This window comes from Oncorhynchus kisutch, linkage group LG20 (genome assembly GCF_002021735.2).
Source record: "Oncorhynchus kisutch isolate 150728-3 linkage group LG20, Okis_V2, whole genome shotgun sequence".
NCBI classification, from domain to species: domain Eukaryota; kingdom Metazoa; phylum Chordata; class Actinopteri; order Salmoniformes; family Salmonidae; genus Oncorhynchus; species Oncorhynchus kisutch.
In genome coordinates this window covers 7,690,373-7,762,461 of record NC_034193.2, presented here as the reverse complement: position 1 = coordinate 7,762,461, position 72,089 = coordinate 7,690,373, and the positions used below count along the sequence as shown (strand labels likewise).

Sequence of the window (72,089 nt, the reverse complement as noted above, 5' to 3'; positions counted from 1 at the left end):
CCAGCAATGCTACCACAGCATTCTGCAGCGATACGCCATCCCATCTGGTTTGTGCTTAGTGGGACTATCATTTGGTTTTCAACAGGACAATGACCTACATGATTCCATATGTGTTATTTCATAGTTTTGATGTCTTCACTATTATTCTACAATGTAGAAAATAGTAAAAATAAAGAAAAACCCTGGAATGAGTAGGGGTGTCCAAACTCTTGACTGGTACTGTATATATTCCCCTACGTATTTATTTAGACAGTGCTAAAACATTTCATTTGGCTCTATACTCCTGCATTTTGCATTTGAGATAAAATGTTTTATATGAGGCCACAGTACAGAATGTCAACTTTTATTTGAGAATATTTCCATGCATATGTGTTCAGCATTTAGAAATGAATTTATTTAGATACTTTATGTATCTAGTCTCCCCATATGAAAGTGTCAATAGTACACTTATAGTGTATTTAATTTAGTCAGAAGTTAAGTATTCGGTCCCATATTCCAAGCACGCAACTACATCCAAATACATCAAGCATGTGACTCTACAAACTTGTTTCGGATCTTGATGCATCTGCATTTTGTTTTGATTGAGTTTCAGATTATTTTGTGCCCAATAGAAATGGATGATAAATAATGTATTGTGTCATTTCGGAGTCCCTTTTATTGTAAATATATTGTTTTTCTGAACAACACTTGTACATTAATCTGAATGCTACCGTGATTATGGATAATCATAAATGAATTGTGAATAATGATGAGTGAGAAAGTGACAGATGCACAAATATCACACCCTTAAAAACCTGATGACCTCACACCATTACCAATAACAGCGTAGGTTTGTTCATAGCTATAATATTTTATCTAAGCGTACACACATCACCCCACCACCATATCGGAAACTCTTGCTAGTGGGAACATGATAGGAAATTCTTTCAATAATATTTTATATGTAGCCTATAAACTGAGCGTACAAAACATTAGGAGCACCTTTACAATATTGAGTTGCACACACTTTTGCCCTCAGAACAGCCTCAATAGGTCGGGACATGGACTCTACAAGGTGTTGAAAGCGTTCCACAGGGATGCTGGCCCATGTTGACTCCAATGCTTCTCACAGTTGTGTCAAGTTGGCTGGATGTCCTTTGGGTGGTGGACCATTCATGATACACCCAGGAAACTTTTTCATAATACAGAACATTAACAGAACAGCTCGAGGACAGAACTACATACATTTAAAAAAAGGCACAAGTAGTCTACATATTGATGCATACACACAAACTATCTGCCGTGAGGTGTTGCTTTATCTGTTTTTTGAAACCAGGTTTGCTGTTTATTTGAGCAATATGAGATGGAACGGCGTTCTATGCAATAATGTCTCTATATAATACTGTACACTTTATTGAATTTGTTCTGGTTTTGGGGACTGTGAAAAGACCCCTGGTGGCATGTCTGGTGGGGTAACTGTGTGTGTTGGAGCTGTGTGTAAGTTGACTATGTAAATAGTTTGGGATTTTCAACACATGAATGTTTCTTATAAAAAGAAGAAGTGATGCACTCCGTCTCTCCTCAACTCTTAGCCAAGAGAAACTGGCATCAATAGTATTTATATCAGCCCTCTGATTACAATGAAGAGCAAAACGTGCCGCTCTGTTCTGGGCCAGCTGCAGCTTATCTAGGTCTTTCCTTGCACCACTGGACCACACGACTGGACAATAATCAAGATTAGACAAAACTAGAGCCTGCAGAACTTGCTTTTTAGAGTGTGGTGTCAAAAAAGCAGAGCATCTCTTTATTACAACCAGACCTCTCCCCATCTTCGCAACCATTGAATATATATGTTTTGACCATGACAGTTTACAATCTAAGGTAACGCCAAGTCATTTAGTCTCTTCAACTTGTTCAACAGCCACACCATTCATTACCAGATTCAGCTGAGGTCTAGTACTTAAGGAATGATTTGTACCAAATCCAATGCTCTTAGTTTTAGAGATGTTCAGGACCAGTTTATTACTGGCCACCCATTCCAAAACAGACTTTGTTAAGGGTTTCAGTGACTTCATTAGCTGTGGTTGCTGATGCGTATATGGTTGAATCATCAGCATACATGAATACACATGCTTTGTTTAATGCCAGTGGCAGGTCATTGGTAAAAATAGAAAAGAGTAGAGGGCCTAGAAAGCTGCCCAAAAACAACAAATGTGAGAAAACCTAAAACAGTCCCATCTGGTACAAACACAAAGACAGGAACAATCACCCAAAAACACACAGTGACACCCAGGCTACCTAAGTATGATTCTCAATCAGAGACAACTAATGACACCTGCCTCTGATTGAGAACCATACTAGGCCGAAACATAGAAAACCCCAAATCATAGAAAATCAAACATAGACTGCCCACCCAACCTAGCAGCAAGCTGATAGGTCTGCTGTTAGAACCAGTAAAGTTCGCTATACCACTCTTGAGTAGCGGAATGACTTTGGCTTCCCTCCAGGCCTGAGGACAAAGACTTTCCTCCAGGCTCATATTAAAGATATGACAGATAGGAGTGACTATAGAGTCAGCTACCATCCTCAGTAGCTTTCCATCTAAGTTGTCAATGCCAGGAGATTTGTCATTATTGATCGTTGACAATAATTTTCCACCTCTCCCACACTAACTTTACAAAATTCAAACTTGCATTTCTTTTCTTTCATTATTCGTTTTTTTTATGCATGAATACGATGGCTCGCTGTTGTCGTGGGCATTTCCTGCCTAAGTTTGCCCACTTTGCCAATGAAATAATCATGAAAATAATTGGCAACATCAAATGGTTTTGTGATGAATAAGCCATCTGATTCAATGAAAGATGGAGTTGAATTTGTCTTTCTGTCCATAATTTCATTTAAAGTACTGCAAAGTTTTTTTTCCATCAGTCTTCATATCATTGATCTTGGCTTCATAATACCGTTTCTTCTTTTTTGTTGAGTTTAGTCACATCATTTCTCAGTTTGCAGTAAGTCAGCCAGTCAGATGTGTTGTAGGTCAGCCAGTCAGATGTGCTGTAAGTCAGCCAGTCAGATGTGCTGTAAATTTTTAATTTTTTATTATTTTTTATTATTATTATTATGTTTTCTTCTTGGGCCTCTATAACTATATCTATTGTTTTTATTTTTGTTGTTGTTGTGTGATTTGGATTGATCCCCTCTACCACACGGAACCCCACTAATCTACTGACGGAGCGCAGGAGGTGGCTAACAACAGACCTCCATCCTATGCTAGCTTGCTACCGATGCCCTGGCTAGCTGTCTAAATCACCAACCAACCTCTCCACTCACCGGACCCTTTTGATCACTCGACTAAGCATGCCTCTCCTTAATGTCAATATGTCTTGTCCATTTCTGTTCTGGTTAGTGTTTATTGGCTTATTTCACTGTAGAGCCTCTAGTCCTGCTCACTATACCTTATCCAACCTATTAGTTCCACCACCCACACATGCAATGACATCTCCTGGTTTCAACGATGTTTCTAGAGACAATATCTCTCTCTTCATCACTCAATACCTAGGTTTACCTCCACTGTATTCACATCCTACCATACATTTGTCTGTACATTATACCTTGATGCTATTTTATCGCCCCCAGAAACCTCCTTTTACTCTATGTTCCAGACGTTCTAGACGACCAATTCTCATAGCTTTTAGCCGTACCCTTATTCTACTCCTCCTATGTTCCTCTGGCGATGTAGAGGTGAATCCAGGCCCTGCAGTGCCTAGCTCCACTCCTATTCCCCAGGCGCTCTCTTTTGACGACTTCTGTAACCGTAATAGCCTTGGTTTCATGCATGTTAACATTAGAAGCCTCCTCCCTAAGTTTGTTCTATTCACTGCTTTAGCACACTCTGCCAACCCGGATGTTCTAGCTGTGTCTGAATCCTGGCTTAGGAAGACCACCAAAAACTCAGACATTTTAATTCCAAACTACAACATTTTCAGACAAGATAGAACTGCCAAAGGGGGCGGTGTTGCAATCTACTGCAAAGATAGCCTGCAGAGTTCTGTCCTACTATCCAGGTCTGTACCCAAACAATTTGAACTTCTACTTTTAAAAATCCACCTCTCTAAAAACAAGTCTCTCACCGTTGCCGCCTGCTATAGACCACCCTCTGCCCCCAGCTGTGCTCTGGACACCATATGTGAACTGATTGCCCCCCATCTATCTTCAGAGTTCGTGCTGCTAGGCGACCTAAACTGGAACATGCTTAACACCCCAGCCATCCTACAATCTAAACTTGATGCCCTCAATCTCACACAAATAATCAATGAACCTACCAGGTACCTCCCCAAAACCTTAAACACGGGCACCCTCATAGATATCATCCTAACCAACTTCCCCTCTAAATACACCTCTGCTGTCTTCAACCAAGATCTCAGCGATCACTGCCTCATTGCCTGCATCCGTAATGGGTCAGCGGTCAAACGACCTCCACTCATCACTGTAAAACGCTCCCTGAAACACTTCTGCGAGCAGGCCTTTCTAATCGACCTGGCCGGGGTATCCTGGAAGGATATTGATCTCATCCCGTCAGTAGAGGATGCCTGGATATTTTAAAAAAATGCCTTCCTAACCATCTTAAATAAACATGCCCCATTTAAGAAATTTAGAACCAGGAACAGATATAGCCCTTGGTTCTCCCCAGACCTGACTGCCCTTAACCAACACAAAAACATCCTATGGCGTTCTGCATTAGCATCGAACAGCCCCCGTGATATGCAGCTGTTCAGGGAAGCTAGAAATCATTATACACAGGCAGTTAGAAAAGCCAAGGCTAGCTTTTTCAAGCAGAAATTTGCTTCCTGCAACACTAACTCAAAAAAGTTCTGGGACACTGTAAAGTCCATGGAGAATAAGAACACCTCCTCCCAGCTGCCCACTGCACTGAAGATAGGAAACACTGTCACCACTGATAAATCCACCATAATTGAGAATTTCAATAAGCATTTTTCTACGGCTGGCCATGCTTTCCACCTGGCTACTCCTACCCCGGACAACAGCACTGCACCCCCAACAGCAACTCGCCCAAGCCTTCCCCATTTCTCCTTCTCCCAAATCCATTCAGCTGATGTTCTGAAAGAGCTGCAAAATCTGGACCCCTACAAATCAGCCGGGCTAGACAATCTGGACCCTTTCTTTCTAAAATTATCTGCCGAAATTGTTGCCACCCCTATTACTAGCCTGTTCAACCTCTCTTTCGTGTCGTCTGAGATTCCCAAAGATTGGAAAGCAGCTGCGGTCATCCCCCTCTTCAAAGGGGGGACACTCTTGACCCAAACTGCTACAGACCTATATCTATCCTACCGTGCCTTTCTAAGGTCTTCGAAAGCCAAGTCAACAAACAGATTACCGACCATTTCGAATCTCACCATACCTTCTCTGCTATGCAATCCGGTTTCAGAGCTGGTCATGGGTGCACCTCAGCCACGCTCAAGGTCCTAAACGATATCTTAACCGCCATCGATAAGAAACATTACTGTGCAGCCGTATTCATTGATCTGGCCAAGGCTTTCGACTCTGTCAATCACCATATCCTCTTCGGCAGACTCGACAGCCTTGGTTTCTCAAATGATTGCCTCGCCTGGTTCACCAACTACTTCTCTGATAGAGTTCAGTGTGTCAAATCGGAGGGTCTGCTGTCCGGACCTCTGGCAGTCTCTATGGGGGTGCCACAGGGTTCAATTCTTGGACCGACTCTCTTCTCTGTATACATCAATGAGGTCGCTCTTGCTGCTGGTGAGTCCCTGATCCACCTCTACGCAGACGACACCATTCTGTATACTTCCGGCCCTTCTTTGGACACTGTGTTAACAACCCTCCAGGCAAGCTTCAATGCCATACAACTCTCCTTCCGTGGCCTCCAATTGCTCTTAAATACAAGTAAAACTAAATGCATGCTCTTCAACCGATCGCTACCTGCACCTACCCGCCTGTCCAACATCACTACTCTGGACGGCTCTGACTTAGAATACGTGGACAACTACAAATACTTAGGTGTCTGGTTAGACTGTAAACTCTCCTTCCAGACCCATATCAAACATCTCCAATCCAAAGTTAAATCTAGAATTGGCTTCCTATTTCGCAACAAAGCATCCTTCACTCATGCTGCCAAACATACCCTTGTAAAACTGACCATCCTACCAATCCTCGACTTTGGCGATGTCATTTACAAAATAGCCTCCAATACCCTACTCAACAAATTGGATGCAGTCTATCACAGTGCAATCCGTTTTATCACCAAAGCCCCATATACTACCCACCATTGCGACCTGTACGCTCTCGTTGGCTGGCCCTCGCTTCATACTCGTCGCCAAACCCACTGGCTCCATGTCATCTACAAGACCCTGCTAGGTAAAGTCCCCCCTTATCTCAGCTCGCTGGTCACCATAGCATCTCCCACCTGTAGCACACGCTCCAGCAGGTATATCTCTCTAGTCACCCCCAAAACCAATTCTTTCTTTGGCCGCCTCTCCTTCCAGTTCTCTGCTGCCAATGACTGGAACGAACTACAAAAATCTCTGAAACTGGAAACACTTATCTCCCTCACTAGCTTTAAGCACCAACTGTCAGAGCAGCTCACAGATTACTGCACCTGTACATAGCCCACCTATAATTTAGCCCAAACAACTACCTCTTTCCCAACTGTATTTAATTTTTTTTTTTTTTTTTATTTTGCTGCTTTGCACCCCATTATTTTTTATTTCTACTTTGCACATTCTTCCATTGCAAAACTACCATTCCAGTATTTTACTTGCTATATTGTACTTACTTTGCCATCATGGCCTTTTTTGCCTTTACCTCCCTTCTCACCTCATTTGCTCACATTGTATATAAACTTGTTTATACTGCATTATTGACTGTATGTTTGTTTTTACTCCATGTGTAACTCTGTGTCGTTTTATCTGTCGAACTGCTTTGCTTTATCTTGGCCAGGTCGCAATTGTAAATGAGAACTTGTTCTCAACTTGCCTACCTGGTTAAATAAAGGTAAAATAAAATAAATAAATAAAAAGTCAGCCAGTCAGATGTGCTGTAAGTCAGCCAGTCAGATGTGCTGTAAGTCAGCCAGTCAGATGTGCTGTAAGTCAGCCAGTCAGATGTGCTGTAAGTCAGCCAGTCAGATGTGCTGTAAGTCAGCCAGTCAGATGTGCTGTAAGTCAGCCAGTCAGATGTGCTGTTAGTCAGCCAGTCAGATGTGCTGTAAGTCAGCCAGTCAGATGTGCTGTAAGTCAGCCAGTCAGATGTGCTGTAAGTCAGCCAGTCAGATGTGCTGTAAGTCAGCCAGTCAGATGTGCTGTAAGTCAGCCAGTCAGATGTGCTGTAAGTCAGCCAGTCAGATGTGCTGTAAGTCAGCCAGTCAGATGTGCTGTAAGTCAGCCAGTCAGATGTGCTGTAAGTCAGCCAGTCAGATGTGCTGTAAGTCAGCCAGTCAGATGTGCTGTAAGTCAGCCAGTCAGATGTGCTGTAAGTCAGCCAGTCAGATGTGCTGTAAGTCAGCCAGTCAGATGTGCTGTAAGTCAGCCAGTCAGATGTGCTGTAAGTCAGCCAGTCAGATGTGCTGTAAGTCAGCCAGTCAGATGTGCTGTAAGTCAGCTAGTCAGATGTGCTGTAAGTCTGCTAGTCAGATGTGCTGTAAGTCAGCCAGTCAGATGTGCTGTAAGTCAGCCAGTCAAATGTGCTGTAAGTCAGCTAGTCAGATGTGCTGTAAGTCAGCCAGTCAGATGTGCTGTAAGTCAGCCAGTCAGATGTGCTGTAAGTCAGCCAGTCAGATGTGCTGTAAGTCAGCCAGTCAGATGTGCTGTAAGTCAGCCAGTCAGATGTGCTGTAAGTCAGCCAGTCAGATGTGCTGTAAGTCAGCCAGTCAGATGTGCTGTAAGTCAGCCAGTCAGATGTGCTGTAAGTCAGCCAGTCAAATGTGCTGTAAGTCAGCTAGTCAGATGTGCTGTAAGTCAGCCAGTCAGATGTGCAGCCAGACTTATTAGCCACTCCTTTTGTCCCATCTCTTTCAACCATACAGTTTTTCAATTCCTCATCAATCCATGGAGCCTTAACAGTTCTAACAGTCATTTTTTAACAGGTGCATGTTTATCAATAATTGGAAGAAGCAATTTCATTAATTCATCAAGTGCAGCATCTGGATGCTCCTCATTAATCACATCAGACCAACAAATATTTTTAACATCACCCACATAAGAGTATAAGTGTTGGTGGGTTTGCTAGGTGTTGGTGGGTTTGCTAAGTGATGGTAGGTTTGCTAAGTGATGGTGGGTTTGCTAGGTGTTGGTGGGTTTGCTAAGTGATGGTAGGTTTGCTAAGTGATGGTGGGTTTGCTAAGTGATGGTGGGTTTGCTAAGTGATGGTGGGTTTGCTAAGTGATGGTGGGTTTGGTAAGTGATGATCGGTTTGCTAAGTGATGATCGGTTTGCTAAGTGATGGTGGGTTTGCTAAGTGTTGGTGGGTTTGCTAAGGGTTGGTGGGTTTGGTAAGTGATGATCGGTTTGCTAAGTGATGGTGGGTTTGCTAAGTGATGGTGGGTTTGCTAAGTGATGGTGGGTTTGCTAAGTGATGATCGGTTTGCTAAGTGATGGTGGGTTTGCTAAGTGTTGGTGGGTTTGCTAAGTGTTGGTGGATTTGGTAAGTGATGATCGGTTTGCTAAGTGTTGGTGGGTTTGCTAAGTGATGCACAATAATAGGCTATTTCTCCAATATGTCAGAAAGGGGATGTGACTGCAATAGCAAAATGTTCAAAGATAATTTCACAAAGAGCTTATTTATTTGACACAATTAAGCATTAAAATGATATTTTATCGATTCTTGTGCAGAATTACATTTCCAGTCTTCACAGCAGGATGAATGCTGTGGCTGTCTGGAAGTTAATGACTTAAAAGCCAACACCTGAAAATCTCCTTTAACATTCATGGACCTGTTCTCTTCTCAGCCTTGTCAGCACTCAAAGACAAGGGCCCCCTTTCTATTCATTAGAGGATATATACTATTCTATTCATTAGATGAGCTATATTATTCTATTCATTAGATAAAATATATTATTCTGTTCATTAGATGAGATATCCTTGCCATTGTTGACCAAGGCTTGCTTTGAGGGTTGGTTTAAGAGGTTTTTATTGCCTTTGCAAAGAGAGCGGTGACAATAGTGTCGTAAAAACCATCACACTTGAAAAGTGAACCAAATTTAATTGAATTTTGTAATATCACAGGGCATTTTGAGCCCACGTCTGTTGTCATGGTGCAGTCCAACCCCACCTCCCCCTTCCTGTCTGCACCTTAAGCCCTTCCCCTTACATCAGGAATTCCATATGAGCTTTTTACGGTTTGACCTTAAGGAAACACCATATAAGGGCATAAATAGCTTTTTACTGGTCTGTATCGAATAGTTATCCCCATTCACGCTCTGTAGAGCATGGCAAATGAAGAGGAGGCTCAGCAATAACAAAAAATCCCTTTGCACACTTAACCTCAACTGAGTGCCCGAAAAGTCCAGCACAGCTGGAACAACAAAAACAACTCATCAAGCTATTCGTTTTATATTTTGTACAAATTGTTAACTCTGACCACTGGTTGAATAAACGTTGTTTCCACATCACATTTCAATGAAATTACGTTGAACCAAAGTGGAATAGACGCTGAATTGACGTATGTGCCCAGTGGGTAGTGATTATAATGCCCAAGGTGCAAACCACAACCTCCACAGTGGGAGTTAACATAAAGATAAGGGAAGAGTTAAGAGTCTGTCTGACGTCAGCTATGTAGATTCAACTACCAGTGATGTCGACATGGCAACACGTATCCAGGGAGACATACTGTATGTGTAGAGTTGGAGAGGAGGTGTCATTCTTCCACTTAAACGTACATACCACATGTCATAAAATTAAAAGTAATTATTAACATTTTGTGTGATTCAACAAGAATAATTCTGATTATGTACACCAGAGAACCAGAGGAGGGGTTTGGACTCTCTCCCTGGCACAGCAGTAAATAACAATAGTGGGTCTATATACAGGGGATACCTCTTGGAGCTAGACTTGGAGCTCCGGTACCGCTTGCCGTGCGGTAGCAGAGAGAACAGTCAATGACTAGGGTGGCTGGAGTCTTTGACCGTTTTTAGGGCCTTCCTCTGACACCGCCTGGTATAGAGGTCCTGGATGGCAGGAAGCTTGGCCCCGGTGATGTACTGGGCCATACGCACTACCTTCTGTAGTGCCTTGCGGTCGGAGGCCGAGCAGTTGCCATACCAGGCAGTAATGCAACCCGTCAGAATGCTCTCGATGGTGCAGCTGTAGAACCTTTTGAGGATCTGAGGACCCATGCCAAATCTTTTCAGTCTCCTGAGGGGGAATAGGTTTGTCGTGCCCTCTTCACGACTATCGTGGTGTGCTTGGACCATGTTAGTTTGTTGGTGATGTGGACGCCAAGGAATTTGAAGCTCTCAACCTGCTCCGCTACAGCCCCGTCGATGAGAATGGGGGCATGCTCGGTCCTCCTTTTCCTGTAGTCCACAATCATCTCCTTTGTCTTGATCAAATTGAGGGGGCGGGGGCGTATGCCTTATGATTAACAAGACGTGGTGTGATCACAACAACATACAGGAACTCAAGTCCTTATGTACACCTGACTTAGAATTCCTCACAATCAAATGTCAACCGCATTATATACCAAGAGAATTCTCTTCGATAATAATCACAGCCGTATATATTCCCCCCCAAGCAGACACGACGATGGCCCTGAACAAACTTTATTTGACTCTTTGCAAACTGGAAACCACATATCCTGAGGCTGCATTCATTGTAGCTGAGGATTTTAACAAGGCTAATCTGAAAACAAGACACCCTAAATTGTATCAGCATATCGATTGCGCAACCAGGGCTGGTAAAACCTTGGATCTTTGCTATTCTAACTTCCGCAACGCATATAAGGCCCTCCCCCGCCCTCCTTTCGGAAAAGCTGACCACGACTCCATTTTGTTGCTCCCTGCCTACAGATAGAAACTAAAACAAGAAGCTCCCGCGCTCAGGTCTGTTCAACGTTGGTCCGACCAATCTGATTCCACGCTTCAAGATTGCTTCCATCACATGGATTGGGATATGTTGTTCCGCATTGCTTCCAACAACAACATTGACGAATATGCTGATTCGGTGAGCGAGTTCATTAGAAAGTGCATTGACATGTCGTTCCCATAGCAACGATTAAAACATTCCCAAACCAGAAACTGTGGATTGATGGCAGCATTCGCGTGAAACTGAAAGCCAAACCACTGCTTTTAACCAGGGCAAGGTGACCGGTAACATGACCGAATACAAACAGTGTAGCTATTCCCTCCGCAAGGCAATCAAACAAGCTAAGTGTCAGTATAGAGACAAAGTAGAGTCACAATTCAACGGCTCAAACACAAGAGGTATGTGACAGGGTCTACAGTCAATCACGGATTACAAAAAGAAAACCAGCACTGTCACGGACCAGGATGCCTTGCTCCCAGGCAGACTAAATAACTGTTTTGCCCGCTTTGAGGACAATACAGTGCCACTGACACGGCCCGCAACCAAAACCTGCAGACTCTCCTTCACTGCAGCCGAAGTGAGTAAAACATTTAAACGTGTTAACCCTCGCAAGGCTGCAGGCCCAGACAGTATCCCCAGCCGCGTCCTCAGAGCATGTGCAGACCAGCTGGCTGGTGTGTTTACGGACATATTCAATCAATCCCTATCCCAGTCTGTTGTTCCCACATGCTTCAAGAGGGCCACCATTGTCCCTGTTCCCACGAAAGCTAAGGTAACTGAGCTAAACGACTACCGCCCCGTAGCACTCACTTCCGTCATCATGAAGTGCTTTGAGAGACCAGTCAAGGACCATATCACCTCCACCCTACCTGACACCCTAGACCCACTCCAATTTGCTTACCGCCCAAATAGGTCCACAGATGACGCAATCTCAACCACACTGCACACTGCCCTAACCCATCTGGACAAGAGGAATACCTATGTAAGAATGCTGTTCATCGATTACAGCTCAGCATTTAACACCATAGTACCCTCCAAACTCGTCATCAAGCTCGAGACCCTGGGTCTCGACCCCACCCTGTGCAACTGGGTACTGGACTTCCTGACGGGCCGCCCCCAGGTGGTGAGGGTAGGTAACAACATCTACACCCCGCTGATCCTCAACACTGGGGCCCCACAAGGGTGCGTTCTGAGCCCTCTCCTGTACTTCCTGTTCACCCACGACTGCGTGGCCATGCACGCCTCCAACTCAATCATCAAGTTTGCGGACGACACTACAGTGGTAGGCTTGATTACCAACAACGACGAGACGGCCTACAGGGAGGAGGTGGGGGCCCTCGGAGTATGGTGTCAGGAAAATAACCTCACACTCAACGTCAATAAAACAAAGGAGATGATTGTGGACTTCAGGAAACAGCAGAGGGAGCACCCCCCTATCCACATCGATGGGACAGTAGTGGAGAGGGTAGTAAGTTTTAAGTTCCTCGGTGTACATATCACGGACAAACTGAATTGGTCCATCGAGAGCATTCTGTCCGGCTGTATCACCGCCTGGTACGGCAACTGCTCCGCCCACAACTGTAAGGCTCTCCAAGAGGGTAGTGAGGTCTGCACAACGCATCACCGGGGGCAAACTACCTGGCCTCCAGGACACCTACACCACCAGATGTCACAGGAAGGCCATAAAGATCATCAAGGACCACCCGAGCCACTGCCTGTTCACCCCGCTATCATCCAGAAGGCGAGGTCAGTACAGGTGCATCAAAGCAGGGACCGAGAGACTGAAAAACAGCTTATATCTCAAGGCCATCAGACTGTTAAACAGCCACCACTAACATTGAGTGGCAGCTGCCAACACACTGACTCAACTCCAGCCACTTTAATAATGGGAATTGATGTAAAATATATCACTAGCCACTTTAAACAATGCTACTTAATATAATGTTTCCATACCCTACATTAACATCTCATATGTATATGTATATACTGTACTCTATATCATCTACTGCATCTTTATGTAATACATGTATCACTAGCCACTTTAAACTATGCCACTTTGTTTACATACCCTACATTACTCATCCCATATGTATATACTGTACTCGATACCATCTACTGCATCTTGCCTATGTCGTTCTGTACCATCACTCGTTCATATATCTTTATGTTCATATTCTATATCCCTTTACACTTGTGTGTATAAGATAATTGTTGAGAAATTGTTAGGTTAGATTACTCGTTGGTTATTACTGCATTGTCGGAACTAGAAGCACAAGCATTTCGCTACACTCGCATTAACATCTGCTAACCATGTGTATGTGACAAATACATTTTATTTGGAGAGGTTGTTGTCTTTGCACCACATGGTCAGGTCTCTGACCTCCTCCCTATAGGCTCATCATTGTCGGTGATCAGGCCTACCACTGTTGTGTCATTGGCAAACTTAATGACTGTGTTGGAGTCGTGCCTGGCTATGCAGTGATGAGTGAACAGGGAGTACAGGAGGGGGCTGAGCACCCCTGAGGGGCCCCCTAGGTGAGGATCAGTGTGGCGGATGTGTTGTTACCTACCCATAGCACCTGATCTACATTATAGAGAATAATACCATAATTAGCAACTTGTCTGATTTAGGCCTTCATTCAATTGAGCACTTTGTTCAAATTCCCCATTGTACAAATAACTCAAAGTTTTACTGAATCTCCTCTTCTGTTTCTGCCTAAAATGTGTTTCAGGAAAAGGGAGGTACATTAATCAAAGTGCCAGTTGCTCTATTGGTATTCAGCATTCAGGTGTGATGAATGGGGTTTGTAAGGCGATCTGCAGACTGCCTGGGGACACTGATAAGACACATTGTGATTTTCCTCCCTGTAAATAGTGTTATCCCAAATAAATCACACTCAGAACCCCAGAAGGCTGAGAGCATTGTGTCTGTGTATGGGGGACGTCTCTATCACTAATCAGATTCATCAGATATATAGTGGCACTTTTTTTTGGTACGACAATTTGAATTATAATGTGGTTGTTTGTAATCTTGTCTTGTCTTTCAATCATTAGATGTTTTATTTATTTTAAAGATCGAGGACTGCTTTGGAAAGAAGTGTTTTAAGGAATACTTTCCAGTAATATCCTCTGGGAATACAATGTACATTCTACTGGATTGTTCCCCAAATATATTCAATTGAAAATTACACACCATAAAACAGATCTCAGTAGGCCTGAGAACCAGTATTGAGTTGAGTTGTCATGCAAACACAATTAGAGTCGTCAACCCATAAAACATTTATTTAGCTAGAGGTAAGGGTGTTTTTGTTGATTTGCTGTCATTTTTTAGTTAAATCCATCTTTAAAACAGTAACCGCATCGTTGTGGTGGTAGAAGTAGAGCCCATTTGTGGCCATCTGGCAGACCAACGCAAGGTTCATCTCAGAGAACTGTTTTCTCTCTCTCTCTCTCTCTCTCTGGTCTTTTCAGTGAAATTAGCCCGCAGTTTGAAGCCATCTACTGACACAATAGGCCTACAGCTACACTGCGGATCTACATTATCTAGTTACAAAAGGCGTTCACTGTTGACAACCTGCCATATGGATGTCTGTGTTGGTGTGTTACCATGGAAATGTGATGCAATCAGAGCAGGATGTTGCCTCTTCAGGATGAAGGTGCCATCCTCACTTTCCCCACGCTAAAAAAACAACAATCCCGTTTGGATTAATATCATATCTGTTTGACGGTCGTGCGAATTATCTCATGTATTCCGAAAATGCACAGAAAAATCAAGCCTTTTAACGGTGGATTTAAATAAAATAAAATAAAATCAAAAGGTTATTTGTCATATACACATGGTTTAATCACCAGAGCGAGGAAAACAACAATACACTGGAAAGAACAAATAGAAACGCGACATGCAACAATTTCAAAGAGTTTACTGAGTTACAGTTCACATTAGGAAATCAATCCATTCAAATAAATAAATCAGGCCCAAATCTATGGATTTCACATGACTGGGAATACAGATATACATCTGTTGGTCACTGATACCTTTAAAAAACAAAAAGGGGGGGGGGCGTGAATCCGAAAACCAGTCAGTATCTGGTGTTGTGGCATTGTGTTGTGTGCCAAAATTTTGAAATTTTTAGAGCGGCCTGTGAAATGATCACGCTGTTTATAATCAGCTTCTTAATATGCCACACCTGTCATGTGAATGGATTATCTTGGCAAGGCATAAATGCTCACTAAGAGGGAGATAAACACATTTGTGAGACATTTTAGAGAAATAAAATAGGCTTTTTGTTCGTATTGAACATGTCTAGGATCTTTTATTTCAGCTCCTGAAACATGGGACCAACACTTTACATGTTGCGTTTATATTTTTAGTTCCGTGTATATGCCATTTAGTAGACGCTTCTTTCTAAAGTGGCTTACAGTAAGACATACATACATTGTTTATGTTTGAGTGGTCCCGGGAATCAAACCCACTACTCTAGCATTGCAAGCACCATGCTCTACTAACTGAACTACACACAGCGAGGTTACCGATCCCAGGGATCTCATTGGTTCTTAGTGAAACAGTTTAGACACCTCCAGACTCTTGAATATTAAAAGGACCAGGGTAAAGATGGCTACCGATAGCTGTGGCTTACTCTGAAACAAAGCGAAGGAGAAAAGGGAATCTGACATCGCTCTTTCCTGTTTAAAGAAAAGCTTCACCCAATTTGGAATGTTATATTGTTTTTGTGCATCTCTGAGTGATGTTCTATCGATTCCCTGGGTCATTTCATGTTTTCATGTATATCTGAGTGATGTTCTATCGATTCCCTGGGTCATTTCATGTTTTCATGTGTATCTGAGTGATGTTATATCCATTCCCTGGGTCATTTCATGTTTTCATGTATATCTGAGTGATGTTCTATCGATTCCCTGGGTCATTTCATGTTTTCATGTGTATCTGAGTGATGTTATATCCATTCCCTGGGTCATTTCATGTTTTCATGTATATCTGAGTGATGTTCTATCGATTCCCTGTTTTCATGTGTATCTGAGTGATGTTCTATCGATTCCCTGGGTCATTTCATGTTTTCATGTGTATCTGAGTGATGTTCTATCGATTCCCTGGGTCATTTCATGTTTTCATGTGTATCTGAGTGATGTTCTATCGATTCCCTGGGTCATTTCATGTTTTCATGTATATCTGAGTGATGTTCTATCGATTCCCTGGGTCATTTCATGTTTTCATGTGTATCTTGAGTGATGTTCTGTCGATTCCCTGGGTCATTTCATGTTTTCATGTGTATCTGAGTGATGTTCTATCGATTCCCTGGGTCATTTCATGTTTTCATGTGTATCTGAGTGATGTTCTATCGATTCCCTGGGTCATTTCATGTTTTCATGTGTATCTGAGTGATGTTATATCGATTCCCTGGGTCATTTCATGTTTTCATGTGTATCTGAGTTATTGGCGTTCAAGCAGGCAGAGATCCGGCCGGTATGACGTAGCACTGTGATAAAGTCTCTCTCACTACATTGGAAGTGTATAGGAATACGAGTTTTAGATAGTTAAAGCATCTATCATACATGTCAGAATACAATACTGGCCGATGTCATAACGCAATAGGTTGTCTTCTCTTGAATGAGCCATTGATCATATTTTTGCGATATTCCTACCTCAAGAAATTTGTACTTTAACATAGCGCCACACCCAGCTGTATCACGCGGTTGCTAAGCTCTTCTCAAAGTCAGAGTATGTCGAGAAACGTGCCTATTTTCCTCAAAAATATGCAATGTCACGATTACAAAGCTATACGATGCTACATATAACAAGTTAATTATCTCAGATCTCAGAAAAGATTTGTAATAATGGACTTATTGTTGGCAAAATTTGTGCTAATCTGGGTTCTGAGCTAGCGCCCAATAAACTCCCGTTCACTCCTTGAAGGAGAGCGCTCCTTGTCCAAGAGTCGCCCAGAATGCACCGCGCGGCCCATTGCCTTAGCATGGGCAACGTTTCCCATCTCCTCAAAAGTTTATTTGCTGTTGTGAATGTCAGACTCCACTCTGTGAGGCACATCGATCTGCAGGTTGAACATGGTGAGATTATCTGTTATCTCTAGCTCTACAGTGCTATAGCCTATCCATTATCTCTAGCTCTACAGTGCTGTAGCCTATCTGTTATCTCTAGCTCTACAGTGCTATAGCCTATCTGTTATCTCTAGCTCTACAGTGCTGTAGCCTATCTGTTATCTCTAGCTCTACAGTGCTGTAGCCTATCTGTATGTTATCTCTAGCTCTACAGTGCTGTAGCCTATCTATCTGTTATCTCTAGCTCTACAGTGCTGTAGCCTATCTGTTATCTCTAGCTCTATAGTGCTGTAGCCTATCTGTATGTTATGTTAAGTTCTACAGTGCTGTATGTGCTGTTATGTGGTTAGTCATACAAAATAGTTAGCTGTGACTCTTATGTGGATGATGTTAAACATATTTGTTGTTCTGATGTGATTAATAAGGAGAATCCAGAAGCTGGCTTCTTCCAATTATTGATAAACATGCACCTGTTAGAGCTTCATGGATTAATGAGGAATTGAAAAGCACATCTGACTGGCTGACTTACTGCAAATGAAGAAATGTGACTGAACTGTATTGTGAAGCCAAGATCAATGATTAAATAATGATGGGGGGGGGGGACGGGACCTTTGGAGTACATTAACTGAAATTATGGGCAGAAAGACACATTCAACTCCATCTTTCATTGAATCAGATGGCTTATTCATCACAAAACCATTTGATATTGCCAATTATTTTCATGAAAACTTGAGTGGGAAATGCCAACAACGAGCAGTGAGCCATCGTATTCATGCATAAAGAAAATCTCATAATGAAAGAAAAGCATCGCAAATTAGAATTTTGTAAAGTTAGTGTGGGAGAGGTGGAAAAATTATTGTCAACGATCAATAATGACAAATCTCCTGGCATTGACAACTTAGATGGAAAGCTACCGAGGATAGTCACTCCTATCTGTCATATCTTTAATCTGAGCCTGGAGGAAAGTCTTTGTCCTCAGGTCTGGAGGGAAGCCAAAGTCATTCTGCTACCCAAGAGTGGTAACGCAGACTTTACTGGTTGTAACAGCAGACATATCAGCTTTTTTACATGTATTGACATTTTTCATACATTTTAAGGGTTGGATCAGATTCATATTGCAGAAAGATTGTTGCTTCCATCAATGTAATTGTCTGCATCATTTCCTATCCCCCATATATTTTTTTTGGGGGGGGGTAAATATATATATTCATATAGATACACATATGCATATATACATACACATACCTATATATACATCCATATATACATACACATACCTATATATACATCCATATATACATACACATACCTATATAGACATACACATACCTATATAGACATACACATACCTATATAGACATACACATACCTATATAGACATACACATACCTATATAGACATACACATACCTATATAGACATCCATATATACATACACATACCTATATAGACATACATACTTTTAAAAGAATATACCTTTATTATTCCCCAAACCCTCCCACCCCTCCCCCAACTGGAGTAAACTAATAAACAATAACACTCAGGCTTCTACCTTCAGGTTATAAATCTTATACACATTTTACAGACACAATCTATTTTACAATCTTTATATTTTGTTTGTTCTTAGTCCTTCCTCTATTTCTGATGTCCATCCAGTTTGATTTCTATTTGTAACTGTGCTATTTCGCAACATTTCTGAACCTTTATACATTTTACAGACCCTGTATGTTTTACATTGGTTATCTTGTTGTTATTAGTCCCACCCTTCAGCTCCATTCAACCCCTCCCATCTCTCTCTCAACACCATCCAGTCCCACCCTTCAGCTCCATTCAACCCCTCCCATCTCTCTCTCAACACCATCCAGTCCCTTCAGCTCCATTCAACCCCTCCCATCTATCTCTCAACACCATCCAGTCCCACCCTTCAGCTCCATTCAACCCCTCCCATCTCTCTCTCAACACCATCCAGTCCCACCCTTCAGCTCCATTCAACCCCTCCCATCTCTCTCTCAACACCATCCAGTCCCACCCTTCAGCTCCATTCAACCCCTCCCATCTCTCTCTCAACACCATCCAGTCCCTTCAGCTCCATTCAACCCCTCCCATCTATCTCTCAACACCATCCAGTCCCACCCTTCAGCTCCATTCAACCCCTCCCATCTATCTCTCAACACCATCCAGTCCCTTCAGCTCCATTCAACCCCTCCCATCTCTCTCTCAACACCATCCAGTCCCACCCTTCAGCTCCATTCAACCCCTCCCATCTCTCTCTCAACACCATCCAGTCCCACCCTTCAGCTCCATTCAACCCCTCCCATCTCTCTCTCAACACCATCCAGTCCCACCCTTCAGCTCCATTCAACCCCTCCCATCTCTCTCTCAACACCATCCAGTCCCACCCTTCAGCTCCATTCAACCCCTCCCATCTCTCTCTCAACACCATCCAGTCCCACCCTTCAGCTCCATTCAACCCCTCCCATCTCTCTCTCAACACCATCTAGTCCCACCCTTCAGCTCCATTCAACCCCACCCATCTATCTCTCAACACCATCCAGTCCCACCCTTCAGCTCCATTCAACCCCTCCCATCTCTCTCTCTCAACACCATCCAGTCCCACCCTTCAGCTCCATTCAACCCCTCCCATCTCTCTCTCAACACCATCCAGTCCCACCCTTCAGCTCCATTCAACCCCTCCCATCTCTCTCTCAACACCATCCAGTCCCTTCAGCTCCATTCAACCCCTCCCATCTATCTCTCAACACCATCCAGTCCCACCCTTCAGCTCCATTCAACCCCTCCCATCTATCTCTCAACACCATCCAGTCCCTTCAGCTCCATTCAACCCCTCCCATCTCTCTCTCAACACCATCCAGTCCCACCCTTCAGCTCCATTCAACCCCTCCCATCTCTCTCTCAACACCATCCAGTCCCACCCTTCAGCTCCATTCAACCCCTCCCATCTCTCTCTCAACACCATCCAGTCCCACCCTTCAGCTCCATTCAACCCCTCCCATCTCTCTCTCAACACCATCCAGTCCCACCCTTCAGCTCCATTCAACCCCTCCCATCTCTCTCTCAACACCATCCAGTCCCACCCTTCAGCTCCATTCAACCCCTCCCATCTCTCTCTCAACACCATCTAGTCCCACCCTTCAGCTCCATTCAACCCCACCCATCTATCTCTCAACACCATCCAGTCCCACCCTTCAGCTCCATTCAACCCCTCCCATCTCTCTCTCTCAACACCATCCAGTCCCACCCTTCAGCTCCATTCAACCCCTCCCATCTCTCTCTCAACACCATCCAGTCCCACCCTTCAGCTCCATTCAACCCCTCCCATCTCTCTCTCAACACCATCCAGTCCCTTCAGCTCCATTCAACCCCTCCCATCTCTCTCTCAACACCATCCAGTCCCACCCTTCAGCTCCATTCAACCCCTCCCATCTCTCTCTCAACACCATCCAGTCCCACCCTTCAGCTCCATTCAACCCCTCCCATCTCTCTCTCAACACCATCCAGTCCCACCCTTCAGCTCCATTCAACCCCTCCCATCTCTCTCTCAACACCATCCAGTCCCACCCTTCAGCTCCATTCAACCCCTCCCATCTCTCTCTCAACACCATCCAGTCCCTTCAGCTCCATTCAACCCCTCCCATCTCTCTCTCAACACCATCCAGTCCCACCCTTCAGCTCCATTCAACCCCTCCCATCTCTCTCTCAACACCATCCAGTCCCACCCTTCAGCTCCATTCAACCCCTCCCATCTCTCTCTCAACACCATCTAGTCCCACCCTTCAGCTCCATTCAACCCCACCCATCTATCTCTCAACACCATCCAGTCCCACCCTTCAGCTCCATTCAACCCCTCCCATCTCTCTCTCTCAACACCATCCAGTCCCACCCTTCAGCTCCATTCAACCCCTCCCATCTCTCTCTCAACACCATCCAGTCCCACCCTTCAGCTCCATTCAACCCCTCCCATCTCTCTCTCAACACCATCCAGTCCCTTCAGCTCCATTCAACCCCTCCCATCTCTCTCTCAACACCATCCAGTCCCACCCTTCAGCTCCATTCAACCCCTCCCATCTCTCTCTCAACACCATCCAGTCCCACCCTTCAGCTCCATTCAACCCCTCCCATCTCTCTCTCAACACCATCCAGTCCCACCCTTCAGCTCCATTCAACCCCTCCCATCTCTCTCTCAACACCATCCAGTCCCTTCAGCTCCATTCAACCCCTCCCATCTCTCTCTCAACACCATCCAGTCCCACCCTTCAGCTCCATTCAACCCCTCCCATCTCTCTCTCAACACCATCCAGTCCCACCCTTCAGCTCCATTCAACCCCTCCCATCTCTCTCTCAACACCATCCAGTCCCACCCTTCAGCTCCATTCAACCCCTCCCATCTATCTCTCAACACCATCCAGTCCCACCCTTCAGCTCCATTCAACCCCTCCCATCTCTCTCTCAACACCATCCAGTCCCACCCTTCAGCTCCATTCAACCCCTCCCATCTCTCTCTCAACACCATCCAGTCCCACCCTTCAGCTCCATTCAACCCCTCCCATCTATCTCTCAACACCATCCAGTCCCACCCTTCAGCTCCATTCAACCCCTCCCATCTCTCTCTCAACACCATCCAGTCCCACCCTTCAGCTCCATTCAACCCCTCCCATCTCTCTCTCAACACCATCCAGTCCACCCTTCAGCTCCATTCAACCCCTCCCATCTGTCTTTCAACACCATCCAGTCCCACCCTTCAGCTCCATTCAACCCCTCCCATCTGTCTTTCAACACCATCCAGTCCCACCCTTCAGCTCCATTCAACCCCTCCCATCTCTCTCTCAACACCATCCAGTCCCACCCTTCAGCTCCATTCAACCCCTCCCATCTCTCTCTCAACACCATCCAGTCCCTTCAGCTCCATTCAACCCCTCCCATCTGTCTTTCAACACCATCCATTTTGGAGTTCTATTTGCCATATATTTTTCAACTGTGCTGTGATGCTTCACAAAAGTACTGAACCTTTCTATTCTCATAGCTTCTACAGATTGTAAATTAAAGATAAACATTGTTGCTCAAATAATTATATTATTGATTGAGTGACTATGGCTTTTCAAATGACCCAGTATTGCTATGTGCAGTATTATTTTGAGGCAAATGTTGCAATTCTTCAGCCATTCCTGGACCTGTGACCAAAAACGAGCTACATATGGACAATACCAAAAGAAATTATCTAATGACCCTGCTTCCTCACAGCAAAATCTGCAGAGCTGGGAAGATTGTATCTAGGATTTTTGCATCACAACACTGAAGTATAAGAGGTCTCCAATTTTTTTAATGGATCTTTATATATACCACTTGGGTCCTGTTTCAGTAATGATGATATCAGACCTTCTTGTTGCATGTCTGATAATCTACCATTTATATAGGAGTGGTTACAACATGCTAATACTGGTCCTCGGAGTATGTAAAAAAAAGTTTGGTATACTTCCACTGGTATGCCATCGAGGCCTGGAGTTTGGTATTCTTCCACTGGTATGCCATCCAGGCCTGGAGTTTGGTATACTTCCACTGGTATGCCATCTAGCCCTGGAGTTTGGTATACTTCCACTGGTATGCCATCGAGGCCTGGAGTTTGGTATACCTCCACTGGTATGCCATCCAGGCCTGGAGTTTGGTATTCTTCCACTGGTATGCCATCCAGGCCTGGAGTTTGGTATACCTCAACTGGTATGCCATCTAGCCCTGGAGTTTGGTATTCTTCCACTGGTATGCCATCCAGGCCTGGAGTTTGGTATACTTCCACTGGTATGCCATCTAGCCCTGGAGTTTGGTATACTTCCACTGGTATGCCATCCAGGCCTGGAGTTTGGTATACTTCCACTGGTATGCCATCTAGCCCTGGAGTTTGGTATTCTTCCACTGGTATGCCATCCAGGCCTGGAGTTTGGTATACTTCCACTGGTATGCCATCCAGGCCTGGAGTTTGGTATACCTCCACTGGTATGCCATCTAGCCCTGGAGTTTGGTATACTTCCACTGGTATGCCATCCAGGCCTGGAGTTTGGTATACCTCAACTGGTATGCCATCTAGCCCTGGAGTTTGGTATTCTTCCACTGGTATGCCATCCAGGCCTGGAGTTTGGTATACTTCCACTGGTATGCCATCCAGGCCTGGAGTTTGGTATACCTCAACTGGTATGCCATCTAGCCCTGGAGTTTGGTATACTTCCACTGGTATGCCATCCAGGCCTGGAGTTTGGTATACTTCCACTGGTATGCCATCCAGCCCTGGAGTTTGGTATACTTCCACTGGTATGCCATCCAGGCCTGGAGTTTGGTATACTTCCACTGGTATGCCATCCAGCCCTGGAGTTTGGTATACTTCCACTGGTATGCCATCCAGCCCTGGAGTTTGGTATACTTCCACTGGTATGCCATCTAGCCCTGGAGTTTGGTATACCTCCACTGGTATGCCATCCAGGCCTGGAGTTTGGTATACTTCCACTGGTATGCCATCTAGCCCTGGAGTTTGGTATACTTCCACTGGTATGCCATCCAGGCCTGGAGTTTGGTATACTTCCACTGGTATGCCATCCAGCCCTGGAGTTTGGTATACTTCCACTGGTATGCCATCCAGCCCTGGAGTTTGGTATACCTCCACTGGTATGCCATCCAGCCCTGGAGTTTGGTATACCTCCACTGGTATGCCATCCAGCCCTGGAGTTTGGTATACCTCCACTGGTATGCCATCCAGCCCTGGAGTTTGGTATACCTCCACTGGTATGCCATCCAGCCCTGGAGTTTGGTATACTTCCACTGGTATGCCATCCAGCCCTGGAGTTTGGTATACCTCCACTGGTATGCCATCCAGCCCTGGAGTTTGGTATACCTCCACTGGTATGCCATCCAGCCCTGGAGTTTGGTATACCTCCACTGGTATGCCATCCAGCCCTGGAGTTTGGTATACCTCCACTGGTATGCCATCAGGCCCTGGAGTTTTCCCAGCCCTAAAGGCTTTAATTGCATCACGAAGTTCCTCCTCTGTAATTTGGCCTTAACATCTGTACAGAAGGACTCATGTGAACTTTACATCATTATTATTAGGAAACAAATCCTTACAATTAGTTTCAGTTAGTGGAGATGGAGGAGACTGAAATGAAAACATATTATTTTAAAGTACTTCCTCTTTCAAAATATTCTGTGAATCATGCGTGACTCCATTTGTTAGAAGTTTTAATACATTTTCTTTGGTAGCATTTCTATATTGAAGATTGAAAAAGACTTTGGTGCATTTTTCCCCATATTCCATCCAGTTCGCTTGATTTTTCTAATCTATTACACTGGATCTTTCTGGAATAAGTTCCTCCATTTCTTTGTGTTTCTCCTCTAACTTATTCTGTGCCTCTATGGTACAGTTTTTATTGCCATCTAACTGTACTGTTAGTCCTTCTATTTCCTTTGTTAATATGGACTCTTTTGATCTAAATTGCTTTTGTTTTATAGATGAGTACTAAACTGCATTGCCACTAAAGGCACATTTAAAAGTGTCCCATACAATAAGGGGATCTGCTGTACCTATGTTATGTCTGAAAAAGTCTGTTATAAATTCTTCTGTCCTAGTTATAAACAATTTATCATCTAGTAGGCTTTGATTAAATTTCCAATATCCTCGCCCACGTGGAAATTCTGTAAGAGTAATATATATGGCAATTATGTGATGATCCGACCGCATTCTGTCCCCTATCAACACTTTAACTTTTGGTGCCAGAGAGAATGGCCTAAGAAAGTAGTCAAGACGACTAGCTTGATTAAACCTCCTCCATGTATATCTCACTAGGTCAGGATATTAAACCTCCATGTATATCTCACTAGGTTAGGATATTAAACCTCCTCCATGCATATCTCACTAGGTCAGGATATTAAACCTCCTCCATGTATATCTCACTAGGTCAGGATATTAAACCTCCATGTATATCTCACTAGGTCAGGATATTAAACCTCCATGTATATCTCACTAGGTCAGGGTATTAAACCTCCATGTATATCTCACTAGGTCAGGGTATTAAACCTCCTCCATGTATATCTCACTAGGTCAGGATATTAAACCTCCATGTATATCTCACTAGGTCAGGATATTAAACCTCCATGTATATCTCACTAAGTCAGGATATTAAACCTCCATGTATATCTCACTAGGTCAGGGTATTAAACCTCCATGTATATCTCACTAGGTCAGGGTATTAAACCTCCATGTATATCTCACTAGGTCAGGGTATTAAACCTCCTCCATGTATATCTCACTAGGTCAGGATATTAAACCTCCATGTATATCTCACTAGGTCAGGATATTAAACCTCCATGTATATCTCACTAGGTCAGGATATTAAACCTCCATGTATATCTCACTAGGTCAGGGTATTAAACCTCCATGTATATCTCACTAGGTCAGGGTATTAAACCTCCATGTATATCTCACTAGGTCAGGGTATTAAACCTCCTCCATGTATATCTCACTAGGTCAGGATATTAAACCTCCATGTATATCTCACTAGGTCAGGATATTAAACCTCCATGTATATCTCACTAGGTCAGGATATTAAACCTCCATGTATATCTCACTAGGTCAGGATATTAAACCTCCATGTATATCTCACTAGGTCAGGATATTAAACCTCCTCCATGTATATCTCACTAGGTCAGGGTATTAAACCTCCTCCATGTATATCTCACTAGGTCAGGATATTAAACCTCCATGTATATCTCACTAGGTCAGGATATTAAACCTCCATGTATATCTCACTAGGTCAGGATATTAAACCTCCATGTATATCTCACTAGGTCAGGATATTAAACCTCCATGTATATCTCACTAGGTCAGGGTATTAAACCTCCTCCATGTATATCTCACTAGGTCAGGATATTAAACCTCCATGTATATCTCACTAGGTCAGGATATTAAACCTCCATGTATATCTCACTAGGTCAGGATATTAAACCTCTATGTATATCTCACTAGGTCAGGATATTAAACCTCCATGTATATCTCACTAGGTCAAGGTATTTAAGTCTCCACATATCCACTAATTCCAATATATCCATGACATTCATGATTTCCTTAAGTGCCTGAGGGTGATAGTTTGTAGTGTGATTTCCTTTCCGGTCCATAGAGGTATTTAAGACCGTATTAAAATCTCCCACCATAATAATAGAGTCCAGTGTTGCTTGTAGAGTTGATAAATTCTTATATATATTTTCAAAGAAGCTTGGATCATCATTATTCGGACCGTATAGATTAATAAGCCATATCTGTTTATTGTCCAATAACATATTTAACATGATCCATCTACCTTGACAATCTGTTTGGACAATTTGCACATTTGGATCAAAATTACTGTTAATTAAAACCACCACCCTTTTTGAATTTCTTTGCCCATGGGAGAAATATATTTCGACCCCCCCCCCCCAGTAATTTTTTCACAAAACGTCATCTAAAATGGTTGAATAAGTTTCCTGTAAACAATAGATATTATATTCCTTCTCTTTTAGCCAGGTAAATACTGATCGTCTTTTCTTATCTGTTAAGCCATTACAATTGTAACTGGCTATACTTAATTCACCATAATGAGACAACTTTCAATTCTATTTATCAAAATATCTGTTTGTAAACGTACCATTAAAAAGTAACATGATGATGGACTGTCTATATAGCTGTACCATGATATTTGCATTGCTACTAAGTAAACCTCCAATTGGTCCCCACTATTCCACCCGCTAAAACCCCTCATCATCCCGAGTTGGGTTGTCATCCCAATGCACGACAGACCACCCCCGACCCCCCCTTATCCCATAGCCCTGAAAAGACTGGGAACCATCCTTCGAAAAGAGCACACAGTGGCATTTACAGAACAGAAGTAGATCAACCGCCAAATGCATTTCCATCGCCCGCACCTCCATTTGTATTATATATAGCAATCAGCTGCCAGCTCTTAGCAAACTGTTGGAAATAATTGTGTTTGGCCAAATACAATGCTATTTCTCTGTAAACAAATTAACAACAGATTTTCAGCATGCTTATAGAGAAGGGCACTCAACATGTACTGCACTGACACAAATGACTGATGATTGGTTGGAAGAAATTGATAAGAAGAAGATTGTGGGAGCTGTACTGTTAGATTTCAGTGCTGCCTTTGATATTATTGACCAAAACCTGTTGTTGAATTTTTTTAAAGTGAAATGGTTTTTCAACCTCTGCCATGTCGTAGATTCACAACTATCTGTCTAATAGAACTCAGAGGGTTTTCTTTAATGGAAGCTTCTCTAATGTCAAACATGTAAAGTGTGGTGTACCACAGGGTAGCTCTCTAGGCCATCTACTCTTTTCTATTTTTACCAATGACCTGCCACTTGGATTAAACAAGGCATGTGTCCATGTATACTAATGATTCAACAATATAAGCATCAGCAACCACTGCTAATGAAGTCACAGAAACCCTTAACAAAGAGTTGCAGTCTGTTTTGGAATGGGTGGCCAGTAATAAACTGGTCCTGAACATCTCTAAAACTAAGAGCATTGGATTTGGTACAAACCATTCCCTAAATTCTAGACCTCAGCTGAATCTGGATTAAATTGATTAAATATGGGGAGAGGTCTGGCAGTAATAAAGAGATAGAGATACCCTGCTTTTTTGACACTACATTCCAAAAAGCAAGTCCCGCAGGCTCCAGTTTTGTCTTATCTTGATTATTGGCCAGTCATATGGTCTAGTGCTGCAAGGAAAGACCTAGTTAAATCCCAGCTGGCCCAGAACAGAGCGGCAAGTTTTGCTCTTCATTGTTTAAAAAAAAAAAAACGTTATTTATCCAGGTAAAACCCATTGAGGTTAAAACAGTCTTTTGTGAGGGCGACCTGGCAAGAAGGAAAAACGGGGAAATAGCAGCGTGTCCATTTATTTATTTTGACCTTTATTTAACTAGGCAAGTCAGTTAAGAACAAATTCTTGTTTTCAATGACAGCCTAGGAAAAGTGGGTTAACTGCCTGTTCAGGGGCAGAACGACAGATCTGTACCTTGTCAGCTTGGGGGTTTGAACTTGCAACCTTCCGGTTACTAGTCCAACACTCTAACCACTAGGCTACCCTGCCGCCCCATAAAATATGACAGAAAAACACAGAATACACACAAAAGACAACATGTCACAAGTTAAAGATAAAATGTAAGATTCGAAACTGCAGCTGTCACAAACAGTGTTGTCGATCAGTCTTAAAAACAGGCGAGGACACCAACTCACCTAACGTTAATATCTTTTGAAACATGTTCCTGGATGAAGGGGCATTATGGGAAAATTATTTGTTTCTCCATCTCAGTTCTAGCCTTAAGAACAGACAAGGACAGCAGCGACTGTGAACGAAGACTGTATTGAGTGACTGATCTGGTCAGTAAAGAACAGAGATACAAAGGGAGTTGTCCCATCAATGCTTTGTACACAAAAGTGCCTTGAACATTATCCTTTCTGACTAACATTGAAAAGCAAGATTTGTGCCTAAAATAGAAATGCAATTTCACTTATAAAATGTGCTGTTTAAAAGTAATATTTTCATCTTACCAAATCCCAAGATAGTTATAGGTGACCCTATTAATTTTCTGGCATTTTATAGATCAAATCTGTAAGAGAGAAGAAGAAGAAGAATCTGTAAGAGAGAAGAAGAAAGAAGAATCTGTAAGAGAGAAGAAGAAAGAAGAATCTGTAAGAGAGAAGAAGAAGACTCCATCGGGTTTCTTTCAAACCATACATGTTGTTTTCCTTGCATTTAAAGTTTCTGCCATGTCGTAAATGAACAACAGACTTTCAGCATGCTTATAGAGAAGGGCACTCAACATGTACTGTACTGACACAAATGACTGGTGATTGGTTGAAAGAAATTGATAATAAGAAGATTGTGGGAGTGGTACTATTAGACTTCAGTGTAGCCTTTGATATTATTGACCATAACCTGTTGTTGGAAAAAAACAAACGTATTTGTCCAAATCCCCAAGATAGTTATAGGAGGTGACCCTATTAATTTTCTGGCATTTTATAGATAACATCTGCAAGTGACTCCCATCGGTTTTCTATCAAACCATAAGTGTTGTTTTCCTTGCATTTTAAGCACAAGTTTCAATTCGAAAGGCTGCCTTTGAATAACATCAAAAGCCAAATGTAAGTCTTGAAAAGCCTTCTCAATAATAGATCAGCATACAGATGGAGATTTGCAGAGTCAATAGTCTTTTCTATATCATTTACATAGTGTAAAAATGATCAGACCTAAAATTGAGCCCTGGGGAACTCCTTTTCTAAGCCTTCTGTCAGAAAGGCAGTTTTGGAACCAATCCTATGCATCAACACTTAAACCAACCTGTTTTTTAGTCTATACAACCACAGGGCATGGTCAACCGTGTCAAAGGCCTTCGATAAGTCAATAAAAAGTGAAACACAGTGAGTTTTCTTGTCCTGAGCATCTAGAATATGACCTATAAACTTATTTACTGCAGTAATTGTACTGCGCTTGGCTCTAAAATCGAGAAAAAACTGAGTTATTATAAAGAAAGTCTTTCAACTGGAGAGTTCACTAGGTTTTCCAAAACTTTTGCCAGTGCAGACCGTTTAGATATGGAACGTCAGTTATCCAACTGGGACGGATCGCCACCCTTATGTAGGCTGCTTTCCAGACTTTTGGAATGGTATTCCTCGCCAATGAAAGGTTTAATATATGAGTGAGGGACAGCAATGATCTCTGTGCCAATTCTTAGAAAATAAGGATTTAATTAATCCGGACCAGACACTTTCTTAATATCAATAGATTTGAGTGTCTTTAAAATGTCTGAAAGCTCAATCTCTGTAATAATGCAAGATGAACCATAATCAGAGGGCTGATATAAATACTATTCATGCCAGTCTCTCTTGGCTAAGAGTTGAGGAGAGACTGACTGCATCACTTCTTTTTATAAGAAACATTAATGTGTTAAATCCCAAATTGTTTGTATAGTCAACTGACACACAGTTATCCCACCAGACATGCCATCAGGGGTCTTTTCACAGTCCCCAAAACCAGAACAAATTCAATAAAGTGTACAGTATTATATAGAGACATTATTGCATAGAACGCCGTCCCATCTCATATTGCTCAAATAAACAGCAAACCTGGTTTCAAAAAACAGATAAAGCAACACCTCACGGCACAACGCCCCTCCCCTATTTGACCTAGATAGTATGTTTGTATGTACTGGTATTGATATGTAGGCTACATGTGCCTTTAAAAAAAAAAAACATGTATTTCAATTGATGTAGTTCTGTCTGAGCTGTTCTTGTTCATTAATGTTCTGTATTATTTCATGTTTCGTGTGGACCACAGGAAGATCAGCTGCAACTTTTGCAACCGTTAAGGGGGATCCTAATAAAATACCAAATACCAAAAGTTTCCTGATGCGGCCTTTGGATGAAGGCTCCTTCCCTTCTCTCCTGGTTCACGAAGCACTAAGCACTCTGAAAATCTTTTAGCTGGATTCGATGGTGCTGTAATATATAATTAGCTGACTATAAGGCCCGTCTCTGGGTCTGAGCTGATATCAACTGCCAAACCCAGAACTCTTGCCAAATGATTATCTTCCTCATAGCTATCTCATTGCAAAACATGATTGTGCTATGAATGAGAATCAGGCTCATTATATCATTTCCACACATTTACAGCTTAGCAGAGAAAGAAAAAGCACAAGAACCCCCCCCCTCCCCCTCCCCCTCCCCCTCCCCCTCCATGCTAGATGAACGGCCATAACTGTGACATCCGTCCCAGAACAAAACCGTTTCAATACTGCCAGCCCGGCAGCTGCCTTGTCTTGATGTGTCACTTAATCATTTAGCGTATTCGGATGCAATTCAAATATTCTATGAATAAAATTTAAAAAAAAAAGAAACATCCATTATGTCCCAAAACAGTGATTGCTGAGCTGATTTCAGAGTACACAAACAGATGGTCACAATACTTGGAGTGATTTGGATGCAATACAGTGGAGGAAAAAGTACCTAATTGTCATACTTGAGCAAAAGTATTTTCATAGAAAATGACTCGGGTAAAAGAAAAATCACCCAGTAAAATTCTACTTCAATAAAATATTTGTTTTTTTTAAATAACTTAAGTATGAAAAGTAAATGCAATAGCTAAAATATACTTAAGTATTAAAAGTAAAAAATAATTTCAAATTCCTTATATTATGTAAACCAGACGGAAACCTTTTTCTTTACGGAGAGCCAGGGGCAAAACTCAGTGCATGTGTTTAGTGAGTCCTCCAGATCAGAGGCAGTAGAGATGACCAGGGATGTTCTCTGTTTAGTGAGTCCACTAGATCAGAGGCAGTAGGGATGACCAGGGATGTTCTCTGTTTAGTCAGTCCTCCAGATCAGAGGCAGTAGAGATGACCAGGGATGTTCTCTGTTTAGTGAGTCCACTAGATCAGAGGCAGTAGGGATGACCAGGGATGTTCTCTGTTTAGTGAGTCCTCCAGATCAGAGGCAGTAGAGATGACCAGGGATGTTCTCTGTTTAGTGAGTCCTCCAGATCAGAGGCAGTAGGGATGACCAGGGATGTTCTCTGTTTTAGTGAGTCTACTAGATCAAAGTCAGTAGGGATGACCAGGGATGTTCTCTGTTTTAGTGAGTCTACTAGATCAAAGTCAGTAGGGATGACCAGGGATGTTCTCTGTTTAGGGAGTCCTCCAGATCAGAGGCAGTAGGGACGACCAGGGATGTTCTCTGTTTAGTGAGTCCTCCAGATCAGAGGCAGTAGGGATGACCAGGGATGTTCTCTGTTTAGGGAGTCCTCCAGATCAGAGGCAGTAGGGACGACCAGGGATGTTCTCTGTTTAGTGAGTCCTCCAGATCAGAGGCAGTAGGGATGACCAGGGATGTTCTCTGTTTAGTGAGTCCTCCAGATCAGAGGCAGTAGGGATGACCAGGGATGTTCTCTGTTTAGTGAGTCCTCCAGATCAGAGGCAGTAGGGATGACCAGGGATGTTCTCTGTTTAGGGAGTCCTCCAGATCAGAGGCAGTAGGGACGACCAGGGATGTTCTCTGTTTAGTGAGTCCTCCAGATCAGAGGCAGTAGGGACGACCAGGGATGTTCTCTGTTTAGTGAGTCCTCCAGATCAGAGGCAGTAGGGACAACCAGGGATGTTCTCTGTTTAGTGAGTCCTCCAGATCAGAGGCAGTAGGGATGACCAGGGATGTTCTCTGTTTAGTGAGTCCTCCAGATCAGAGGCAGTAGGGACGACCAGGGACGTTCTCTGTTTAGGGAGTCCTCCAGATCAGAGGCAGTAGGGACGACCAGGGATGTTCTCTGTTTAGTGAGTCCTCCAGATCAGAGGCAGAGGGGATGACCAGGGTTGTTCTCTGTTTAGTGAGTCCTCCAGATCAGAGGCAGTAGAGATGACCAGGGATGTTCTCTTGATAAGTGCGTGAATTTTCCTGTCCTGCTAAGCATTCAAAATGTAATAAGTACTTTTAGGTGTCAGGATAAATGTATGGAGTAATAAGTACATTATTTCTTTAGGAATGTAGTGTAGTAAGTTGTCAAAAATATAAATACCCATAACTACTTAAGTAGTACTTTAAAGTATTTTTTACTTAGGTACTTTACACCACTGGGTGTATACTTAGTTACTGTAGCTAGCCTCAGTCACTGCAATAATTCAGCAAACTAGAAAGTTAGATTTTAGTAGGCAAGTGTTTGTATGCACAACACTTAAAACAACGGATGGCTCAACCAGGTTATAGAGGTTTATTCAACCATCTTGGTATATGTTAGCAGTACAGTATTACAAAGGAATAGTAGTGTTTTATATTCAACCATTTTGGTATATGTTAGCAGTACAGTATTACAAAGGAATAGTAGTGTTATATATTCAACCATTTTGGTATATGTTAGCAGTACAGTATTACAAAGGAATAGTAGTGTTATATATTCAACCATTTTGGTATATGTTAGCAGTACAGTATTACAAAGGAATGGTAGTGTTTAACTATTAAAATAATCATAGTGTTTTATTCAACCAACCATATGTTAGCAGTGGTATTGAAAAGGAGACTGGGAAAGACATTTAGATTCATTTAGTAAATTTAAAAAAGGTTTACGGAGTTAAACCAAAAGAGCAGTTTGCGATGGTGTTTCGTCTTATCCCAGATACTACGCTGATTAGCAGATCTGATTGAATAGGGCCCTATATCTATGTTGCACCATGCCTTATCAACACATTTACAACAAAATAGAACTTGGTAGTGGTTGTCCCTAGTGAGATATTCATTCTGCTCCACAAAATGAAACTAGTGGTTTTTTACATGAACATTGTTGAGATGATCACAATAAAGTACTAAATCCCAAGATACTTATAGGAGGTGAACCTAGCAATTTGCTGGAATTGTATAGATAAAATCTGTATGTGACTCAATCTGTTAACTTTCAGGGAAGAGAAAACCATGCATTTTTGTTTTTAATTGCATTAAGTTTCAATTGGAAAAGCTGCCTTTGAATAACATCAAAAGCCTGTAAGTCTGTACTGTAAGTCCTGAAAAGCCTTCTGAATATTAGATACACATAAATGAATAATTGTGTCATCAGCATACAGATGTTTTTTTTTTCCACATGAACATCTGAGATGATCACAGTAAAGTACTATACTGTGTTTTTATAAAGTACTATACTGTGTTTTTATAAAGTACTATACTGTGTTTTTATAAAGTACTACACTGTTTTTATAAAGTACTACACTGTTTTTTTATAAAGTACTATACTGTGCTTTTACATGAACATCTGAGATGATCACAGTAAAGTACTCTGTGTTTTTATAAAGTACTCTACTGTGTTTTTATAAAGTACTATACTGTGTTTTTATAAAGTACTATACTGTGTTTTTATAAAGTACTATACTGTGTTTTTATAAAGTACTATACTGTGCTTTTACATGAACATCTGAGATGATCACAGTAAAGTACTATACTGTGTTTTTATAAAGTACTACACTGTGTTTTTATAAAGTACTCTACTGTGTTTTTATAAAGTACTATACTGTGTTTTTACATGAACATCTGAGATGATCACAGTAAAGTACTCTGTGTTTTTATAAAGTACTCTACTGTGTTTTTATAAAGTACTCTGTGTTTTTATAAAGTACTCTACTGTGTTTTTATAAAGTACTCTACTGTGTTTTTATAAAGTACTCTACTGTGTTTTTATAAAGTACTATACTGTGTTTTTATAAAGTACTCTGTGTTTTTTACATGAACATCTGAGATGATCACAGTAAAGTACTATACTGAGTTTTTATAAAGTACTATACTAAATCTTCAGATTACTGCATTACCACGATGATGTTCTGGACTGAGAATAAAAATACTTGATTATATTCTGTTAAATCATATTATACATAGCACAGAATGGAGAGAAATAATCATAATGTGTGCGACGTTAAAGACGTAGAAATACAATAGAATGAAGTGATCAATGAAGACTATATGAAAGAAAACAGGAAGCGGAAGAGGAAGTGACATCAGAAAATACACGTCTTCTGGAAAGAAAAACAGCCATAACAATAAAGTAAACTTCAAGATGTCCTTCATTAAAATAAAAAAAATCTATTCATTCATTTCCCTGTACCATTAAAGAGCAGCGTCTTTGACTTCAGTCCGGAGTTCTCTCTTGACGATGAGATGGTCACTCTCTTTCTCGTCTGGAACTCCACTGATGATCTGAGACAGAGGTTTACAACCAAAGTTAATCAACAAGTACCTCTTACATGACACCCACCATATCAACCTCAAATGAATGGGAATCACTATCCGCAGGGCAGGGCTGAGCAGCGTAGGAACTGAGCGTATAGGTTTCCCTTCGTGCATACCTTTTAATTTGGGTACACATCTGTGATAAACAACATACATTGTTAGGCGGGGTATCAACAACCCTGCTGATGAGTAAATGTTTAAAAAAATGAAGAGCTTCTGTCCCAATAGCTCTGTTGTCCCGGGTCTGGAGCAGGCCTACCAATCATATATATTTCCTGTTTGTAGTAATCAGATGTAGGGCTGGGCCATATATTATACGGATGGATCCGCATACAAGTATGGGTTTTTACACTAGCATCTATAACGACTTCTTGATACAATATTACATAAATAAGTTCTACAAATTGGACTACTTCACTGTCAGTTTTGGTTGAGTATAAACCAGTCAGAAGAGAGAAAGATCATTAAAACCATGTAGAATTTATTTGTAGCCATCCTAGGGGGTCCTGCACTACTCATCAGGGGTTGGAACCGATCGTTTCGTTCTGAACAGAACCATAATTTTTTTTAAATTCCGTTCCACTGTTCCAATCGGCAAAATAAAGTTCTGAACCGGTTCGAACCCCCCCAAAAAAGTACCGGTGTATATTGTTCCATTCTGTTCCTTTTTTAAAATTAACCTGTGAAAAATCGACAGTTGTTTACATTTAGTTAATTAAATGACTTCATAAAGCAAGCTAGTTTTTTTACACGCATGATGGACAAACAAGTGTGGCCTATGGCGCAAGATACAACTATAGAAAAATGCCCGTAACCTAAAAGAACGTGATTAGCTGGTTCCCATGCTTTTAAAATAACGGTTCTGTTCCGGAACACTATGGATCACTTTCATTCCCGGTTCCGTTTCTGTTCCTTGAAAAATGTAATTTTCCGGTGTTCTGTTCCCTGAACCGGTTCCAACCCCTGCTACTCATAAAACATATTTACAACTTGTATTATTCAGAAACATTAAATACAGCTATACCATCAACAATAAGACAAATATTGTGATATACTTTGGCCATATTGCCCAGGCCTAATCAGACAGACGTGTAGCTGGCTGTGGGTTCTCACCGGGTGGGAGGAGAAGTCTATGGCGGAAGAGATCTCTGGTCTGTATAGCTTCCACTTGGACTTCATGGGTCTAAAGCTCATGGACGACTCCGTCTCTGGGGATTTCCCGCTCACCAATCCCATTATCTTTTTAGCTGCAGAGAGAAAGAGGGACATAAGGGCTTTTAAAAAAGCTGAGCAGCATAGGCCATTAAAAAGTTAAAGCCAGAGCAAACCATTACTGTAGGCCAGAAAAAAACTAGCCTGGGTGCCAGTCTGTTTCCGCACTCTTGTCTACACCTTATGGAATTGCTATGCTTGACAAGGACAATGGAGTAGAGACAGGGCAGCATCCATGGACTAACTGTGGACTGAGAGAGACCAGGCAGTATCCATGGACTAGTTCTGGACAGAGACCAGGCAGTATCCATGAACTAACTGTGGACTGAGAGACCGGGCAGCATCCATGGACTAACTGTGGACTGAGAGACCAGGCAGTATCCATGGACTAGTTCTGGACAGAGACCAGGCAGCATCCATGAACTAACTGTGGACTGAGAGACCAGGCAGCATCCATGGACTAGTTCTGGACTGAGAGACCGGGCAGCATCCATGGACTACCTGTGGACTGAGAGACCAGGCAGCATCCATGGACTAGTTCTGGACTGAGAGACCGGGCAGCATCCATGGGACTAACTGTGGACTGAGAGACCGGGCGGCATCCATGGACTAACTGTGGACTGAGAGACCAGGCAGCATCCATGGACTAGTTCTGGACAGAGACCAGGCAGCATCCATGAACTAACTGTGGACTGAGAGACCAGGCAGCATCCATGGACTAGTTCTGGACAGAGAGAGACCAGGCAGCATCCATGGACTAACTGTGGACAGAGAGACCAGGCAGTATCCATGGACTAGTTCTGGACAGAGACCAGGCAGTATCCATGAACTAACTGTGGACTGAGAGACTGGGCAGCATCCATGGACTAACTGTGGACTGAGAGACCAGGCAGCATCCATGGACTAGTTCTGGACAGAGACCAGGCAGCATCCATGGACTAACTGTGGACTGAGAGACCGGGCAGCATCCATGGACTAACTGTGGACTGAGAGACCAGGCAGCATCCATGGACTAACTGTGGACTGAGAGACCAGGCAGCATCCATGGACTAGTTCTGGACTGAGAGACCAGGCAGCATCCATGGACTAACTGTGGACTGAGAGACCGGGCAGTATCCATGGACTAACTGTGGACTGAGAGACCAGGCAGCATCCATGGACTAACTGTGGACTGAGAGACCAGGCAGCATCCATGGACTAGTTCTAGACTGAGAGACCGGGCAGCATCCATGGACTAACTGTGGACTGAGAGACCGGGCAGCATCCATGGACTAACTGTGGACTGAGAGACCAGGCAGCATCCATGGACTAGTTCTGGACAGAGACCAGGCAGCATCCATGGACTAACTGTGGACTGAGAGACCGGGCAGCATCCATGGACTAACTGTGGACTGAGAGACCAGGCAGCATCCATGGACTAACTGTGCACTGAGAGACCGGGCAGCATCCATGGACTAACTGTGGACTGAGAGACCGGGCAGTATCCATGGACTAGTTCTGGACAGAGAGAGACCGGGCAGCATCCATGGACTAGTTCTGGACAGAGAGAGACCGGGCAGCATCCATGGACTAGTTCTGGACAGAGGGATTGTGGCCGGTTATATTGAACATTAAGGTGTGTTTTGTCCAACTGCAGATGTTACTTTGACTCCAGTTTGGTTTCAGTTTCTGGCTCTTTGGTCATGATGATCATGTAGTCTGTGCTCTCTACTCTGCAGTGCTGTTCTGTGTGGGATAGACGGTCATGCTGTCAGTGTAGACTTGCACCAAGCCATTCCGTGCTGCTGTTAAGGTCAACTCTTACCTTTGCTACCGAAGACTCCGATCTTCTGCATCGTTCCATCTTTCCTGCTATGCAAGCTGGACTGGGAGTCGTGGGGCCTTATGGATCCCGGGTATTTACTGCCCCAGGCCGGAGATGGCTGTAGATGGAGGAGAAACCATGACATAAATAAATAAACAAACTTAACTAGGCAAGTCAGTTAAGAACTAATTCTTATTTACAATGATGGCCTACACCGGCCAAACCCAGACGACGCTGGGCCAATTGAGCGCCGCCCTATGGGACTCCCAAATCACAGCCAGTTGTGATACAGCCTGGATTCGAACCAGGGTCTGTAGTGATGCCTCAAGCACTGAGATACATTGCCTTTAGACCGCTGCACCACTCGGGAGACCCAAAGTAAACCAATAAGTAATATAAAGACTAAAGGTGAGATGATATAAAGACTAAAAGGTGAGATGATATACTTTATTATCCCCGAGGGGAAATCTGACAGAGCTTCCACATAAACACGTCGACCGACACAATGTACACTGTTAACACTGTCATCATAATGTGCACCCCCTCCACACAAACTGGCATTAGTTCATGCCAGGCAAGGCTGTGACGAGGTGACACATGATGAGACCCTACAGGCCAGGCTCCAGTCCATTAACAGCCTCAGATTTAACAGATTTATTGACAGGGGGTCATGTTTGTATCTGTTCAAACATAAAAGTGGGGTGTGTCTCACCACCTCTTGATGCACAGCCAGTTTAGGAGCCAGTCTGGTTCTGGGGTTTCTATGGTTCTCCTTGTGCACCTCATCCTGAGGAACACCAGCGCAGAGACGAGATTTAGGAGACCAGGGAGAGCGAGAGGTGAGATTTAGGAGACCAGGGAGAGCGAGAGGTGAGATTTAGGAGACCAGGGAGAGAGAAATGAGATTTAGGAGACCAGGGAGAGCGAGAGGTGAGATTTAGGAGACCAGGGAGAGAGAAATGAGATTTAGGAGACCGAGAGGTGAGATTTAGGAGACCAGGGAGAGCGAGAGGTGAGATTTAGGAGACCAGGGAGAGAGAGAGGTGAGATTTAGGAGACCAGGGAGAGCGAGAGGTGAGATTTAGGAGACCAGGGAGAGCGAGAGGTGAGATTTAGGAGACCAGGGAGAGAGAAATGAGATTTAGGAGACCAGGGAGAGCGAGAGGTGAGATTTAAGAGACCAGGGAGAGCGAGAGGTGAGATTTAGGAGACCAGGGAGAGAGAAATGAGATTTAGGAGACCGAGAGGTGAGATTTAGGAGACCAGGGAGAGCGAGAGGTGAGATTTAGGAGACCAGGGAGAGAGAGAGGTGAGATTTAGGAGACCAGGGAGAGCGAGAGGTGAGATTTAGGAGACCAGGGAGAGAGAGAGGTGAGATTTAGGAGACCAGGGAGAGCGAGAGGTGAGATTTAGGAGACCAGGGAGAGAGAGGTGAGATTTAGGAGACCAGGGAGAGAAATGTGAGATTTAGGAGACCAGGGAGAGAAATGAGAGATTTAGGAGACCAGGGAGAGAAATGAGACTTGGGAGACCAGGGAGAGAAATGAGACTTGGGAGACCAGGGAGAGAGGAGACCAGGAAGAGAAATTAAAACTCCATGGTGAGGATTTAGTTTTATGAATGTTACGACATTGAGAGATCAATTTACATTTTAAAAGTCCCATGCAATTTTCAGGTTGAATAAATCAGTAGGTCTCCAAAATGATTGATGTGGATGAACAATGTATGTTTCCCAGCTCCAGTGTAGGTCATCCCTGACACATCTAGTTTGAACTGTTCAGCTCACGGCAAAAGAAACCCTCATCTAAATGTGTACTTCAAAATAATAGCTCCTTCAATAACTTATTGGTAACATCTGTCCAACTCCGCATTTAGCTTTTAAATAGGATGCTGTATGAATCATTAAGCATGTTTCAAACTTCTGGATTTTGTATGTTATATTTAAGCAATAAGGCATGAGGGGGTGTGGAATATTTGTATTTTTTTATTGAACCTTTATTTAACTAGGCAAGTCAGTTAAGAACAAATTCTTATTTTCAATGACGGCCTAGGAACAGTGGGTTAACTGCCTGTTCAGGGGCAGAACGACAGATTTGTACCTTGTCAGCTCGGGGGTTTGAACTTGCAACCTTCCGGTTACTAGTCCAACACTCTGACCACTAGACTACCCTGCCGCCCCATATGGGCAATATACCGCGGCTAAGGGATTATTCTTACCCACGACGCAACGCGGAGTGCCTGGACACAGCCCTTAGCCGTGGTATATTGGCCATATACCACAATCCTCAGAGGTACCTTATTGCTATTATAAACTGGTTACCAATGTAATTAGTTTAAAGAAATGTTTTGTCATACCGTGATATATGGTCTGATATCCCACGGATGTCAGCCAATCAGCATTCAGAGATGGAACCACCCAGTTTATAATCTTCAATAATCAATGGGTATATATTATTTATAGAAATGACCACTGAACAGCAGGAAATACCCAACGCTGAAACAACCCCTGTCATTTTAAATCACAACCATTCCCTGTCGTCTCCCAGAGGACTTCCATAGCTATGCCATTACGCCAACTGAGGTACTACCGACCAAAGCATTAGAAAATTGAGAGGGGATGGTGATGGATGGGGCAACAGGCATGAAGAGGGGAGAGGTACCCGAGAGGGGAGAGGTACCCGAGAGGGGAGAGGTACCCGAGAGGGGAGAGGTACCCGAGAGGGGAGAGGTACCCGAGAGGGGAGAGGTACCCGAGACGGGAGAGGTACCCGAGACGGGAGAGGTACCCGAGACGGGAGAGGTACCTGAGACGGGAGCTCATGCGTTGCTCTCCTTTTAGCTGGACTGCGCCATCCGCTCTTCTTAAAAAAAGAAAAAAAGAAGAAAAAGGTTTGTTATAAAGTTAGCACGAATATCCTGAGTCTAATACACAGAGGGCAATATATGTCAACCATGTACCAGGTAACTAACCAACCACAAAGACGCCTATAAAATGTGACATTGATATTATATTGACACGTGAATAACATCAGGACTGAAAGGCTACGCGGACGTGCCATAATGTGAAGAGAAATACTTCAAAAGCACATTTAAATAAGTTTAGATGCTTCAACTTCTGGTGCTTCAAATGCATTTATCTTTAATGCTAAAAACCATTGCCCTGTTTATGTGTTTGTCGTGAATCTTATATAAAATAATTAACTGTCTAAAAGATTTAGAGGCTGTGTTTTTTTTACGCCTGGATCTGCTGAAGGCAGACAGAAAGCTGACAATACCCACATAGTGAATTAAAATAACATTTATTACTAAATAGGAAACATTGTGAAAAATATTTTGAATTGAACTCGACTTTGCCTTGTCGTCATCTGTCAACATGTCTTTCTTCATGTCTCGTGTTCAACAAAATGCTTGGCATTTTATTCCAAAACAGTCAGAGAGACAGACCTCAGGGAAAGAGTTGTTTTTGTGACAGATACCAGAATGACTGAGTAACACTAAAGATAGGACTAGGAACATCAGAGCTCCCAAAGACTCACCCCGCGCTGTGTTGTGGGGGCTTTAGTTAGTTACCGTGTTGTTAACTAGGGACGGCAGGTAGCCTAGTGGTTAGAGTGTAGGGACGGCAGGTAGCCTAGTGGTTAGAGTGTAGGGACGGCAGGTAGCCTAGTGGTTAGAGTGTAGGGACGGCAGGTAGACTAGTGGTTAGAGTGTAGGGACGGCAGGTAGACTAGTGGTTAGAGTGTAGAGGCGGCAGGTAGACTAGTGGTTAGAGTGTAGGGACGGCAGGTAGACTAGTGGTTAGAGTGTAGGGACGGCAGGTAGACTAGTGGTTAGAGTGTAGGGACGGCAGGTAGTCTAGTGGTTAGAGTGTAGAGGCGGCAGGTAGACTAGTGGTTAGAGTGTAGGGGCGGCAGGTAGCCTAGTGGTTAGAGTGTAGGGGCGGCAGGTAGTCTAGTGGTTAGAGTGTAGGGACGGCAGGTAGCCTAGTGGTTAGAGTGTAGGGACGGCAGGTAGCCTAGTGGTTAGAGTGTAGGGACGGCAGGTAGCCTAGTGGTTAGAGTGTAGGGACGGCAGGTAGCCTAGTGGTTAGAGTGTAGAGACGGCAGGTAGCCTAGTGGTTAGAGTGTAGGGGCGGCAGGTAGCCTAGGTGGTTAGAGTGTAGGGACGGCAGGTAGCCTAGTGGTTAGAGTGTAGGGACGGCTAGTGGTTAGAGTGTAGGGACGGCAGGTAGCCTAGTGGTTAGAGTGTAGGGACGGCAGGTAGCCTAGTGGTTAGAGTGTAGGGGCGGCAGGTAGCCTAGTGGTTAGAGTGTAGGGACGGCAGGTAGACTAGTGGTTAGAGTGTAGGGACGGCAGGTAGCCTAGTGGTTAGAGTGTAGAGACGGCAGGTAGCCTAGTGGTTAGAGTGTAGGGACGGCAGGTAGCCTAGTGGTTAGAGTGTAGGGACGGCAGGTAGCCTAGTGGTTAGAGTGTAGGGACGGCAGGTAGTCTAGTGGTTAGAGTGTAGGGACGGCTAGTGGTTAGAGTGTAGGGACGGCAGGTAGCCTAGTGGTTAGAGTGTAGGGACGGCAGGTAGACTAGTGGTTAGAGTGTAGAGGCGGCAGGTAGACTAGTGGTTAGAGTGTAGGGACGGCAGGTAGACTAGTGGTTAGAGTGTAGGGACGGCAGGTAGCCTAGTGGTTAGAGTGTAGAGACGGCAGGTAGCCTAGTGGTTAGAGTGTAGGGACGGCAGGTAGACTAGTGGTTAGAGTGTAGAGGCGGCAGGTAGACTAGTGGTTAGAGTGTAGGGACGGCAGGTAGACTAGTGGTTAGAGTGTAGAGGCGGCAGGTAGACTAGTGGTTAGAGTGTAGGGACGGCAGGTAGACTAGTGGTTAGAGTGTAGGGACGGCAGGTAGCCTAGTGGTTAGAGTGTAGAGACGGCAGGTAGCCTAGTGGTTAGAGTGTAGGGACGGCAGGTAGTCTAGTGGTTAGAGTGTAGAGGCGGCAGGTAGACTAGTGGTTAGAGTGTAGGGGCGGCAGGTAGCCTAGTGGTTAGAGTGTAGGGGCGGCAGGTAGCCTAGTGGTTAGAGTGTAGGGACGGCTAGTGGTTAGAGTGTAGGGACGGCAGGTAGCCTAGTGGTTAGAGTGTAGAGACGGCAGGTAGCCTAGTGGTTAGAGTGTAGGGACGGCAGGTAGACTAGTGGTTAGAGTGTAGGGACGGCAGGTAGTCTAGTGGTTAGAGTGTAGAGGCGGCAGGTAGACTAGTGGTTAGAGTGTAGGGGCGGCAGGTAGCCTAGTGGTTAGAGTGTAGGGACGGCAGGTAGTCTAGTGGTTAGAGTGTAGGGACGGCAGGTAGCCTAGTGGTTAGAGTGTAGGGACGGCAGGTAGCCTAGTGGTTAGAGTGTAGGGACGGCAGGTAGCCTAGTGGTTAGAGTGTAGAGACGGCAGGTAGCCTAGTGGTTAGAGTGTAGGGGCGGCAGGTAGCCTAGGTGGTTAGAGTGTAGGGACGGCAGGTAGCCTAGTGGTTAGAGTGTAGGGACGGCTAGTGGTTAGAGTGTAGGGACGGCAGGTAGCCTAGTGGTTAGAGTGTAGGGACGGCAGGTACCCTAGTGGTTAGAGTGTAGGGGCGGCAGGTAGCCTAGTGGTTAGAGTGTAGGGACGGCAGGTAGACTAGTGGTTAGAGTGTAGGGACGGCAGGTAGCCTAGTGGTTAGAGTGTAGGGACGGCAGGTAGCCTAGTGGTTAGAGTGTAGGGACGGCAGGTAGCCTAGTGGTTAGAGTGTAGGGACGGCAGGTAGTCTAGTGGTTAGAGTGTAGGGACGGCTAGTGGTTAGAGTGTAGGGACGGCAGGTAGCCTAGTGGTTAGAGTGTAGGGACGGCAGGTAGACTAGTGGTTAGAGTGTAGAGGCGGCAGGTAGACTAGTGGTTAGAGTGTAGGGACGGCAGGTAGACTAGTGGTTAGAGTGTAGGGACGGCAGGTAGACTAGTGGTTAGAGTGTAGGGACGGCAGGTAGTCTAGTGGTTAGAGTGTAGAGGCGGCAGGTAGACTAGTGGTTAGAGTGTAGGGGCGGCAGGTAGCCTAGTGGTTAGAGTGTAGGGACGGCTAGTGGTTAGAGTGTAGGGACGGCAGGTAGCCTAGTGGTTAGAGTGTAGAGACGGCAGGTAGCCTAGTGGTTAGAGTGTAGGGACGGCATGTAGACTAGTGGTTAGAGTGTAGAGGCGGCAGGTAGACTAGTGGTTAGAGTGTAGGGACGGCAGGTAGCCTAGTGGTTAGAGTGTAGGGACGGCAGGTAGCCTAGTGGTTAGAGTGTAGGGGCGGCAGGTAGCCTAGTGGTTAGAGTGTAGGGACGGCAGGTAGACTAGTGGTTAGAGTGTAGGGACGGCAGGTAGCCTAGTGGTTAGAGTGTAGAGACGGCAGGTAGCCTAGTGGTTAGAGTGTAGGGACGGCAGGTAGTCTAGTGGTTAGAGTGTAGGGACGGCAGGTAGACTAGTGGTTAGAGTGTAGAGGCGGCAGGTAGACTAGTGGTTAGAGTGTAGGGACGGCAGGTAGACTAGTGGTTAGAGTGTAGAGGCGGCAGGTAGACTAGTGGTTAGAGTGTAGGGACGGCAGGTAGACTAGTGGTTAGAGTGTAGGGACGGCAGGTAGACTAGTGGTAAGAGTGTAGGGACGGCAGGTAGACTAGTGGTTAGAGTGTAGGGACGGCAGGTAGTCTAGTGGTTAGAGTGTAGGGGCGGCAGGTAGCCTAGTGGTTAGAGTGTAGGGAAGGCAGGTAGCCTAGTGGTTAGAGTGTAGGGACGGCTAGTGGTTAGAGTGTAGGGACGGCAGGTAGCCTAGTGGTTAGAGTGTAGAGACGGCAGGTAGCCTAGTGGTTAGAGTGTAGGGACGGCAGGTAGACTAGTGGTTAGAGTGTAGGGACGGCAGGTAGTCTAGTGGTTAGAGTGTAGAGGCGGCAGGTAGACTAGTGGTTAGAGTGTAGGGGCGGCAGGTAGCCTAGTGGTTAGAGTGTAGGGACGGCAGGTAGTCTAGTGGTTAGAGTGTAGGGACGGCAGGTAGACTAGTGGTTAGAGTGTAGGGACGGCAGGTAGTCTAGTGGTTAGAGTGTAGAGGCGGCAGGTAGACTAGTGGTTAGAGTGTAGGGGCGGCAGGTAGCCTAGTGGTTAGAGTGTAGGGGCGGCAGGTAGCCTAGTGGTTAGAGTGTAGGGACGGCTAGTGGTTAGAGTGTAGGGACGGCAGGTAGCCTAGTGGTTAGAGTGTAGAGACGGCAGGTAGCCTAGTGGTTAGAGTGTAGGGACGGCAGGTAGACTAGTGGTTAGAGTGTAGAGGCGGCAGGTAGACTAGTGGTTAGAGTGTAGGGACGGCAGGTAGACTAGTGGTTAGAGTGTAGGGACGGCAGGTAGACTAGTGGTAAGAGTGTAGGGACGGCAGGTAGACTAGTGGTTAGAGTGTAGGGACGGCAGGTAGTCTAGTGGTTAGAGTGTAGGGGCGGCAGGTAGCCTAGTGGTTAGAGTGTAGGGAAGGCAGGTAGCCTAGTGGTTAGAGTGTAGAGACGGCAGGTAGCCTAGTGGTTAGAGTGTAGGGACGGCAGGTAGACTAGTGGTTAGAGTGTAGAGGCGGCAGGTAGACTAGTGGTTAGAGTGTAGGGACGGCAGGTAGACTAGTGGTTAGAGTGTAGAGGCGGCAGGTAGACTAGTGGTTAGAGTGTAGGGACGGCAGGTAGACTAGTGGTTAGAGTGTAGGGACGGCAGGTAGACTAGTGGTTAGAGTGTAGGGACGGCAGGTAGTCTAGTGGTTAGAGTGTAGAGGCGGCAGGTAGACTAGTGGTTAGAGTGTAGGGGCGGCAGGTAGCCTAGTGGTTAGAGTGTAGGGACGGCAGGTAGTCTAGTGGTTAGAGTGTAGGGACGGCAGGTAGCCTAGTGGTTAGAGTGTAGGGACGGCAGGTAGCCTAGTGGTTAGAGTGTAGGGACGGCAGGTAGCCTAGTGGTTAGAGTGTAGAGACGGCAGGTAGCCTAGTGGTTAGAGTGTAGGGGCGGCAGGTAGCCTAGGTGGTTAGAGTGTAGGGACGGCAGGTAGCCTAGTGGTTAGAGTGTAGGGACGGCTAGTGGTTAGAGTGTAGGGACGGCAGGTAGCCTAGTGGTTAGAGTGTAGGGACGGCAGGTAGCCTAGTGGTTAGAGTGTAGGGGCGGCAGGTAGCCTAGTGGTTAGAGTGTAGGGACGGCAGGTAGACTAGTGGTTAGAGTGTAGGGACGGCAGGTAGCCTAGTGGTTAGAGTGTAGAGACGGCAGGTAGCCTAGTGGTTAGAGTGTAGGGACGGCAGGTAGCCTAGTGGTTAGAGTGTAGGGACGGCAGGTAGCCTAGTGGTTAGAGTGTAGGGACGGCAGGTAGTCTAGTGGTTAGAGTGTAGGGACGGCTAGTGGTTAGAGTGTAGGGACGGCAGGTAGCCTAGTGGTTAGAGTGTAGGGACGGCAGGTAGACTAGTGGTTAGAGTGTAGAGGCGGCAGGTAGACTAGTGGTTAGAGTGTAGGGACGGCAGGTAGACTAGTGGTTAGAGTGTAGGGACGGCAGGTAGACTAGTGGTTAGAGTGTAGGGACGGCAGGTAGCCTAGTGGTTAGAGTGTAGGGACGGCAGGTAGACTAGTGGTAAGAGTGTAGGGACGGCAGGTAGACTAGTGGTTAGAGTGTAGGGACGGCAGGTAGTCTAGTGGTTAGAGTGTAGGGGCGGCAGGTAGCCTAGTGGTTAGAGTGTAGGGAAGGCAGGTAGCCTAGTGGTTAGAGTGTAGAGACGGCAGGTAGCCTAGTGGTTAGAGTGTAGGGACGGCAGGTAGACTAGTGGTTAGAGTGTAGAGGCGGCAGGTAGACTAGTGGTTAGAGTGTAGGGACGGCAGGTAGACTAGTGGTTAGAGTGTAGAGGCGGCAGGTAGACTAGTGGTTAGAGTGTAGGGACGGCAGGTAGACTAGTGGTTAGAGTGTAGGGACGGCAGGTAGACTAGTGGTTAGAGTGTAGGGACGGCAGGTAGTCTAGTGGTTAGAGTGTAGAGGCGGCAGGTAGACTAGTGGTTAGAGTGTAGGGGCGGCAGGTAGCCTAGTGGTTAGAGTGTAGGGACGGCAGGTAGCCTAGTGGTTAGAGTGTAGGGAAGGCAGGTAGCCTAGTGGTTAGAGTGTAGAGACGGCAGGTAGCCTAGTGGTTAGAGTGTAGGGACGGCAGGTAGACTAGTGGTTAGAGTGTAGAGGCGGCGGGTAGACTAGTGGTTAGAGTGTAGGGACGGCAGGTAGACTAGTGGTTAGAGTGTAGAGGCGGCAGGTAGACTAGTGGTTAGAGTGTAGGGACGGCAGGTAGACTAGTGGTTAGAGTGTAGGGACGGCAGGTAGACTAGTGGTTAGAGTGTAGGGACGGCAGGTAGTCTAGTGGTTAGAGTGTAGAGGCGGCAGGTAGACTAGTGGTTAGAGTGTAGGGGCGGCAGGTAGCCTAGTGGTTAGAGTGTAGGGACGGCAGGTAGTCTAGTGGTTAGAGTGTAGGGACGGCAGGTAGCCTAGTGGTTAGAGTGTAGGGACGGCAGGTAGCCTAGTGGTTAGAGTGTAGGGACGGCAGGTAGCCTAGTGGTTAGAGTGTAGAGACGGCAGGTAGCCTAGTGGTTAGAGTGTAGGGGCGGCAGGTAGCCTAGGTGGTTAGAGTGTAGGGACGGCAGGTAGCCTAGTGGTTAGAGTGTAGGGACGGCTAGTGGTTAGAGTGTAGGGACGGCAGGTAGCCTAGTGGTTAGAGTGTAGGGACGGCAGGTAGCCTAGTGGTTAGAGTGTAGGGGCGGCAGGTAGCCTAGTGGTTAGAGTGTAGGGACGGCAGGTAGACTAGTGGTTAGAGTGTAGGGACGGCAGGTAGCCTAGTGGTTAGAGTGTAGAGACGGCAGGTAGCCTAGTGGTTAGAGTGTAGGGACGGCAGGTAGCCTAGTGGTTAGAGTGTAGGGACGGCAGGTAGCCTAGTGGTTAGAGTGTAGGGACGGCAGGTAGTCTAGTGGTTAGAGTGTAGGGACGGCTAGTGGTTAGAGTGTAGGGACGGCAGGTAGCCTAGTGGTTAGAGTGTAGGGACGGCAGGTAGTCTAGTGGTTAGAGTGTAGGGACGGCTAGTGGTTAGAGTGTAGGGACGGCAGGTAGCCTAGTGGTTAGAGTGTAGGGACGGCAGGTAGACTAGTGGTTAGAGTGTAGAGGCGGCAGGTAGACTAGTGGTTAGAGTGTAGGGACGGCAGGTAGACTAGTGGTTAGAGTGTAGGGACGGCAGGTAGACTAGTGGTTAGAGTGTAGGGACGGCAGGTAGTCTAGTGGTTAGAGTGTAGAGGCGGCAGGTAGACTAGTGGTTAGAGTGTAGGGGCGGCAGGTAGCCTAGTGGTTAGAGTGTAGGGGCGGCAGGTAGCCTAGTGGTTAGAGTGTAGGGACGGCTAGTGGTTAGAGTGTAGGGACGGCAGGTAGCCTAGTGGTTAGAGTGTAGAGACGGCAGGTAGCCTAGTGGTTAGAGTGTAGGGACGGCAGGTAGACTAGTGGTTAGAGTGTAGAGGCGGCAGGTAGACTAGTGGTTAGAGTGTAGGGACGGCAGGTAGACTAGTGGTTAGAGTGTAGAGGCGGCAGGTAGACTAGTGGTTAGAGTGTAGGGACGGCAGGTAGACTAGTGGTTAGAGTGTAGGGACGGCAGGTAGCCTAGTGGTTAGAGTGTAGAGACGGCAGGTAGCCTAGTGGTTAGAGTGTAGGGACGGCAGGTAGTCTAGTGGTTAGAGTGTAGAGGCGGCAGGTAGACTAGTGGTTAGAGTGTAGGGGCGGCAGGTAGCCTAGTGGTTAGAGTGTAGGGGCGGCAGGTAGCCTAGTGGTTAGAGTGTAGGGACGGCTAGTGGTTAGAGTGTAGGGACGGCAGGTAGCCTAGTGGTTAGAGTGTAGAGACGGCAGGTAGCCTAGTGGTTAGAGTGTAGGGACGGCAGGTAGACTAGTGGTTAGAGTGTAGAGGCGGCAGGTAGACTAGTGGTTAGAGTGTAGGGACGGCAGGTAGACTAGTGGTTAGAGTGTAGAGGCGGCAGGTAGACTAGTGGTTAGAGTGTAGGGACGGCAGGTAGACTAGTGGTTAGAGTGTAGGGACGGCAGGTAGACTAGTGGTAAGAGTGTAGGGACGGCAGGTAGACTAGTGGTTAGAGTGTAGGGACGGCAGGTAGTCTAGTGGTTAGAGTGTAGGGGCGGCAGGTAGCCTAGTGGTTAGAGTGTAGGGAAGGCAGGTAGCCTAGTGGTTAGAGTGTAGAGACGGCAGGTAGCCTAGTGGTTAGAGTGTAGGGACGGCAGGTAGCCTAGTGGTTAGAGTGTAGGGACGGCAGGTAGCCTAGTGGTTAGAGTGTAGGGACGGCAGGTAGCCTAGTGGTTAGAGTGTAGGGACGGCAGGTAGCCTAGTGGTTAGAGTGTAGGGACGGCAGGTAGCCTAGTGGTTAGAGTGTAGGGACGGCAGGTAGCCTAGTGGTTAGAGTGTAGGGACGGCAGGTAGCCTAGTGGTTAGAGTGTAGGGACGGCAGGTAGCCTAGTGGTTAGAGTGTAGGGACGGCAGGTAGCCTAGTGGTTAGAGTGTAGGGACGGCAGGTAGCCTAGTGGTTAGAGTGTAGGGACGGCAGGTAGCCTAGTGGTTAGAGTGTAGGGACGGCAGGTAGCCTAGTGGTTAGAGTGTAGGGACGGCAGGTAGCCAAGTGGTTAGAGTGTAGGGACGGCAGGTAGCCAAGTGGTTAGAGTGTTGGACTAGTAACCGAAAGGTTGTTAAGATCAAATCCCTGAGCTGACAAGGTAAAAATCTGTCATTCTGCCCCTGAACAGGCAGTTAACCCACTGTTCCTAGGACGTCATTGTAAATAAGAATTTGTTCTTAACTGACTTGCATAATTTAATTAAATAAATGTTCAAATATATATTTTTAAGTACAGGCCATGTACAGGCCATGTTTAAAGGCAGTTCCTCCCCGCAGAACTTCTTAGGGAGGAGAGGAATCACGCAAATACAATGAAGATAGACTCCTCCCCTCTGTCCTCCCCTCTGTCCTCCCCTCTGTCCTCCCCTCTGTCCTCCCCTCTGTCCTCCCCTCTGTCCTCCCCTCTGTCCTCCCCTCTGTCCTCCCCTCTGTCCTCCCCTCTGTCCTCCCCTCTGTCCTCCCCTCTGTCCACCCCTCTGTCCACCCCTCTGTCCACCCCTCTGTCCACCCCTCTGTCCTCCGTCATCTCTCCTCCCCCCTCTGGGACAGTCACTAACGGAATTACTTTAGTCTCAAACTGCAGAGGTTTAACCCCATAAATACTCCTCCTATATGGACTTAGTACTGCACCATAGCCTTTACTCACTCCTACGTCACTGCAGCAGAGACCACCCCTCCTCCTACGTCGCTGCAGCAGAGACCCCCCTCCTCCTACATCGCTGCAGCAGAGACCCCCCCTCCTCCTACGTCGCTGCAGCAGAGACCCCCCCTCCTCCTACGTCGCTGCAGCAGAGACCACCCCTCCTCCTACGTCGCTGCAGCAGCAGAGACCACCCCTCCTCCTACGTCGCTGCAGCAGCAGAGACCACCCCTCCTCCTACGTCGCTGCAGCAGAGACCACCCCTCCTCCTACGTCGCTGCAGCAGAGACCACCCCTCCTCCTACGTCGCTGCAGCAGAGACCACCCCTCCTCCTACGTCGCTGCAGCAGAGACCACCCCTCCTCCTACGTCGCTGCAGCAGAGACCACCCCTCCTCCTACGTCGCTGCAGCAGAGACCACCCCTCCTCCTACGTCGCTGCAGCAGAGACCACCCCTCCTCCTACGTCGCTGCAGCAGAGACCCTCCTCCTCCTACGTCGCTGCAGCAGAGACCCTCCTCCTCCTACGCCGCTGCAGCAGAGACCCTCCTACGCTGCAGCAGACCCTCCTCCTACGCTGCAGCAGAGACCCTCCTCCTCCTACGCTGCAGCAGAGACCCTCCTCCTCCTACGCTGCAGCAGAGACCCTCCTCCTCCTACGCTGCAGCAGAGACCCTCCTCCTCCTACGCTGCAGCAGAGACCCTCCTCCTCCTACGCTGCAGCAGAGACCCTCCTCCTCCTACGCTGCAGCAGAGACCCTCCTCCTCCTACGCTGCAGCAGAGACCCTCCTCCTCCTACGCTGCAGCAGAGACCCTCCTCCTCCTACGCTGCAGCAGAGACCCTCCTCCTACGCTGCAGCAGAGACCCTCCTCCTACGCTGCAGCAGAGACCCTCCTCCTACGCTGCAGCAGAGACCCTCCTCTACATCGACTCATTATATTCACACAACCACCATGCGTGTGTTAGATCCCACCACATGTAATAGGAAACTCTATAATTTACTTCCATAAAAAGAGGCACAAGCCTTTCAGTTCAATGCATAATGTCAGATGGAGCAGTAAACTATTCATATGTTGAACAACTTGCTCTTCAGATGAACCTAATTAACACTTCATTATGGCTTATCTGAGGCTATTTAAACATTTTTGCTTCTTGCATGGTTTCTTATGCCATTGCAATTAGTTAGGTGGGTGACTCCTGACTTTGGACATGGGATAACAGAACTGTTGCAGTACTAATGCTCTCTCTGTAAAATGTATTTAAGATGACTGACAGGAGAGAGACCACCACCTGAATGGTAAGATGGACAGGGTCTGCAGGGGCGGAAGGACCACAGAGTTGTACCCTGGGCTGAACCTACAGTACGTCCCTCACTGCAAGTGAACACGGTCGAACCTTGTCGATCTCAGAGCTCTTCCTCTTGCGGGTGATTTTGACGTTGATCACGTCCTCTCCCTGGCGTTTCAGGGCCATCCTGTTGGGCTGCAGCGGACTGAAGGAGATCTCGAGCTCAGGCTTGGGGAAGCGGCTGGTCCTGCCTCCCTCCGTTATGATCTCTGAGGAGTCTAGCACCGACGGGTAGCCCCCAGACCCCTACAGACAGACAGACAGACAGGGGTACACAGGATGACAGTGAGGGTGAGTTAACCTACAGGAGTGTCTAGTCAGTTGGGTTAACCTACAGGAGTGTCTAGTCAGTTGGGTTAACCTACAGGAGTGTCTAGTCAGTTGGGTTAACCTACAGGAGTGCCTAGTCAGTTGGGTTAACCTACAGGAGTGCCTAGTCAGTTGGGTTAACCTACAGGAGTGCCTAGTCAGTTGGGTTAACCTACAGGAGTGTCTAGTCAGTTGGGTTAACCTACTAGTCAGTTGGGTTAACCTACAGGAGTGTCTAGTCAGTTGGGCTAACCTACTAGTCCATTGGGTTAACCTACAGGAGCGTCTAGTCAGTTGGGTTAACCTACAGGAGTGTCTAGTCAGTTGGGCTAACCTACTAGTCCATTGGGTTAACCTACAGGAGTGTCTAGTCATTTGGGTTAACCTACAGGAGTGACTAGTCAGTTGGGTTAACCTACTAGTCAGTTGGGTTAACCTACTAGTCAGTTGGGTTAACCTACTGGTCAGTTGGGTTAACCTACTGGTCAGTTGGGTTAACCTACTGGTCAGTTGGGTTAACCTACAGGAGTGCCTAGTCATTTGGGTTAACCTACAGGAGTGCCTAGTCATTTGGGTTAACCTACAGGAGTGTCTAGTCAGTTGGGTTAACCTACAGGAGTGTCTAGTCAGTTGGGTTAACCTACTAGTCAGTTGGGTTAACCTACAGGAGTGTCTAGTCAGTTGGGTTAACCTACAGGAGTGTCTAGTCAGTTGGGTTAACCTACTAGTCAGTTGGGTTAACCTACAGGAGTACCTAGTCAGTTGGGTTAACCTACTAGTCAGTTGGGTTAACCCACAGGAGTGTCAGGTCATTTGGGTTAACCCACAGGAGTGTCTAGTCAGTTGGGTTAACCTACAGGAGTGTCTAGTCAGTTGGGTTAACCTACAGGAGTGTCTAGTCAGTTGGGTTAACCTACAGGAGTGTCTAGTCAGTTGGGTTAACCTACTAGTCAGTTGGGTTAACCTACAGGAGTGCCTAGTCAGTTGGGTTAACCTACAGGAGTGACTAGTCAGTTGGGTTAACCTACTAGTCATTTGGGTTAACCTACAGGAGTGACTAGTCAGTTGGGTTAACCTACTAGTCAGTTGGGTTAACCTACTAGTCAGTTGGGTTAACCTACTAGTCAGTTGGGTTAACCTACTAGTCAGCAACAGGTGGATGACATACTTCCTCTATGCCAAACGGACGTTTTGTTACGTACAGACGTGTTAAACCGGAGAGATTGAAACTTTGCAGGAGGAAACCCGTATGTCTAAAGGAGATTACCTGACTGGTCCTCCTCGACGTCTTTACGTCGCGTACTAGTTGACCGTTGTCATGGAGAGTCCTCTCACGGACTTTGGAAGGGCACTCCTCTGCTTCAGTCTGTGAGAGCTATCATGAACAACATCCATTGTATTAACAAGACCAACATACTACAATATGGATAGGGGATGGAATACAATGTCATATTTTTGGATAATGTGTTGAGGAGAGCTTGCAAGTTTCCCTGTACTGTTTACACCCTGTATCCTGTGCACGAGACCAATAAACTTAAGATTTTATTCGTTATGAAGGAGGACTGTTCCCTCACCTGATTGGCTGTCTCTCTGTGTTTAGTAGGGACCGAGGCGTCGCTGCTGGCTTTGAATGCAGTTTTCAGTTGTTCCTTCAGGTTAAGAATCTCAGTGTCTCTGTCAGACAGAAGGCCCTGCAGCTCCACTACCTCCACCTGGCCATGGTCCCTCTGGGGGAGGGGGGGGGATACAACAGTAAGGAAACAGGGGACCAATAATGCTATCTATCAACATGGTCCCTCTGGGGGAGGGGGGGATACAACAGTAAGGAAATAGCAGACCAATAATGCTATCTATCAACATGGTCCAAAGTTATGTTTTTATCATGCTACAGTACCACAAAAGGTCACTGAAAGTGAACAGTGACCCTATACAGAGTTTGTGGCTCTTTTTTATATCAATAATAATAATAATAATAATATAAACAATCATTCATTTGTAGAGAGCATTTCAACGCACATAAAATAAGTGCAACATCTTTCAATAAGGTTAAGTGCAAAAAATACAAATAATTTAAAATTGAAATGACCAAGAACCCTGCACCCAACCCTAACCCAACGATTCCAACCATAACGCAGGCGTGTCTTCTAACCCCTTCTAAACATCATGCGTTCTGGATTAAAAACATTGGATTTGTGTCTTTCTTCTGCATCTGTGTGATTAACAGGGCTGAGCGGTGTTTGCGACAACGGCAGATCCCGCAAAGGGGGTCGGGTCTATTTTTTTTTTAACAAAAACGTCTGTAGAGTCTGAATGGTTAGAGCTACAAACTATTGAACACTACAATGAGAAGCTGAAAGTCTCACGAACACATGTAACGTGATTAGCTCTTACGACACTCACAAGCTACACATAGACGATCCATAAGAAATCCCCAGGACATAATGTCTATACTACTGTTATAACTTCACACAGTTTGCTGTCAAAGACTCCAAACAGTTGTCACTGACTAGTTGGATATCAGTGGAGGCTGCCGAGGGGAGGACGGCTCATAATAATGGCTGGAATGGAGTGAATGGAATGGAACACATGGAAACCACGTGTTTGATACCATTCCACAGATTCCACTCCAGCCATTACCACGAGCTCGTTCTCCCCAGTTAAGGTGCCACCAACTTCCTGTATTGGATATTCATTTCCTAGTGAGAAAACAAACTTCTGTATTTACAGCATTCATATTAAATACTGTTGAAGTAATGTTGGCTACAGGTTCCTCTGCCTCACCTAAAGCCCATCCTGGTGGGAGGCTGCAATAGACCACCAAGTGCTAACAGTCAGTATCTGGATAACATGTGAAATGCTTGATAATGTACAGTACCAGTCTGTACAGTAGACCCTGCCACATAAAGTTTTATAATACCTACTCATTCCAGGGTTTTTATTTAATTTGAGTATATTCTACATTGTAGAACACTTTATAATGCTATCTTATCAACATGGTCCCTCTGGGGGGGAGGATACAACAGTAAGGAAGGGTAGCCTAGTGGTTAGAGTGTTGGACTAGTAACCGGAAGGTTGCAAGTTCAAACCCCCAAGCTGACAAGGTACAAATCTGTCGTTCTGCCCCTGAACAGGCAGTTAACCCACTGTTCCTAGGCCGTCATTGTAAATAAGAATTTGTTCTTAACTGACTTGCCTTGTTAAATAAAGGTCAAAAAAACAATATCTGGAGTATTTCTCCTGTCTTATCCAGTGTCCTGTGTGAATTTAAGTATTCTCTCTTTCTCTCTCTCTCTCTGTTTGGGGTTTTAGGCTGGGTTTCTGTACAGCAGTTTGAGACATCAGCTGATGTACGAAGGGCTTTATAAATACATTTGATTAGATTTGTTTATATTTTTTAAACATGAATTTTAAACATGAGGTTTGTCAAATTGTTATGTGTTCTACTTGTAGCCCTGCAAACAAAATGTTGCAACACTTAACGTAGCAGCTGGACATGGAGATAAATGTTTTGGGACTGGGGGAGTTAACAGAGCTCATTTGTTCCAAAGGAAAATAGTCTGACAAGTCCCAACCGACTAAACAGTCCAACGTGTGTTTGAACTGACCTCTGCTGGCTGAGAGGAGGCGTGGCAGCGGAGACTGGCTATCTGTTCATCCTTGTCTGCTGGCTGAGAGGAGGCGTGGCAGCGGAGACTGGCTATCTGTTCATCCTTGTCTGCTGGCTGAGAGGAGGCGTGGCAGCGGAGACTGCCTATCTGTTCATCCTTGTCTGCTGGCTGAGAGGAGGCGTGGCAGCGGAGACTGGCTATCTGTTCATCCTTGTCTGCGTTGCTGGAGAGGAGTTTGGTTAGCTGGACCTCCAGAGCTGTCACCAGGGAGTCCCTCTCTTTCCTCCACTTCAGGAGGTCCTGCTCCTTCTCACTGAGCTGGGCCACCAGACCTTCCTACAGGGTAACAGACAGGCTGCATTTACACAGGCAGCCCAATTCTGACCTTTTAAACCAATTATCTTTAACCAATTATAAAAGATCTGTGTAAATGCAGCTTTTGTAGGCTCTGTCTGTAGAGGGTATTGTAGCTTTTATTCCAAGGAAAACCTCTCCTAGGGGATCCCCAGACGTTTCACAATGTTGTTGAACTAGCTCACCTGATTCACCTTGTAAAGGGCTTGATGATTAGTTGAATCAGGTTTGATAACTGTGGAATTAGTTCATACGCGGAACGGCTGGGGGTCCCCGGGGTGGGGGAGTTGTTTTACCACTTGGGCTTGCTGCTTGGCGTGACGCTTGCGGCCGTCTGCAAACTTCCTCATCTCCTGGTTCCTCTTATCCTCGGCCTCCTTGGCCAGCCGGATCAGAACAGTCTTCTCTTCGAGCCACTTCCTCTTGTCAGCTTGGTGTTTCTCAGTACACAGCTAGAAACACACATGATTACTTATACTTGGAAGTACACTTACACGTACTGACTAATCCAAGGTAAAAAATAAACAGAGAAAATACACACTATCAACAACTACATGTGTGACCCGTTTTAGGAAACTAGGCGTATGTCGCGACTTCATAGGAGAGTGAAGTTCATCTTTCAAAGCAGAATTACTTTTTCGTTGTTCCTCAAAAATGCAGTGTTGATATACCATTTTGTAGCTCTGAATCTCTACTTTTATCCAATGTAATTAAAAAATAACTATTTTAAACTTTGCTACATAAGACCAAATCCAGGTGGTGAGTCACATATTGAGATGTCCACCTTCAAGGTCACTTGAGCCTGAACTGCTTCCTGTATGGCTAGCTTGGCCTCGTCCGATTGGCTGTCTCTCAGGGCTCCAGTGTCTTTCCCACTGTCTTGGTAGCGTAACAGTCCTTTCAGTTTATCCACCTCTGTGGGGGGGGGGGGGGGGAACAAAAAAACAACAAGACCACTTGAGTACTATCACCATGTTCAGTTGTACTTACCATTCTATGTTTTGTATATACGGAGTATACGAACATTAGGAACACCTTCCTAATATTGAGTTGCACCCCTTCCTTTAGCTGTGAGAAAAGCCCCAATCCATTCAAGACAATGTCAATCTCAGTCGAACCCAGCGCCGACTGTATTCAGATCTGGGGTGAAATATTATTTCGAGTATTTCAAATACATTTACACGCATATATATATATATATATATATACATACAAATATACAAAAGTATTCAGACCCCTTCCCCTTTTTCCATATTTTGTTACATTACAGCCTTATTCTAAAATGGATTAAATCAAATAAAAATTCCTCATCAATCTACACACAATACCCCATCATGACAAACCGAAAACCGGTTTAGATTTTTTTGCAAATTAATTTAAAAAACAAAACAGAAATGCCTTATTTACATAAGTATTCAGACCATTTGCAATGAGACTCGAAATTAAGCTCAAGTGCATCCTGTTTCCATTGATCGTCCTTGAGATGTTTCTACAACTGTGATTGGATTCCACCTGAGGTAAAATAAATTGATTGGACATTATTTGGAAATGCACACACCTGTCTATATAAGGTCCCACAGTTGACAGTGCATGTCAGTGCAAAAAACCAAGCCATGAGGTCGAAGGAATTGTCCTTAGAGCTCCGACCTTTTAATGGCGTCAAACCAAGGCTCTGCATCTGTCCTCGTGCTCCTAGACCTTAGTGCTGCTTTTGATACCATCGATCACCACATTCTTTTGGAGAGATTGGAAACCCAAATTGGTCTACACAGACAAGTTCTGGCCTTTTTCTGACAAATCAACTGTAAATTTCAGTGTTCCTCAAGGTTCCGTTTTAGGATCTCTCTCACACACACACACACACCCCCGCCCCCTAGGACCATGACTCAGGACTACCCGGCCCGGATGACTCATTGCTGTCCCCAGTCCACCTGGCCGTGCTGCTGCTCCAGTTTCAATTGTTCTTCCTGCGGCTATGGAACCCTGACCTGTTCACAGGATGTGCTACCTTGTCCCGGACCTGCTGATTTGGACTCTCTAACGCACCTACTGTCTCTAACTCTGAATGATCGGCTATGAAAAGCCAACTAATAAATCAACTTAAAACACCAAATATACACCATCATGGAAAACGACATCTTGAAATAATCCCACCTTCAATGAGGGCGTCAATCTCATCCAGTTTGGCCTCTAACACCTGCTCCTGTTGGGTCTGGGTATCCTCCTGTTCAATCAGAGCCAGACGCATGTCCTCCATCATACGCTCCTTAGCCTGAAGGTCTGGGGAAGCACAATGAACCCCATGAATACACGACAGAGATAAGAGCAGCCTAACCCCATGAATACAAGACAGAGATACATTTTATGTCTCCTGAGTGGCGCAGCGGTCTAAGGCACTGCATTTCAATGCAAGAGGCGTCACTACAGACATCCTGGTTCAAATTCAGGATGTATCACAACCGGCCGTGATTGGGAGTCCCATAGGGTGGCGCACAATTGGCTCAGCGTCGTCCGGGTTTGACCGGGGTAGGCCGTTATTGTAAATAAGAATTTGTTCTTAGCTGAATTGCCTAGTTAAATAAAAGGTTACATTTAAATTAAAAATAGAGAAGATCAGCCCAACTCCATGATTACAGGACAGAGAGAAGAGCAGCCCAACTCCATGATTACAGGACAGAGAGAAGAGCAGCCCAACTCCATGATTACAGGACAGAGAGAAGATCAGCCCACCTCCATGATTACAGGACAGAGAGAAGAGCAGCCATTCTCAGTATGGGGGAGTCTAGTATTAGATTACACATTCTCAGTATGGGGAGATTACACATTCTCAGTATGGGGGAGTCTAGTATTAGATTAAACATTCTCAGTATGAGGGAGTCTAGTATTAGATTATACATTCTCAGTATGGGTGAGTCTAGTATTAGATTATATATTCTCAGTATGGATGAGTCTAGTATTAGATTACACATTCTCAGTATGGGGGAGTCTAGTATTAGATTACACATTCTCAGTATGGGGGAGTCTAGTATTAGATTACATATTCTCAGTACGTTTGAGTCTAGTATTAGATTACACATTCTCAGTATGGGGGAGTCTAGTATGTTGATATTTGTTGCTTACTGCATACATTTGAACTAAACAGTGTGTTCCAAAGAGTATGTAGGACAATAAATACACAGTATGTCATTTTACTAAGTAGTAGGCAAGAACACAGCCTATGTATGGCACACAGAAATACAGAGCAGAACAGTATGGATCAACAGGCTTCATATGTACCTTTACAGGCGTTCGGATTGAGCTTGAGGTTCTCGTCAGCAGACTGTTCCTGGAAAGAGAAAGATCAAACTCCGGTCAACAACAAAGGACACATTTAAAGTAAAACAACCAAGAGTAACCGAGATTTAAACAACATAACCGTTTTCAGTTGCTGTATGGTCCTGTCTTTATTAGCCAAGTCTGCCTGCTGCCGTTTCTTCACTTTCTCCAAGTCCTGCAGTTTAAGTTTGAGAGATTTCGCCTCTTCTCGCATGGAGATGATCTTGGGTAGGAAAACAAAAAGGGTCGATATGTTATTATAGTGATCCATATGTTATTATAGTGATTCAAACGTTATTATAGTGATCCATATGTTATTATAGTGATTCATACGTTATTATAGTGATCCATATGTTATTATAGTGATCCATACGTTATTATAGTGATCCATATGTTATTATAGTGATCCATACGTTATTATAGTGATCCATATGTTATTATAGTGATTCATATGTTATTATAGTGATCCATATGTTATTATAGTGATTCATACGTTATTATAGTGATCCATATGTTATTATAGTGATCGATGTTATTAGTGATTGTAATTATGGACCTACTATGATCGTATCTGTTGCATAAATAAATATCAAATCAGCTTTTACCTCTATTTGAACTTGCAGTATCTGTTTTTTAGAGTCGGACAGCTTCTCTTTGAGATCAGAAACGTCATCGTCTTTCCTCTCAAGGTCCAGGCTCAAACTCTTCACTTTGTCGGAGTCATGTTTAGCCGTCTCCTTCAATCTGTGGTCATGAACACGAGAGGTAAACTCAAACAGCAGCTACATTAGAGGGGTTTTACCAGTAAGGAGGAGCAGGGAAAAGGAAGAAACATTTAGGCCAATCCCAAATCGTCCCCTGTGCACTACGCACTCGTGGAGATATGAGAGGACAAGCGTAATCAATCTTGTAATAGCTACACCTTGCTCCCTGATAGGCTAGGCAGATGTTTCACCATATTGCTTATAACAATCAAATCCTTTCGGATTGCCACACGTGCATAGGGCGTAGGTTATGATTTGGGATTGGCACGTAGGCCTCCCCAGTAGCCAGAGTGAAAGGTACCAGCCAGCCCACTAACCTGGTGATGACCTGCACTCTCCTCTCCAGCTCAGCGTTCTTCTGAGTAATGGCCTCTTCAGCCACAGCCAGCAACTCCCGCCTCCTCTCACGAGCCTCCCGCACCGTAGCGGTCTCCTCATCCTCCCGCATCTCCCTCAGGCTCCTCTGCAGGCCTGACACCTGTGCCTCCTTCTCAAACAGCGTCTTCTCCAACTCTGCCACTCTCTCCATTTGGGACATGAGCTCGTCGTTATACGACTGGGACACGGTTACGGCCGCCTCCCTCTCCGTTTGGTGGGTGCACTGCTTCTCCTCCAGTGCAGCCACCTTTCCCTTCAAGGTCACGACCTCAGCTATCGAGTTCTCGCTGTCGATGTGGGCCATGGCTTTAGCCTCCTCCATTTCTGCCCTGAGCTGCTCCAAGTTCAGTTCCTGTGGGGCCAGTTTTTCTTTTAGCACCTCTAGCTGCTGTTCTGAGATCTGCTGTTGGGTCAGTTTCTCTCCCAGCCCCATTTTCTGCAGGGGCCTTTTCTCACTCTCGTCTAGGGTCTTTGGGAATTTTCTTTTCTGTTCCATCAGCTTGTCTCGGAGAAGCCCACTGTCCTTTTGTACCTCCAACAGCTCCCTGTGCAATCTGTCCATCTCCTCCTCTCCTTTCCCCAGGAACCCTAACAAAGACATGGACACTTGTTGAATTATCATTGAAGGTGACGCAAAGCTTCTGAGGTATGGTGGGGATTTTATTTTATGCTGACTTGATGCTCAGTGTCAAACTAAATGTAGTGTGCTCCTTAAGCATTAGCCAGTGGAATGAGATTAGGACAGTTTGTTAAAATATCAAAACAACTGGACACGTTGCAATTTTGGTCAGCAAATATGTGAAAAAAAAATAACCATGTCAATATAGTGAGTGTTTGGTTAGTGAAGACCATTTCCCAGGATATGAAGTGTTATCTCTCCACCAATGAGACAACAATAAGTCCTACCAATGCTATACACCAAAACAGCAACAACAAAAACTTTATTTATAATCAAAATCATATAGAATACAACCACTTAAAAAACATCAAGCCAGAAATGGAGAACACAAACATGGATACATAGGAACATGATGAAAAGTGCTCCGGTGTCTGAAACTTTGGGCAGGATTAGTTCTTGAGCGCAGACAGTCGCCTCTTTAAGCGGATGTTTTTGCGACCTTCGGCTGTATTCTCTCTACCCCCTGCTCTCACCCCAACAAACGGTGGGAAGGGCTTCCCGGCAGTGCTCGGAGCCCACCCTGTACCTTTCTTGCTGGGGGGCTGGTCCTCCAGGTTGGCCTGGAGGTCCACCAGCCGTTTGCGGCTCGCTGCGCGAGAGCTGGGCCTCTCCCCTCTGGAGCAAGAGCAGCTGCTCTTCAGTTGCAGGATCTCATTTTTGATGCCGTCAAATGTAGCCTTCTGTCAAAGAAAAACCCAACAAATGTTAAAGACGTCAAGAATGGCCTACAAGCTGGAATAAAAATTTTAAAAAAATAATTAAAATCACATTCTGTATATGAACATTTATAATGTGACATAAGCACCAGTTCAGTATAAATGGGAGATGTAAAGGAGAAAGACTAAGTATGAAATAGGCAGATGTCCATTAGCTAGTCAGATCTAAGCGCCACTTTAAAAAACATCTACATACATTCTTGATGGTGGCTTGGACCTGTTGGTCTACGGTGTTCTGAAGCGTGGTGATCATCTCATCCTTCTCGTGACACATCTCCAGGAAGTAGGAGAATTTCAGCTCCTGAGACTCAAGAGTCTAAAAAGAGAAAAACAAGACGAAAAAAGAAAAAAAAAAGTCTGTCAGAACTACTCTGTTAACCTGAACTAAAACCTAGTGGAATTTGGTTTATGTAGAACAGACAACCCAAAACAATAAGTCCTCATTGCTGGAAATGGAACCAAAAACAAAATTGCACAATACCTTTCTAGCCTCTTCAAGCTGTTCGTTCGATTGCCGCGCTTGTTTGCAACAATGTTCTAGTTCTGAAATTGAACAGACGACAGACTACTCAACCGAAGGGAAACATTGTGTGCGTTCCATCACAGCCACTGTTATGGGATTAGTCAAACCGATCCGGAGCAGTAGATGATGGATAGTGAAGACAGGTGATTAACAGGTTATTGCTGAAAGAGATCCAGCGTATGTGAAAGGGATAGGCTACACCAGTGTTTCATAATACTGTTCCCGGGGAAACAAAAAGGAGTGTCCCATTTTAGTTCTTGCCTTAGCATCACACACCACATTCAAATATTCAACTGCTCAAACCTTTGTTTATGGTGCGTTCTTAACCAAGTGGGAAAGTGGTTAATGATCTGAACTTGTTGAAAGCCGATTGGCTAAAATGGCCAAAATGCTGCGTCAACCATCAACTAAAAGTACAACGATCATGTTAATAAACAAATTAAGAGTTAAAGCTAACTTTATTTACAAATGTTTCGTTGTTGCATTTTTAAATGCTGTTACCAAGGTCATTTCCTTAGTAGGGGATGTCAGAGGTCAGCATGTGTGAGAAGACAAGAGCTCAGGGATGAATCATAGTTTCCCCACTAGGTGTTATCAGTTGGAGGGCCATTCAAGTGGATCCCCCCCCCCCCCCAAGTTGTATGTGATAAATACAACCGTCCCACTTGGCTATTAACACGGCTTTATTGTAAATAGGTGTAATGCTTGGAGAAACATTTGTGTGAACCCTTGTGGGCCCGATGAAGAAACACTGGGCTATAATATTTTTTTTTAAAGACATTTTTAAAACAAGGCAACTGGTTGTCAGTTGGCTACCATTGGTTTTGACAGTGAGCTGCTCCTGGGCTTGGTTCAGCAGCGCCGAGAGATCATCCACTCTCTTCCCCAGATTGGAGATGGTTTCGCCACTGGGTTGGGTGACCACCAGACACGTCTTGGCCTCCAAAGCCGCCTTCTTTATGCCCGCCAGGTCACTGCACATGGAGTCAAACATTTGTCCCAATGGCGAGCTGTCCTCCTACAGCAGAGAAGACATATGAGTCATTTTGGAGATGCTATTATCCAGAGACACTTACAATTAGTGCATTCATCTTAAGATCGCTAGGTGAAACAAGCACATATCGCTCTCATAGTGAATACATTATTCCTCAATAAATTAGCCATCCGCAAAGACAGCACTAGTAAGAAAAGACGAGTTAGGTTCTCTTTTGTCACCGCAGTTTGAACACCAAGGTAAAGGACGAGAGACATGGCTACATCATGAAGGTTGGCACTGTTAATGTACAACACATCTAAGCAGGATGCATTACTGTGGTTCGCTCTACTCTGTCCAAGTCCTCTTGACTGGTGTTAATGTTCACAAGATTTCTCAGGATCTCTAGACGCTTCTCTGCTCTCTCATCGACATTCTTCTCTTTGGCCAGACGCTCGCTGTAAGACACAGAGATAGATAGATATTTTTTTAACCTTTATTTAACTAGGCAAGTCAGTTAAGAATAAATTCTTATTTTCAATGATGGCCTGGGAACAGTGGGTTAACTGCCTTGTTCAGGGGCAGACCGACAGATTTGTACCTTGTCAGCTCGGTTACAAGTCCAACACTAACCACTAGGATAACTGCCACCCCAAATATTATAGCTAGATCTTATTCAGTTATGTATCAAAAGACAAAAAACATTTACCTTTAAACAGCTACTATGTAAAGTGTTGAGTGCCTCAGTTGGTAGAAAAACACTCAAACCCCCCAAAAAAATTAAGCAAACAAGAATAAAATGACTGAAACAAGGCACAGAAGGGCTCACTTGTAATCGGTCTGCATTTCAGAGAAGAACTCCTTGGTGATCTCGTCACGGATCCGGGATTCCAAAGCAATGTTTTCAGACCTCTCTTTCTGGAGCTGTTCCCAGAGCTCCGTCAACTGGAGGAGCTGGCTCTGAAGGGTTGACAGACATTTACCTCTTGTGGACAGGCGTCAATTGAGCATTACGTGAAACTTTAGTTCTAGGTTAACCGGAGATGAATTTGATATTAATTAGGGCCCCAGAGTTTTGACCATTTCACCCAATGAGTGAAACTCTGGTCCATTTACTATTAACAGGGCTAAATCTTCCCCAAATGTCTCAACAATCAAATCAGGGCCTGGAAATGTAGTTTTTTTAGCATTGGTGAGCCAATTGGAATTTCTGTGTAAGAATCAACTAAAAATAGCCACAGAAGTAGTTGGGGGAGAGACTTACCTCATAAGTGTCTTTATTGATGAGAACCTTTTCATCATCTACTTCCTGCATGGTCTCCATCACGCTCTCTTCAGTGTCGTCATGCTCCTGCACGTCCTCCAGACTGGTCTCCCAGCCAACCAGGGAGCTCCTTCTCTTCTGACCCAACAGGTACTTCCTGTCTGCGTTGTTGATGATCATGGACAGTTCCCGGGCCGACCTCTTGGTGGCGAGGTGGGGGACGGTCTTGGTGGTCAGCACCACCACCTTCTGAGCCACGGCGGAGAACTTGAGCACGTTGAGCGTCTCGTCGTACATGGAGGCACACTGGTTGATGTTGACTATCATGCAGGCTTTGCCCCGGCCACAGAAGAAGCCCTGTAGGTAGTGGGTCAGCTTGCTCTCCCTAAAGGGGACGTGCTGTGGTAGCCTAGCAACAAGGGTTTGATTGATAACATTTGTCAGTAAAAAAAAATGTCATAATATGATCTATACATCCAGTACATCAACAAAAACGTGACTGGCAGAATAAGAATTCTGACTTATTTCCACTGTGGTCCTCATCAGGTCAGAACATTAACAATTCCAAGCTACAGATTTGTACCCCCCCCACTTTGATAGTTATGGAATTATACATTTTACAACTATTTTTCTGAAAGTAGACATTCAAGGCTCACTTGGATTGCTGGCTTTGCCGTAACGTGTTGATGCACTTGCCCAGTGTCATCAGGGAAGTGTTGATGTTTCCAGCCTCTTTCAAACGCTCCCCTTTATTCTGAGTTTTAGCGCACCTCTCAGACCCAGCCAGGTCACACAAGGACAGCCTGAACATAAACAAACCCTGCCTTAATACACACAGGTACTGCATAGGGCTTCTAAGGATATCGTTTTTGTCCAAATGAATAAAACAAATGTCCATTTCACTTACTCGCTGATAGAGTTAACACGAGGAATCCTAGCATCTTCCATCCGCAGGATACGAACAGAAAATATGCTGTGGCTGAGCATAGGAACAGATTTCTATAAGAGCACAGCGGTCAAGCTACTGTGTGAACTTGGCTCATGCAAGTTCGTACCAGCCCCCCCCCCAAAAAAAGAAAGACTCGAAATATTTAAAAAAAGGGAAATGATTGACGTGCTTAATAAATCACCTCCGGCTCGAGAGGAGGTTGAGCTTTGTGCTGGAGAAGCTCTGATTCTTCTTCCCTAGCTTCATTACCTTGTAGGCTTCCTCCGCATTGTTCACTTGTACCCACTTCAGATCTGAAAAATAACACAGGAACATTTGGCCATCTCCGGTTCATGTTGGTAGAGCGTGGTGTTTACAACGACAAGATTGTGGGTTCGATTCCTGGGACCACCCGGACATCAAACACACGCCTGACTAAGTCTCACTGGATATATATTTTTTTTTTTTACTAAAAAGTAAAAGTGACACAATCTGCAGCCGTTACCTTTTACAAAGGAGTTGCCTTTGACATCCTGCGACAGCCGCAGCGTGGTTCTCTTCTGGGCTCCGATCGGAACGGGCTCCAGCAGGTCGTGAATGTTCTCGTTGTAGATTTCGCAGAAGGACACCCAGACGGAGAACTTGGTGTGTGCTTCAACAACCAGACTGAAACGTTGTTCCGTCACAGTCCCCTCGATGTCACTCAGTGTGGACCCTGTCAGAGAAACAAGTGGTGGTGTTAACCTGTTACAAACCTCTGGTTGGATAGAAGTCTATTGTAAATGGCTAATGATAAGCCAAAGTACCAGAGAGATGGACATGTGGGATGTGACAATCATGTCTAAATGCAGGTCAGGACTATGCATCGTGGAACGATAACAAATCATTTGGTCTCACGTCAATTATTTATCTGTTACTTTACCAGGTAAGTTGACTGAGAACACCTTCTCATTTACAGCAACGACCTGGGGAATAGTTACAGGGGAGAGGAGGGGGGGATGAATGAACCAATTGTAAACTGGGGATTATTAGTTGACCGTAATGGTTTGATGGACAGATTGGGAATTTAGCCAGGACACCAGGGGTTAACAACCCTACTCTTACGATAAGTGCCATGGGATCTTTTAATGACCGCAGAGAGTCAGGACACCGGTTTAACGTCTCGGCCGAAAGACGGCACCCTACACAGGGAGCATGGTGTTTACAACGCAGGGGTCTCTACGGCAACCTTCTTTTTTTATTTATTTAAAGGAGCCAGTGTTTGACCAAGTTGAGGGCATAAAGAAATGTAGGATCACAATGAAAAATATTTGGAAGTACTAAGGTTAGAATCCTTTAGCACTAGTGCTAGATAAAAATACAGATTGCATAGCAAAATATTTAGGCGCATGTTCGAGTAAAATTATCACAACGTAGAACCCTGCAATGCCAGGATAGTGGGTTCAATTCCCAGGATCGACCAAGTCGCAGTTGTAAATGAGAACTTGTTCTCAACTAGCCTACCTGGTTAAATAAAGGTGAAATAAATCAAAATAAATATGTAAAAATGTATGAACTCTTGACTAAGTCGCTTTGGATAAAAAGCATCTGCTGAATGGCATATAAAATAATACATTTCCTTGCCTTCCAGGGTTGTCTTGTTGGTGAAGCTTTTCTGGTTATCACTCTATGGGAGAAGAGCAATAAGGGACATCATTTAATAGAAATGACTAGAAACAAAGAACACCCTGTTGAGTAATGCAATGGCTTTTATCAGGTCAATGAACCAACCCAGTACCTCCTTGAGGAGCCTGAAGAGATTTCTCTTGTTAGTGGCCTCTTCACTCTGCTGGTCTTTGGTGAGCCTGATGAACTCTCTGCATCGCTGTGGCTTGATAGTCATCTGGTCGTAAACACGCCCCTCAATGCTGTTGAAGATGACATTCAAAGACCTGGGGAGGATCCCTCCATTGGCCTCTGGACCTAAAAAACAACAACAGGTGTTGAGGATCTCTTCATTTCTCAATCGCTTTGTCTCAGTGGTTTGTTAGCAGGTGTTTAACATAAAGAGCATTATCAGCTCATACCGACAACAGGTTTTTGATTGCGATAGAAACTTAGAAGCACCAACAGAGGAATTAAGTCTCAACATAGAATATCAGCAATGTGAACATTTTAACAGTGAATCTGTGCTAAACTCAGGTTGGACCTTTGGGTACAAGTTGGATATTACACCAACACATCAGTTTGCATCTGTCCAACTCTGCAAATAATCAAGAAAGCAAACCTAGAAAAGTGAATGTCTTTCCCGCATTGGTCACTCCATACGTGAAAACGAGAGAATTTCCACCTTCCAGAACCTCCTTGACGAGGCCTCTCACTGTGCTGTCAAACATCTCCCTCTGAGTGGTTTCTGGCCCTAAGACCTGAGGACAAAAATGAAAAAGAACGTGGTTGGAAGAACCTTCATTTTTTTTTTGTTCCTAGAAAAAGAGTCATGGGTGTCTCCAACAAACCCTGCTGACTGACCTGTGAGAATTGAAACCGTTGAGCCGATTTGTCACGGAGCCGTGCTGAGAGCGAAGTCCTTGGAGCCTTAAGGAGGACCGTGTCCGGGAGCTCGATGGAAACGCAGTCCTTGGATGTGTACAGGGAAAAGACAGCAAGTCAGTCAAAGCTCAGTTATTATGTTTCCAAGTCTCTTGTTAAATCGGAAAGTGTGTGCGCGGTGGTGAGGTAACAGGTATCTATATTGAACAAAAATATAAGAACGCAACAATTAAAGTGTTGGTCCCATGTTTCATGAGCTGAAATAAAAGACGGCAGACATTTTCCATACACATATTTTTTTTTTTTTTTTTTACTCTCAAATAGAGCACAAATTTGTTTATATCCCTGTTAGTGAGCATTGCCAAGATATGCCACACCTGTCAGGTGGCTGGATTATCGAGAAGCTGATTAAAACAGCATGATCATTAGAGGTGCACCTTGTGCTGGGGACAATAAAAGGCAGCTAAAAATGTGCGGTTTTGTCACAACGCCACAGACGTCTCAAATTGAGGGAGTGTGCATGATGACTGCAGGGAATGTCCACCAGAGTTGTTGCCAGAGAATTAGTTTATTTCTCTACCATAAGCCGCCTCCAAATGTCATTTTAAGGGAATTTGGCAGTATGTCCAACCGGCCTCACAACTGCAGACCATGTTTAACCACGCCAACCCAGGACCGACACATCGGTCTTCCTCACCTGCGGGATCATTTGAGGGGGGTGCTGCAGAGTATTCCTGTCTGTAATAAAGCTCTCGCCTGGAAGAAGAATATTCTGATATGCTGGGCCTGCTCCCCAGTGTGTTTGTCTATTCCCACCCATGGTGTCCACTTGCAGTCATGTGAAATCCATAGAGTCGGGCTAATGAATTCATTTCAAATTGACAGATTTCCTTATATAAACTTTAACTAAGTAAAATCTTTGAAATTATTGCATGTTGCGTTTATATTTTTGTTCAATATAGATGGTTCATGTGACAAACTGGGGTGTAGTCATTACACCGAAAAACATTTTGCAACAGATATATATTTCAAACACTCTTCAACATGAACTTTGAACCCAGTTTGTCTCAGCTGTTGGGTTCTTAAACAGAAGTTGTAGTTCATTTTAATTGTATGGTTTCCACTAGGGCTGGGAATTGTCAGGGACCTGAAGATATATTATCATGACACTTGGTGCCAATAGGATATGTATTACAAATCTCACGTTTCAATGTGTATTTCGTTTTGCTGTTCCAAACATATTGCTCGCCATATGTCTACTGCAGAGGGACAAGAGAGAGAGCAATGAGGAAACACATTTAGATCCGTAATGGAAATTAGCGCTGAAAACAAATTGGCTCCCTATTTAAAAAGATGGAGAACAAGCTATGAAAGGAATTACTGGAGTTTGTGCTGGTTCAGCCAAATAGCGCAAACATAATATTGCGACAGTAAAAACGATACATGTAAAAAAATGTATATCCCGATATGTAACCATCGCCATTCCGAATAGCCTGCGAAGTGTTTGGCACGATCTATAAGTGATCGATTATTCTGTGTGCTAAGGTTAATGAATACACCCCTGCCTGGATTTCAAGCTAAAGGGTTGTGTGTGTTGAGTTCAATTACCTGCGATTCGCCATTTTCACTCTCAGTTGTTGTGAATGGTCGAATGCGAAGGTACACCTGCAAGTGTTCATGCTCTTCCAGGCAAGACTCCTGGGAGTCTATGGAATTAAACTCAGAAAATAAGTTTTTCTTCAAGTCGTCGAAGTTAACTTCCCGCTCCACGCTTTCCAATTTGTTGTAAAAACACGATTCCATCATCCTGTGTCAGATAAATGTTGTGGGAGAGAGACAGCTAACGTTAGATGTTCAGCAAGCGCACCATCCACATGGAACTAAGCAGATCACAACACTAATGTTAATAATCAGCACATTAAAGAAGTGGCGTTGTAGTAGAATAAGTTAATGCCAACATTTAACTCCTTGGTATGTGCACTGACAGCTCTGTGTTACAGCGAACATGAGCCAAAACAGAGAGAGGAAGAGACGAAGTCAATAATAATAATAATAATAATAATAATAATAATAAAAACGTATTCTTTGGCTAAACCAACATTCAGACGATGGCAAACGCTAACAGAATAAAGACACATGGCATAACGCTACCCTGTCTGAATGATAAAAATAAAAACATTAAATTGACATCAGGCTTTTTATTTTCTACTTACGTGAGAGAACGGATTCCCAAAATATTGATCGCATCAAAAATCCTTCTTCAACCCAAACTGTCCCGGTTTTATTTTTTAAATTCGACCAATCGGGAGAGAGGGATTGTTTTATTTTTTCACCGGAAGAGTTCATTGAGGCGAATAAAGTGTTTTTCTCCATAGGCTACAACTGTGACGTCATCCCTCAGTCTCTAGGCTGCCACCCACTGAAATGTCATCTCTCAGGAAAAGTGGGGGTGTCGAAAGGAACCATATAAGGAGAAATGGGGGGAATTTTCGAATAGAGTTTTAACACTAGACGCGCTGGAATTCCATAACTACGAATCTCATCATAAAATAAAACGTCCCTTTTTCAGGACCTTGTCTTTCAAAGATAATTGGTCTTTCAAAGATCTTCATTGTAAAGGGTTTAAACACTGTTTCCCATGCTTGTTCAATGAACCATAAACAATTAACGAACATGCACCTGTGGAACGGTCATTAAGACACTAACAGCGTCGGCAATTGAGGTCACAATTATGAAAACTTAGGACTCTTAAAGAGGCCTTTCTACTGACTCTGAAAAACACCAAAAGAAAGATGCCCAGGGTCCCTGATCATCTGTGTTAACGTGCCTTAGGCCTGCTGCAAGGATGCATGAGGACTGCAGATGTGGCCAGGGCAATAAACTGCAATGTCCTTACTGTGAGATGCCTAAGACAGCGCTACAGGGAGACAGGACAGACAGCTGATCGTCCTTGCAGTGACAGACCAAATGTAACCACACCTGCACAGGATCGGTACATCCGAACATCACACCTGCGGGACAGGTACAGGATGGCAACAACAACTGCCCGAGTTACACCAGGAACGCACAATCCCTCCTTCAGTGCTCAGACTGTCTGCAATAGGCTGAGAGAGGCTGGACTGAGGGCTTGTAGGCCTGTTGTATAAGGCAGGTCCTCACCAGACATCACCGGCAACAACGTCGCCTATGGGCACAAACCCACGGTCGCTGGACCAGACAGGACTGGCAAAAAGTGCTCTTCACTGACGAGTTGCGGTTTTGTCTCACCAGAGGTGATGGTTGGATTCGCATATATCGTCGATGGAATGAGCGTTATACCGAGGCCTGTACTCTGGAGCGGGATCAATTTGGAGGTGGAGGGTCCGTCATGGTCTGGGGCAGTGTGTCACAGCATCATCGGACTGAGCTTGTTGTCATTGCAGGCAATCTCAACGCTGTGCGTTACAGGGAAGACATCCTCCTCCCTCATGTGGTACCCTTCCTGCAGGCTCATCCTGACATGACCCTCCAGCATGACAATGCCACCAGCCATACTGCTCGTTCTGTGCGTGATTTCCTGCAAGACAGGAATGTCAGTGTTCTGCCATGGCCAGCGAAGAGCCCGGATCTCAATCCCATTGAGCACATCTGGGACCTGATGGATCAGAGGGTGAGGGCTAGGGTCATTCCCCCCAGAAATGTTCGGGAACTTGCAGGTGCCTTGGTGGAAGAGTTGGGTAACATCTCACAGCAAGAACTGGCAAATCTGGTGCAGTCCATGAGGAGGAGACGCACTGCAGTACTTAATGCAGCTGGTGGCCACACCAGATACTGACTGTTACTTTTGATTTTTAACCCCCCCCCTTTGTTCAGGGACACATTATTAAATTTATGTTAGTCACATGTCTGTGGAACTTGTTCAGTTTGTCTCAGTGGTTGAATCTTATGTTCATACAAATATTTACACATGTTAAGCTTGCTGAAAATAAACGCGGTTGACAGTGAGAGGACGTTTCTTTTTTTACAAACGCCACGACTTGAAATTTCAAGTATTATTATTATTATTTCAAATATTCAATAATAAGTAATACATTGTAAAAAATAACGGATTTTCTATAAGTTAAGGTAGCTAACGTTAGCTAGCGTTAACATTGACGAAAAACGTAATGTAACATA

The 72,089-nt window shown here is 44.8% G+C and overlaps 1 protein-coding gene across 5 annotated transcripts; it reads right to left on the bottom strand.

The window, feature by feature from the left end:
* Positions 1-32,905: 32,905 nt before the first annotated feature.
* kif20ba (kinesin family member 20Ba) lies at positions 32,906-70,276 on the bottom strand. Of its 5 annotated transcripts, none has more exons than XM_031799655.1 (33): positions 70,148-70,276; positions 69,543-69,741; positions 67,914-68,021; positions 67,672-67,810; positions 67,183-67,367; positions 67,029-67,071; positions 65,911-66,120; positions 65,608-65,719; positions 65,385-65,456; positions 65,134-65,280; positions 64,478-64,886; positions 64,043-64,173; positions 63,551-63,671; positions 63,057-63,258; positions 62,199-62,260; positions 61,914-62,033; positions 61,528-61,681; positions 60,262-60,910; positions 59,786-59,924; positions 59,281-59,403; positions 59,142-59,190; positions 58,020-58,145; positions 56,650-56,780; positions 56,162-56,317; positions 55,509-55,847; positions 53,478-53,630; positions 53,171-53,278; positions 51,643-51,840; positions 40,737-40,793; positions 38,645-38,719; positions 37,933-38,050; positions 36,030-36,163; positions 32,906-34,883 (listed from the first exon to the last, which is right to left on the bottom strand). In XM_031799655.1, the coding sequence occupies exons 2-33, from the start codon at positions 69,738-69,740 to the stop codon at positions 34,794-34,796; spliced, it is 5,058 nt and encodes a 1,685-aa protein (XP_031655515.1). In that variant the 5' UTR covers position 69,741; positions 70,148-70,276; the 3' UTR covers positions 32,906-34,793. The 5 variants fall into 5 exon arrangements, with proteins under 5 accessions (XP_031655515.1, XP_031655516.1, XP_031655517.1 ...); XM_031799656.1 differs by having other exon boundaries at positions 38,648-38,719; XM_031799657.1 differs by having other exon boundaries at positions 40,737-40,790.
* Between the last annotated feature and the right edge of the window lie 1,813 nt (positions 70,277-72,089).

Bases quoted from the DNA above. Each gene is read 5' to 3' on its own strand.
- kif20ba (XM_031799655.1), bottom strand. From the start codon at position 69,740: ATGATGGAATCGTGTTTTTACAACAAATTGGAAAGCGTGGAGCGGGAA. The intron at 59,191-59,280 runs GTTATGTTGTTT...TTCTCTTTCCAG, and splicing joins CCATACAGCAACTGAAAACG to GAACAGTCTGCTGACGAGAA. The intron at 38,051-38,644 runs GTGAGACACACC...CTCCATCTACAG, and splicing joins TGGCTGTGCATCAAGAGGTG to CCATCTCCGGCCTGGGGCAG.